Genomic DNA, 65,793 nt, shown 5'->3' with positions numbered 1-65,793 from the left:
CTATGCATAAAATAAACTAATTTAAATATATGAATATGAATCAAGATAGAGAATATCTTGGGAGAGATGAATCTACCAAAATCATAGAATTAGTCTAATAGATCTACCTATCATGCTTAATATAAATCACCAATAGAAACTCATCATATCTACAAACCTTATGCTCATAACCATGATGATAATATGTGGCTTTCAACGTGCTTTCTATCTTTCCATCAAATACTTCTTCAATCTCCAATGATATCTTCTATCTAACCAAATTGTGCTTTAAGTGGCATTCAATATACAACTTTAGGTGCCATGAAAAATCCACATGTGGCATTAACCATACAACTAATTGAGGTGCCATAAAGAATCCAATCATCACACAAAAACACTAAAAACTAGAAGAAAAGAATCTAGGGTTTGTGGTATTTGGCTCTACACAATCATGAATTACCCTAAGATCTCCTAACCTCCACAGGAACATTAGATCAATGGATGAATAAGAAGAAACTCAATGAGGAATTTAAACTAAAACATGATAGAAGAAGAACTAAACTAAAACATAAGAAAAAGACTTCATCTCCCCTCCCAAGAGAAGGGAGATTAGCTCCTCATACTATGTTATGAACACAATATGAAAATGAATAATCTTTATAGCTATTAATGGTGAAAATGTCTGAACTTTCTTCTCTCTTAATTCTAGATCTAAGATGCAAACACTAAATTTTCTAGATGATGTAAACTGAGGTTTTTGTGCCTTATATATTGGCTTACATGCTCGTCTAGATAGAGATCCTAATCCTATATTTATTTGGTGTCAAACTCTCTGTAATCGTTCTAGAAGCAATCATGGAAAAGTTAAATTCAATTGGACCAACTTTGGACGTGGCCCACTTTTCCCTACAGGCTATTTCCCAAGCTGCAGCTTCTGACAGCTTTCAGTTTCCTAATTCTTGTGAAACTCTGACTTCTTTTCCATGTTGATCTCATTTTCCTATGAAGTCGAAATTAAGGCTTTGAGATCAAATTGAAGACTCTTCTAACTCAATTATTATCCTCTTTCAGAGTCTCATTAGGCTTGGCACTTATGGAGACAAATATAACATTTTTGCCCTTGAACTTTAGCTGTAATTCCCAATGACTCCTTTTTGACTTGTTTGACTTCTTTTCCCTCCATATTTCACATTTAGGTTCTTTGACCTACAAAAACTCAAATTGCATCATATTAGAATATTTAAATATAAAATGGAGACTAACATACACATAATTAGGGTTATAAATCATTACTTTTGAGCACTTATCAATTTGCGCCTCTCATCCGCGAAAGGCTCATCCCACTCCGCGGGCTCTACGACCTCATTTAGTTCCGTGGGGCCACTCATCTTGACCCAGGCTCCTCTCTAGCCCTATATCAGCGAAGGGCTCATCCCCTCCGCTGTCTCTCTCCACACTTGGACTCTATACCCCATGTGTAATCTTGACCCAGGCTCCTCTCTAGCCTTGTATTAGCGAAGGGCTCACCCCCTCCGCCGTCGTTCTCCCCATTTGGACTCTATGCCCCATGTGTAATTTGTGTCTCTAATTTGCATCGAAGTTAGTAGGGCAACTCGTCTTGCCCCAGGTCTAATTCCGACCTTGTGTCAGCGAAGGGCTCATCCCCTCCACAGTCTCGTTGGTATTCCATGTCCCATGTTTATTTTGGATTCCTGCTCTTACAAATGACAATCTCTTCTCAAAAGTGTTGTCATATTATATATTTACATACAGCCACAGACTTCTGCCTTAGATTTTCCTTACATTCAAGTGTGATTTTTTTTTTAACATTCTCACGTTCCCGGCTTCTCTATCAACTTGCCTTCTTGCGTCCGCAACTTGTACGTGCCAGCCCCTCCGATATTCACCACAGTATATGGTCCCTCCCAGTTCGGACCCAGTTTTCCATCTTTCTCTTTCCTAGTACTAGGTGTCACTCGGCGGAGTACCAGGTCACCTATTTGGAATTGTCTCAGCTTGACCCTTCGATTGTACTGTCTTTGTAGTCTCCGGTGGTACTCTTCCAGCATTATACAGGCATGTCTCTTCTCTCTTCTGCCAAATTCAGATCAGTTGCTAAAATTCTCTAGTTTGAGCCCTCCTCCACGGCCTTTGCTCGCGTGGTAGCTGCCACCATCTCAGAAGGGATCACGGCCTGAACCCCGTAAGCCAATGAGAACGGGGTCTCTTGGGTGGACGACCGAGGGGTGGTCCGGTAGGCCCATAGTACCTGATTCAGCTCGTAGGCCCACGCCCCCTTCTTATCCTCCAATTTCCTCTTGAGGTTGTTCATGATGGTCTTGTTGGACGACTCCGCCTGTCCGTTGCCCTCGAGATTGTAAGGGGCCAAGAACCGCTGTTTTACTTTATAGGCTTGTAAGAACCTGGCCACCTTTGATCCCGTAAACTGAGTCCCATTGTCTGCTATGATGGCATACGGCAACCCAAACCTACAGATAATATTCTCCCATAAAAACTTGATGATTTGCGTCTCCTTCACCTGCTGTAGGGGTACAGCTTTAATCCATTTTGTGAAATAATCCGTGACCGTGAGCATAAACCTCCGTCTGCCACTAGCCATGGGCAGCGGTCCCACTATATCTATTGCCCACATAGCAAGAGGCCACGGGCTTGAGACATTATGAAGGGGTTCAGCGGGGGCGAAAATCAGTTGGGCAAATCTCTGACATTTTTCACATCTCTTAGCAAATTCCACGGCAACCCTTTTCATATGGGGTCAGAAATACCCCTATGTCAGTAGTCGATGTACCGTAGTTCTCCCTGCTGAATGGCTCCCGCAATCTCCCTCATACAACTCTGCCAACACCTCACGCGATAGTCGCGGATCCAAACATTTCAACAGTGGTCCATTAAAGTTTTTCTGGTATAACTCTCCTTCTAGCAGCACGTATCTCCGAGAAGTTTGCTCCCATTTCCTCATTTCTATCTTGTCCGTCACTTCCTTTCCTGCCAAAAAGCCCTTAATTGGTTCCATCCAGCCCTCCGTTTCTTTCGCGACCTGACAAATATCCATTGCGTCCTCGGTGCTCAGTTTCTCTAACCTTCCCACTCGTATCATTCTTTCTTCCGACCCGGGAATTGCGGCTGGTACATATGCCAGGGCATCGGCGTGTCTGTTCTCTCTACAACCCAAATGAAGGAATCGGAGTTTTGTGAATTTTGCAGATTGTTTACGCAACACCTCCAAATATCTTGCCATCCTAGGACATCGGACGGCGAACCCACCGTTCGCTTGACACACTACTAAATTTGAATCGGAATACACTGTCAGTTCCTTCACCCCCAAATCTTCTGCCATTCTCAATCCCGCTATCACCACTTTGTATTCTGCTTCATTACTGGATGTCGTGAACCCTAGTTTCATGGTTTGCACTATTCTGCCATTATTAGGAGTAACCAACACGACTCCTATGCCGCTGCATGAATCGGTAGCCGACCCATCCGTGAATACCCTCCATCCATTCCTCTTATCCCACGTTTCTAGGAGGTCTGGTTCACCCTCCCTTTCTGGCTCCATGACCATTTCCTCTCCCAACGTGGGATCCTCTGCGGGGAACTCTGCTAGAAACTCAGCCACTGCCTGCGCCTTTTCTGCGGTTCTTATCTGATATTGTATCTTATAGGAACTCAGCATCACTGCCCACTTCAACATTCTACCAGATTTTTCTTTCTTCAATGCTTACCTCAGAGGCAAATTCGCTACCACCACCACCACATGTGCTTCAAAGTAGGGTTTTAGCTTCAAGGTTGAGAAGACTAATGCCAAGGCATACCTCTTGATTCTACTGTATCGCGTTTCTGCATCTAGCAAAGTCTTGCTCTGAAAATATACTGGCTTCTCTACCTTGTTTATCACTCGAACTAGAACTGAACTAATTACATACTCCGTGGCACCCAAGTACAGATACAACTTCTCCCCAGTCTCGGCCCGTGACAACAACGGCGCTTTACCCAAATATTTTTTCAATTCCTGGAATGCCTCCTCACACTCCGCGGTCCACACGAAATTCGGTGTGCTCCTTAACAATTGATACAGCGGTCTGCATTTATCGGATGACTTAGAGATGAATCTATTCAAGGCCGCGACCCTTCCTACTAACCGCTGTACTTCCTTCACATTCTGCGGAGATGGCATCTCTACCAGGGACCTTATTTCCTCGGGGTTAGCCTCGATCCCCCTATGAGTAACGATATAACCCAAAAACTTTCCCGTAGTCACCCAGAACGTACAATTCTCAGGGTTCAGCTTCAAGTTGTACTTCCGCAGTATCCCGAAGGTCTCTCTCAAACCCTCTATCTGTTCCTCTTTTGACATACTTTTCTCCACCATGTCGTCTATATAAATCTCAATTCCCTTCCGAATCTTGCTTCCAAACATTTTCTCCCCCAACCGCTGAAATGTTGCCCCTGCATTCTTCAATCCAAACGGCATCCTCATATAGCAGTATGTGCCGCCTTCCACCACAAACGCTGTCTTTTCCTGACCTAGCCCATACATTGCGACCTGATTATACCCCATCGACGAAGAAAAATATCTTGAACCCTGCCGTCCTATCCCCTAACTCATCTACTCGCGGCATAGGATAACTGTCCTTCGGACACTAGAGATTTACGTCAGTAAAATCCACGCACATACGCACCTTTCCATTCTTTTTTGGTACCGCGACTATATTAGACAACCAGTCTATGAACTCAACCTCTCAGATTATTCCTGCCCCTTTCAATCTAGCGACCTCCTCCCTGATTCCCTCGACGTATTTCGGCCTAATACTGCGCATCTTCCGTCTCACGGGTTTGGTGTCTTCTCTCATATGTAAGTGGTGACATGCGAACCCTGGGTCCAACCCAGTAACATCCTCTATTGTCCAAGCGAAGACCTCTCTATTTTCTGACAAGAACTGTAACAACTTACCCCTCTATTCCTCTGGCAAACTGGATCCTATCGACGTGAACTTCTCCTCTTCCCTTATCCCTATATTCACCACCTCAATCTCATCGAGCGTCTTCAGATCCGCCGATGTCTCATCCTTCCGCTCCACCGAGGTGCACTGTAATTGCTATGACATCCTCTTCCTAGGAGTGGAAGTCTCCCCCTCTAATCCGCTGATCAACCACTTCACGGTTTCCCGATGACTGTTCTTGGCAGTTACCTGATCACCGTAAACCTCGTACATGCCGGTAGGTGTGGGGAAGCGTATTACCTAATAATACGTTGAAGGTATCGCCTTCATCTCATGAATCTACCGCCTTCCCAAGATTGCATTATATTGCGAAGCAGAATCTACCACCATGAATCGAGCAAAGGCTGTCACTGGCCCTATTATCACCGGCAATAAGAGTTCCCCCATGGGCTCTGTCATACTCCCGTTAAATCCATACAAATTAGTCTGCGAAGGTCGCAGCTGCTTTGGATCGACTCCCATTTCCTCCAAAGCACCTCTGAATAACAGATCCACTGCACTTCCACAATCAATCAACACCCTTTTCACCATGTAGTTTCCCATCGCTACCGTAATGACCAGCACATCTTCATGTGGTGAGTCCACTGCCCGTAGGTCCGCGCTACTAAACACAATTCTATCTTTTTCTACTGCCGCCACTTCTCTCTGCCGTGGCCTATCCATTCTCTTATTAACCTGCTGGATACTCACGGTCAATCGTATCTTGTCCCTGTGGGCGTTATGGCTCAGAACTTCCCCGCTGTAAATCACATTGATGGTTTCCAGTATTCTCCCCTGCGGCGGCATGCGCTCCTCATTCTAGGCATCTCTCACAAATTCTCCCATCCTCCCTTTCTCCACCATTCTCTGAACCAACCATTTTAGAGCGTAATAGTCATTCGTCTCATGATTCCTTATCTGATGATATGTGTAAAAGTGCTTCTCAGGTATCTCTATTGGCATGCTTCGCGGTCCTTCATACCCCGGCAGATTCTTTATTAAGGGCAAGATCTCACTGAGTGGCTTGTTCAACGGAGTCTGTTCCACCTCGCGGTATGGCTTCCTTTCCCTGTACTCCTTTTGGATGTCTTCCTAGCTTCCTTCTGCTCGCGCTCTGTATCCGCGGTATCTCCCACTTTCTTTTTCCGATATCTCTGCTTTCCGGTGTCCCCGTTCCTTCTCCAAAGATAATACAGCCTTCCATGACCTCTTGGAATCCTTCTGCATATAATCCTCATATCTTATATACTTTTCCACTCACGGATACAGCTCGTGTAGTGTCGCGATCTCGTTCTTGGCTACGGATTGGTGCACTCCTGTCCCCGGACGCAAGCCTTTCTCAAAGGCTATCACCACTGTCCTCTCATCTAGATTTTCAACTTCAGTGTCTCTGCCTTGAACCGACACAGGAATTCCCTAACTGATTCCGAACGTTGAACATAGCCGTGATGTCTACCACCCGCTTTTTCTAATGTATGAAGTGATCTATGAATGCTTGCTCCAATTCCTGGAAATTTTTTATGCTCCCCGCCGGCAATCTGTAGTACCAATCTGACGCCCCTCCTTTAAGGCTAGCCGGGAACATCATACACCTCAGACCGTCATACCGAGACTCCTGCCAGAGTGGCATCTGCTACCGAAAATGATGGATGTGGTCCGTTGGATCTCCTTTGCCGTCGTACCTCTCGAACCTCGGCTAGGCAAACCGCTTTGGAACCTTTAAAGCCCATATGTCGTTTGCTAAAGGGTTGCGATTCAACCCAGCCACCACCTGACTGGCCGCTGGCCGCTCCTCCGAGCTCCTTCGCCTGCCGCTGGTTTGCCTCCCTATCATTGTCTATCATTTCTTGGACTTGCTCCATTGTCAAGCCTGCTACTGGGTTTTCCACTAGATTCAGTCCGGGCTCCTCCTCGTCTTCAGATCCCTCATTTTTGGACCCCTCACTTAGCTCTTCCCTGGCCTCTTCCTCCGCCTTCTCTCTCTCTTTTTCTCAGCTCATCGTTCTCTTCTCTCAGCCTCTCGATCTCCTCTCGCATCAAGCGTGTTTCTTCCACTGCTCGCTCTTTTCCTCGTTCTTCCCCTCCTCAATCGCCGCTTCCGGTGTTGTTTCCTGAACCCTCACCTTCTTTGGCTTACCCGCTGCTCTCTTTGGTGCCATTTCTAAGTTGCTTTTCTCTCGTTCGCCACAGACGGCGTCAAATGTATAAACCTAAAATATCTCACTACTAAGTCTCTCTCTTCTCTCTCTTTTTCACTATTCCTCCCCTTTTTTCTCTCTCCAGCGGCCTCTTCTTTTCTCCCCTTCCTCTTCTTTTTATATCCCCTTCCTTCTATCTGGACCGCCCATCTGTCTTGTTATCCCATGGCTCTCCTTTCGACCTTACGCCTGCCACGTCCGCGGTCTAGGGTTCCGTGGTCTTGATTCGCTGCTCCTCCGCATCCTTCCTTATGTTGCCTCTTATCCCCTGCACCGCGGACTCAGTCCAATCTTCCCACATTGTGCCACTAAATATTCAATATTCAAAACTAAAAACTAAAAAATAAAACCCAATCAGTAAATAGAATCCAATCAAGAGCAAAATGAGTAATAAAAGTCAATCAAAACCTTTTGGAAACAAATATTTAACGTGCCTGTTACATTTCTACAATACTAAGACTGACTGAATCTACAACTCTCAACGGTATCAAACACCAAGCTAGTTCCATGCCAAACTTGAGAATTATTGGTTTTTCAAAATCATCAAATACCTGATAAAAATAGAAATACTAATCATCGAACAAAAAAAACACATTTGTCCATTAACACAAATACCATAAATAGTTATTAATTGACTCAAATCTTGCTAGTTTGAAATTCCTATGCAATATCATTTGAATCTTGTTTCAAACTACTTAGTATTGTACCACTACTCATTTACTCTCATTAGTCATTACATGCAAAACATAACAGAATCAAAGGACGCTAAATCAGAAGTTGAAGCTCCCCAAAACTCCAAATCAAGACATATACAATACCATTTCAACGAAACAAAATAGAGCAACACTGAAAATCTATAAATTTTGAACAGAGACAGAAATCAAGTTATTGAACTGACCTCAAACAGAGATCTTAAGTTGCTATAATTCTAATCGACAGAATCCCTCCAAGAAAATTTATAATGAGAAAAAGAAATAAATGAAGAGAAAATTTTACCGTTGTTGAGGAAGGAGCGAGAATAGAGGAAATGAAAGCAAGAAATAAAAATGGGAAATTGGAGGGGTTCAGAAGTTCTCCAATTGTTCTATTTTCAATTCCAATACAAACACCCTCATTATAACAAAATTAAAAACGAAAATCAAAATCCCACCAACAAATCCAACAACTTCCTATGCAAAATTACCCAAATAAACATTGCTTGCCTTCATAATATACCAAAAATTTAATCCCCATCGCAATTATGGATTAAAGTATACATATGTCAGATGGACTAGATTTAAGGAAATTGAAAATTAATGATTTAGGATTTGGGTTTTGGGAAGAGGTTTTAGAAAGATGATGGGTTTTCGGATGATGGGTTTCCAAAACCCCGAGTAGCAGATCTAGATTATTTGCATATATGTATATATATATTTTGAGTGTGAATGTGATTGTTCTGACAGTGAGTGCTAAAACTATTGTTTGATTGGATGAAAGTAGAAGAAGATATACACACCACAAATGGGAAAGAGTCCCAAGGTGATTCCAAGAGCAGCAGAAAATGCCAGCTGCTTGGGTTCAGCCCCTCTGCACACCCCAATAATAATGATAATATTAAACACAAAGATATTCGATTTAATTTGAAATTTGTATCAATTCGTCCACATAAATAAAAAGATATGGTCGGTGGTTTACTTCCAGAGAATTAGAATAAGAGGATCGACAACCTTCTTGCTGAGCCACGACATCAATTGGATCCTCCATATCGCCATTTCCCTCCTCTTTTGGTTGGTAAACCATAAACCTTTTTTGCTGTGTGGCAAAGGGCTTGGATGTTTAATGGGATAAATCAACATTATCACATTGTTATCTACACATTAATGGGTCAAAACTGAAATATGGCTTTAGATATAGCAGTCAAATCACTCATCACAATTCCTCAACCATTCCCTATTAGAATAAATCCTAATGGTAAAAGCTTAATCAACCCAGTAGACAGTTATTTAATTGAAATCACAATCATGGATGGTCAAACTCACACTCCAACACATGTGCTATATTAGTGCCAGGAAGGTAAAACCTAAAAGAAAAGGGGGTTGAATGCATTCAAAATAATGAACATACAATACCTGAGTAAGTTGTCGGCTTTCATGATTGCCACGCAAAAGAGTTATATTTGCAGGATATCTGTTAACAGTTAAAACACTGTGGATCAACATTAAGATTAAGTATATTTTCAACATGCTACAACACGTACCACCACATTTTACTTCAGGGCTCAATAACAAACAGAGGCTGCAAAGAAAAGAAAAAGAGAACTTCCGAGTTAAGGCAATGGGTGAAGCAAAATGAGCATAAAACTATTTGTACACCGAAATTGTTCAGTGACCAATTTAAATTCAAACAATATTGTAATGGTTGTTTAACTCCACACACACACGTGCGCGAGAGAGAGAGAGAGAGAGAGAGAGAGAGTATTGTGTCAACGCTGACTGGCTTTCCATCCTCCAGGAGTAACTCAACTACGGTTCCTCGACCGATCGCTGAAGTAAAAAAAAAAACAAAAGGTAGAGTTACACAACAAAGCCTGTGCATGACATGATTTACAAATTTTCGGCAGAACCACCACTTGTTAAGCAGGAATTTGTTTGTTTTTCTGCAAACTTTAATAAAAATCGACCTTGAAGAATCTTAATTAAAATGTATGACACAAATACTTTAACTGATCAGCAGAAGAAAGAAAAAAAAGAAGAGGATTACTGTAAATACTTTGCTTTCCAAGTACGTACCGCTGATCAAACAAACACTACGAATTGTAAGTCGAAATTAATTTCGTTTCATTTTACTTAAGCGAGAGTGATGCTATTTTACGAAAAAGTAACATTTAAATATAGTTGCTCTTTTCAGTACCTCGGTGACACCATAATAATTGCTTTAATCTTTTCTTTTTTTCAAACATTTTTGCTTTTCCCTTTTAATAAACATGTACAAAATAGAAGCTGTTGGAAGTATCAACGAAGCCATTTTTTTTTGGGTTGGGGCAAAAATCAGAGCTTCTGTTTTGTTGTTGAGAGAGGCAAGAGAATGAATTGAGAAAGGAAGAGAGAAGTTGGGAGGGCGAACAACAATTTTTCTTTTTGACTTTTTGCTTTTAGGTTTATTTTTCCTTTGTAGAGATGTACGAACAAATGAAAAGGGCGTGGATTTGTTTTTTTTTTTTTTTTTTTTTTTTTTTTTTTTTTTTTTTGCCCAAGCTAACGTGTCTATCTCAGAGAAAAAAGAAGGCTGACGTGTTTCACAGGGAGCATTCTCAACTACTCAGTATTCAGGTCTTTGATAGAGAGAGAGGTGATATATAGATTGGACCTTAAACATGTGGCCACTTAATAAATGGGCAGTCCAAGCCCAATACTTAAAAGACCAAAAGAGTCGTCTATATAAACAAACTCACAACTAGGTTTTACAGCCGCCTCATTTCACAAAAGCCCCATCTCTCATTTTACATATCTTCAAATTTTTTTTTTTTTTTGGTTCTATCGTTTCTTTTAGGTAATGGCACCTCCGCAGCCCAAATCTGTGTAAAACAAATTTCTTAGATTGGTATTTAAATGCCTTGGAAGGGCGCAGGTCGCGCTCAGCCAAAAGGTGGAGTTCCAGGCGCTTGGGCGCAGGTCGCGCTCCAAGTTGGCTTGCCCAGGGCATGGGTCGTGCTCCAAGTAATTTTTTGAGGAAAATTTTAGTGCTGAAACAGACAACCACAGTGAGAATCAAACAAGGGTGGGTGGGTTATGGGACTTTGAAAAAACTATCAATTCTAAAGAAAACAATACTAAATAGTACTAAGATAGCAGCGGCACCATTTGATAACCGTAAAAATTATAGTTTTCCTACGGAATGAACGATGAAACTCAAAATGCAAGAAAAACTAAACTTAATTACGCGTTGCTATCAAAGATTTCTATACTCTCAATTCTATCGAAATAGAGTGGAGTAAAAAGTTCGTTCCACTCCTAGTTCTTTAGCATTCAAGTTTTCTACAATTGACTAGTCTATCCAAAGTCTAATGAGAGCAATGGTGGAAATTATACTACGATGTGAATTCAAATAACAAGATACAAATAACGGAATGATAGAATGCTAAAAGTTTAATCTAGATAAAGAGTTAGGGGAATTTGATTCAACCTTGAATCCAACTTAATAAACTAGCATAGATTTGTTGTAAACCAATTCTTACGTTCTTACGGTAAGAATTGGTCGTTCTAATCCCTAATTATACATGGCATTTCTATCAATTCATAACTAGCATGTGAGGTTGTCCACCCATTCTCATGGCGAATCAACGACCTTCTAGAGTGGAATAGATTCTTACAACGATTCTATACTACACAATCAAGTTTTCATCAAGGCTTCATCAAACCCCTCTAATGGAGGTTTAGCCTTGATTCATCAAACTATCATTTCCAATTGAATTAAAACTAGACATAATATAAAGATTTGAACTTTACTAATTTAACTACTCAAGAATTCAATTCGAAATTAAGCAACTAAGGAATGAATAACAAACAAAAATTGAAATTAGATCTAACCAATTCTAATTGACAAAATCGAAATTAACAAGAACTACTATTTTATTTATCTAATGAATGAAGAACAATGATTCAAATAATTAATCTAAAACAATGAATGAAACTAATTAATTAACTAATTGAAATTCAAAAACTAGATCTACAAGCTATTCTAATGGCTATTTTCTATTCTAAACTATCTAACTATCTCTTTTTTAAGAGCTAAGTCTTGTTTTATGCAAAGGAGGAGACCAGATCCACAATTTCGTGCATGGGCTGAGGAGCCATGTTTTGGGCCAGAAAATCGAGCCCAAAGCCCAATTTCTTTAGTCCACAGAGCCTATTTCAGCTAGCTTTGACTTTAGCAGACTTTTCGTCCACTTTTGCTCCTCTGATTGGGTCAAGCCTTGGACCATTGGAAAGCGCTTTCTTAGCTGGTCGTTTTGACGTAAGGTAGGCCCAAATCCAAGGCCTAAGTTCAAATATATGGTCTTCGAAAGTTCTGTTGACTTGTGTATTGTTTCTGCTCGTGTTGACTTTTCAGCTTTTGACCGGGCTTTACAAAGGCTTTGTCTCCTTGAATCTTGGCCTTTATCACAGAACTTCTTAGCAACCAACCCTTGCTCCTTTATCTCGCCAAAGTGGCACATTTCTGCACATAATTGACTTTACTGCCTGGAATACATAAAAACACGTAATCAGCATTAACTCTTATTTATTACTCGCATAATTGGTCTAAAAGTATGATTATTAAGGGGTTAAAACTATAGTTTTGGGCTCTTATCAACTACTTTTACCCATGTATCGAACGAATTGGGCTTCTGTAATAGAAGCCATGCGTGGCTCTTGCCAGCTAGAGTGAAGGGAAACACTCTCAGTTTAACCTGAACATCAAAAACGCTCAGATGATTGAATGTACTGTAGACCTCATGTATTCGGCGTAGGTGTTATGGTAATTCGTGTTCGAGACCGTGAAAGACGGGTAAGAGATTGAACACATTCGATGGAATGCGGAAATCGCTATTGAGCTGTGTAAGTCGTATACAAGATGGAGGCCCATCTTGTAACGGTGTGTAGAAACTAGAGAGAGGCTCTTTAGCTTGAACTACTTCATCCGCCATCATAGTAGTTGGGGGATGAAAAATAGGAGAAAGTTGAGATCAATGTGCTCTCCTACGTGGGTAAGTTTTAAATAGACTAAGCTTTGTATAGCCTGAGCTTAGTCTCAATGCATGATTGCGAGACTATTTTAGAATCTACTTACATGCGCACACAAAAATATTGGATGCTCAAACAGCAAAATTCGTTTGTAGCTTTGAAGTTTTTGAAAAGTTTGCATGCAATGTCTATATATTAGATACTATGCCCTGTTTGAATTTAACAGTGGGCGCGGAACGGGATTTTGGGAACTGCACGTGTCGATGTGGAAGACCACTACTTCACCAGATGGTGTGCCACCAACAATCTTACCCACGATATTTCTGAGGGAGAGGAGTGGGGAAGGTGGTTGGTCCACTGGAATCTAATAGTTTACTACTCTCTTTGTTCATGTTAGATGTTTGTCCTGATGGACGTGACTGAATTCGCTATGCTTGATTGATTTTATCTTTTTAATTTGGTCTATGTAACAAACATTTCACGCAATGTCTGTTCTAAAGTGGGGATTAATCCCATTTTTTGTTCTTTTAGGGCTCAGATTATACCTTAGCATTAAATGTAAAGACGAGACTGAAATATAAATCACACAATCATCTAAGCATGCTTAGTAACACACAAGTATCCTCTTACCCTTTGTAGCGAGGAAGGTTAGAAATTACCGCCCAAGGTGTGCGTACACAACCCTTGGGGTGAAGGCGGCGTGCTGAGGTTGGCGAAGTGTTTGGTGTCTTGCGTGTCAACCCACCATTCGAGCTTTTCCTTACGATTACAAATTTAATCTAACTAAGACCCACAAGTCAGGTCAAAATGTTAGCAAAGCCAATAAGTTACAATTGGTTGCCTTCGTGGGCTTAAAACTACGAAAGTGGTAAATACGAAAATTAACTACGTTTAACTAAATTAACTATTCACTTAATTAAACAAAATACGTAAAAATTTGGAAAGTGTTCGCCAAAGATTAGAACTTCAACCCCCAAGTTGGGTTGTGATGTGTGCACGTGGTACTACTCTTTCGTGCCTCGCACATCCAACCGGTCCAAGTTGGTCGAATTACCAACTCTTGGTAAGTAAACTTAAACCAAAAGACTAAACTTCCAAAGCTTAAACTATTTTGTATTTATCCTAATTAATTTTTTTGTGTTTTGACTTAACTATATGATATTATCTTAATTTAATCATGAATAAACAACAATTAATGAAAACTAAAACTTAAACATACTACTAAACTAATTTTTAATGTTTAACCTTGCTAATGTATTACTAATTCATTTTAATTAATAAAAACTTTTAATTTTTTAATTAATTTTTTTGATTTTTTTGAAAACTCAAAACTTTGCAAATCTATCTACTTTTTATCTACTAACAGTTAAATTAAAAAGACCTGGGGGAATTAAAGTGGACTTACACACGAAGATTTCGAGCCAACAAAATCTTCGTTGGAGAAAAAGGAGGCGCAGCGCGAGTGAACAGTTCGCGGGTGTGTGTCGTACACGGACTTGTGTCTGACATATGCGGGTGTGTTTCGTGCGTGGGCACACGTGTGACAGGCACGACACGGGTTCTTTTGCTCCGTTTGCGCTCTATTTTCTACAGCAAGTTCCGGTGATTCGTCTCGTGCTATTCCTGGGCTTCGTTTGCGCAGAAATGTACTGGAAACATACAAAAATTAAACATCAGTAATGAAATTAAGAAAAAAACTAAAAAAAATTGAAATGAAGATTGAGAAGATCAAAAGGTTCAATGAGTGTTGTTTTTCTCCATCTTCCTCTTCCCATTTGAATCCATGACGGCGGCGCCATTTGTTTGTATGAGAATAGTGGTGTTGAGGGTTGTCATGTTCATCTTGAATTCTTTGTTTAGAGGATGGGTTTGATGGATGGAAACTACTTTCTCTACTATTTTCTAATCTTTCTTATGGTTCTTAAGTTATAATGGTGGAAACACTAGTTATTATCTTAACTTGTTGAAATCTTAAACACATTCAATAGAGAAATATGGAATGAACTTAGTTTTGATGATTATCTTACTCACAAAGTTATACTCATTTGAACTTGTCAAATGAGTATGACTTGTGTTTGTGGTTGAATCAATATGAGATAAGTAGATAAAACTTGTATATAAGAGAGGATGAAAACTTGTATTAAAAAAACTAAAAACTTGTATTGAAAGATTAAAAACTTGTACTGAAAACACTAAAGCTTGAAGAACATAAAAATGGAAAACAAGTAAATAACAATTTAAATTAAAACATTTAATCTTCTCCTAATGACCAAAGATTAGCTCTAAGGTAATGTTCTTTCTCTACAAATTTGGTTTATATAGGACACCGTTTACAATTTTGCCCTTCCTTCTAGAAACAACCTTATGGGCTTTTGACCTAAGCCCATACAATAGAAGTCTTGATTTTGGCTTTAGGTCCCTTAGTCCGTAGCTTTCAGCCTTGAGTCCTTGAGTCTTTGACTTTGACAGTTGACTTGACTTTTGACTTTGAGTTTCTGGCACTTTTGCTCCTAAGCTGGAATCTTCCCAAGCAATGTAAATAGCCATCATTTTTGTGTAAAAATGCATGTATTAGGAATATGCATCCTAAATGGCCTGTATCCTGCAAACGGTAGCAAAAGCTATAAGTTGTCTGTTCATTAAGCATAAGAAGGACATATTTGAAGCATTGTAAAGGTAATAAACCACACATTTGGGGACTGATCAGCATACTCGCGTAAAGTTGAGTCTTTGTCTACTCTTAGTTGCTACATCCTAGCTCAAAGGTACCCAATTTTGCTCGCAATCAAACTGATTCCTTTACGTGTCCGCAGCTACTTAGGGACTGCAGAGAATTTAACCCATATAGGGATAGAATTAATGAGGCTTCTTTGATATTCAAATTCTTCAAACCATCCTTGAGCAATATATTTATATCACCTTGTTCTTAAAAAAAAAGATGAGACAAGTTAAAATGTTAGGAAAATATTAGATGAGAAATAAATGAGACAATATATGCGATCGCACATGGGCAAAATAAAAATGTACGTGAAGTATGACAAACCTTTCTTGTTTCTCTTTATCTTTTTTGAAGGCATGGTGTTATGGTCGATTGATTCTTTTTCTTTTTAAGTTCCAGTACGCCTTTCGGTCGGGTCCCATTCGTTAGTCTCCCTTCTTTCAAATCCAGATGCAACAGCCAATACTTCCTCATCATTTTCTTCAACATCTATGGCAACACCAGATCTTTTGGACTTCAAACATTGTCTTGGATATATTTCTTTCGTTGGTACAACTTGCTCAACTTCTTCCAGCCCCTTTTGGAGTGCATCTTTAGGTTTTAGATATCCATTTTCATTTACTGCGCCCTTTGTCACAAGCTTCATTGCCAAATGACATAGCTCATTATACCACAAAGATTGAACTGCATTGCAATTTGACAAATTTGGTTTGCTACCATTGTCTTTTACGACTCCGAGTTTCACTGCTTTAGTCCACCTCTGTAGTATATATTGATCAGGAATCGTATGTATATTATTAGGGTTTTTTAGATATTAGTCCTACTATTACTATGGTAACTAGACTTCGGTACATAAATGTTGAAATATTAGCTTTTGGTCCTACTTCTGCTACTTGACCGTCAGTCAACTCAGTTGACTGTGGTCATGCTGCTTGCTCTTTTGAAATGGCCAGAATGTTCTTGAGCATGCATCACACGTGTTTACAAGTAGGACTAAACTCTAATATCTAACTTACAGTAAGGTCCATATCCTAAATGATGATATTATTACTTGGGTCAAATACTAACCTATCTTTAAGAGTGAGAGAGGACGATGGTTTAAACAATGTGTATCTTTCATTACTAACTAGTGTACGGGAACCGATTTACGGGCAACGAACCGGTGGAATACACTGGAATGGAGAATATATGAAAGCTTAATTTAAGTAGTAATACAATGTTTGTTTTGATACCAGAGCTTATTGGTGAGTTTCAGAATCTTCGGTTACTTGATTTGTCGAGAAATGAGTTTTATGAAAGTATATACCTGTTGCATTATTCAAGAATTGTTTTATGACTAGGTTCATTTCTCTTGCATATAACAATTTATCTTGTTTGATTCCATTATCTACTGGAAATTGTTTGAATTTAATGGGGTTTGATTGTTCTTTTAATAATCTTATTAGTGGTAGTTTTCCTTCACAGATTTGTGGTATACCAAGTATGGCATTTGTTTCATTGAGAAGTAATTCTTTGGTTGGAGATGTTAGGGAACAAGTTTTAGTGTGTCAGTTCAAAGTTTGGAAGTTTTGGATCTTGGTAATAATTTCTTTACTGGGTTGGCTTCTTTTGATGTGATTGGACTTACTAATATAAGTTACTTCAATGTGTCGTTTAACCGGTTTCAAGGTGGAATACATGAGATTAGAAGTTGTAGTGATCGAATGTAAACTTTTGATGTTTTCAACATGACAAAAAATGACATATCTAAATATACTCGACCTACACCGAAACTGCCTCAGTGGAAACATCCCAACTAGTCTTGGGGAACTATCTCGAATTTAATTTCTTGATTTGTCAGAAAATGAGCTCTCGGGAATTATCCCTTCCTCTCTTGGAAACTTGAGCCGATTAGCTCATTTTAACCTTTCCTCCAATAACCTCATTAATGGTGCGATTCCTCTCATCCCTACGATCCAGAACTTTGGCTCTACTACTTTTTCAAACAATCCTGAGCTTTGTGGATCACCTCTTGGGGGTGTCCTACTCTGCCAATGGCAGTGGTAGTTCAGCATCTAGGAGAACCAGGAAGTTGAGTACATGTTTCTGCAATAATTGCCATTGTAGTTGCTTCACTTATCCTTATTGGAGTCTGCATCATATGTTTCATGAACGTAAGAGCGCGAAGACATAGGGACGATTTGACATTGGTTGCAAAAAGTATTCCATCGGTACATTGCTCGTAAATCAGTTCCCATACACTAGTTTGTCCTTCACTCTCTCACTCTTAAAACTAAGTTAGAATTTGACCCGGGTAATAATCTCATCGTTTAGGATATGGTCCTTACTCTAAGTTAGATATTAGCGTTTAATCCTACTTGTAAACACGTGTGATGCACGCTTAGGGGCATTCTGGCCATTTCAAAAGAGCAACCAGCATGACCATAGTCAACTGAGTTGACTAACGGTGAAGTAGTAGAAGTATGACCAAAAACTAATATTTCAACATTTCTGGACCAAAGTCTAATTAGCATAGTTATAGTAGGACCAATGTTTAAAAAACCCATATTATTATGATAAAATACCTTTAATATGTGACGACAAATAAGGCTAAGGGACTCAAACTTTTTGTAGCTACACTCAGTCTAAAAGTTAGACATATCAATTGCGACTTTTCTAACAGACCCTTCTCTAGTAACTTCATATGTGTATGTAGGGGTGTGCATAAAACCGACAAAACCGACCGAACCGAATCGACCCGATCCGTTTTGGGTCGATTATGTTTATTATTCAATTCGGTTCGGGTTAGTATATATGAAAACTGATAGGGTCCGTTCGGTCGTCGGTTTAGTCCCAAATCCGACTCGAACCGACCCGCCATATATAATATATACTAAAATATACATATTTAATTGATTTAATTTAAAATATATGAAAATCGATCGGTTCGGGTCAGTTAATATCGGTTAAACCGTAACCTAGTCAGTTCGTTTCGGATATCGGTTCAGTTGAAATTTATTTTGGTTCGGTTCGGTTCAGTTAGTATATCCCAACTGGCTCGGTTCGGTTCTAGAAAAACATAAAACGACAGAGTCAGTTTGGTTGTCGGTTTTGTCCCGAACCCGACCCGAACCGACCCGTGCACAACCCTATGTGTATGTTGTATCATCAACACTGCATTTCTTTTTTTTTTTTTTTTTGATTGGTAAGCCTGTTTTAAATGAGATCAGTAACTCTTTGATGCTGGCAGGATTCGAACCCCAGACCTCTGCATTCCTTGATGTTATACATAAGATGTTACTTATACTCAACTTTAAATATTTCAAAAACAGCATGTGTGTACATATCAGATGCTTGCTTTAGCATGGGTGTAGACACAAATAACCTTTGGGACATCTGAGATGAATTAAAATCAGCTTCGATCAATTTCTGTCTATCATCGAGACTGAAGTAGACACTCAAAACAATGAACGAACTTAGTCAAACTGTACTTTCTCTTCACATAATTTTTCAAGAGACTAGTGGTATTTTCCTCACGTTGAGTAGTGGTCATGTCTGCACAAAATATGTCACGCGCCCCCATACACTAATGCCCATTTCTTCTTTATTTTGATCAATTCAACCAACCACTTATTTCCCAAAAGATCATAATCACGCAACATCTTGTCCCATCTTGATAAAAAAAAAATATCATCTGTCTCACAATTGTATACACACTTAGAAACCCAGGAACTTTGTATACATGCTGGAGGTGCTTTCCGACATTTAGATATATATTCCACAAACAAAGACGATGCCTTGTTTTGGGAAAAACAGTTAGGATAGCATTCGCCATTGCTGGACACTAGTTGGTAAGAATAGTCTTTGGTGGTTTTTCTGACATTGGTTTTAAAAATGTTTTAAACAACCATTTAAAAGACTCGACACTTTCATCTATCAAAAGCACACCCCAAAATATAATAGACTGCATATGATGATTGACACCAACAAATAGCGCAAATGATCGTCCGTACTTCTTTGTTCTATAAGTCATATAAAAAACAACATCTCCAAAGTAATTATAATCCATCACTAATGTTGCATTTGCCCAGAACATATTTGATAGCTGATTTTCATCTTCACGCAACTCATCGTAAAAGAAAGATGGATTCTCGGCTTTCTTCCTTTTAAAATATTCTATAATTACATTCCCATCTCCATGCTTACCAAGTTCTTGCTCACGCTTCTTACGGAGATAATTTTTATAATCGATGTATGTAAAACCAACATTTTCTAGTCCTCCAGCTTGATGTGTCATATATTTATAACCATCAATAGGCACAATTCATGCAGCATCTAAACTACTAATTTCCGTTCTTTGTGGCTCTTTAACATGCCTCTGAGACCTCAATAGATACGCCTTGGATGGGGTTGCCAACTCATAGTTATGTTCATGTTCAACCTCAGTAACAACCCATTTGTTTTTCACATTCGAAACACTCATGTGAGCTTTGCAACCAATTCTTGTTTCGTTACGATCAATTTTCACATTTCCATTCCGCTTATCCTTTTTACGCACACCTTCTTTGAAACATATGAAGAACCGCCTCCTCACTGTTCTATCTGCTCTAAAATATATTTTGTCATTCCTAATACTAAATCCCAATTTACGAGCGTAGGAACTATAACTTGCATATGTCTATTCTTCAGATTGAAAAACCAATCCCTCATATAACAAATCTTCCATTGTTAGTTAAAGAGTTTTTTTTTTTTTCCCCTTTAGAGTATGAATAAAATCTTTTTTTTTTTTTTTTTTTCTGATAGAGTTATAGAAGAGGGTGAGATGGTAGAGATTCCCTCCCCCCCCCCCCCCCACCCATTTTCGACGCACAGAATCTTTTCTCACACACATAATCTTTCCTTATTCTTTCTAATTTGTAGCGATTTTGTTTTGATTTTTTTTGTATCTTCTATCTAACACCGTTAGTATCCTTCGCTTTTGGGTGTGAAATAAATGGACAGGTGTTAATATAATTTTATAAGGTGTAAAATGCTCTCTTTTCCACCCGGGCGGAGAAGATCTAGCCTCTAAAGATGATACATAGAAAAACAACATGCGTAAAAGTGGGGGTAGTACCATTTCTTTTCTAGTCGTTTTTAAATTTGATTACTTTCTTTTTATATACCATTTTGTCTAATGATAGCGATACTGCGATAGTTATGTCATTTTACCAAGTTTAATTTTCTCATAATTTGATGGAAACGACCAATGAGTGTTGTGCAATGATTAATGGTGTTGGTGTAATGATTAGAGATAAAAATAATACTCTTACAATAGGATAATTTTTACACGTTCTTAATATATTTGCCCCACCACAGTGACTAGTGAGTGCTGGAAATTAAAATGAGACTACGTATTATGGTATTACATTACGGCACCACAACATCTTAAAAAATTTCAGATATTTTGTTTTTATAAATTATAAGTTTGTATTTAAAATTGATAACAAAGATAAAATTGTCCAAATGATTTGTATTCAGCATTCAGAACCACGTCATTTTGACAAAAAACAAACATGTAATTTTTCAGATTTCAGCCCAATTAGCATTCAAACATTCAGACGGTGGCCGGGGTAGGCCATTAAGTTCAGCATCCAGAGGCTAAAAAAACAAACAACCCCATAGTCTTTTCATTAGTAAATGCCTTAAGCAGTTCAGCAGCAATAGAAAAATAGGACAAGTACGCTTCGGCAACTTCGCTGTTGGTCTATATATAATCTTGGTCTATAAATAATGGACCTTAAATATGTGGGCTAAACCCTCTTAATAAATGGGCAGTCCAAGCCCAATACTTAAAAGACCAAAAGAGTCGTCTGTATAAACAAACTCACAAACTTTAGGTTTTACAGCCGCCTCATTTCACAAAACCCCCATCTCTCATTTTCCATATCTTCATTTTTTATTTATTTTTGGTTCTATCATTTCTTTTAGGTAATGGCACCTCCGCAGCCCAAATCTGTGTAAAACAAATTTCTTAGATTGGTATTTAAAAAATTGATGAGCAGTGATTAGTCTAGTTTTGTATGAAAATTTGTTGTTTGGTGACCTGACATTGGTGAAATTAACAATAGATAAGGCCATGTTCTTAGGATTTAAATGGTGGATAAAAATGAGAAATTTAAACCAAGTTTTGTTCTTGGAAGCTTATAATCAGTTGATTTTTCAAGGATTCCTGAAGAGTATATCTAGGTAGTAAAGCTGGTTATAGTTGACCTGCTTAGCAGTGAAACGTGAATGTTATAGGGTACACTCCGTGTTTTCCCAGATTCTGACAAAATTGTTGGCATATGTGGTTGAATATAGCTAAAGAGAATCTAGTTTCATGAGTTGTGATATATTGTTGTAGAAGCAGATTTAGGAATATGTGCATCTAAAATGTTGTGTAAGAAAACTAGAAAAGTATTGGATTGAAAATTATTAGTCAAGATTATGATTGCATGTATATTTGTTCCTTATACCATCTTTTTTATTGCTGCATAAGGGTCAAGGAACGATGGTGAGAGGCAGTGTTATCAATGATGCTCTCAAGAGCATGTATAATGCTGAGAAGCGTGGGAAGCGACAGGTCATGATCAGACCTTCATCAAAAGTGATAATCAAGTTTCTCTTGGTTATGCAGAAGCATGGTATGCATTTTTTTTTTCATCTTTAGTTGCATTTACGTCTCTTGTCTCGACTATAAATTTTTCGTTTATAGGTTACATTGGGGAGTTTGAGTATGTTGATGATCATAGATCAGGCAAAATTGTTGTTGAACTGAATGGTAGACTTAACAAGTGTGGAGTTATCAGCCCTCGTTTTGATGTTGGAGTCAAAGATATTGAGCCCTGGACTGCAAGGTTGCTTCCATCAAGACAGGTTTGTTTCGACCAATAGTATTTTGCTATTGCTTTCCGTAACTGTAGTTTAACTTCAATGAAATGTATTGTGGAAGGCATGTTCTGAAGAAGTGGCCAAGCTGTCAATAATATCTGTCAATAATATATAGCATACATATTTACACCAAGATGGTCTAGGTATAATCTGAAGTGCATCTCAGGTGACACGGTATCTAACAAATGTTGATGGGTGTATTTTGCAGTTTGGATATATTGTGCTGACAACATCTGCTGGGATCATGGATCACGAGGAAGCCAGGAGGAAGAATGTTGGTGGTAAAGTGCTTGGTTTCTTTTATTAGCTGCAGTTTTCTGAAGCCCGTTCATTTTGGGTGTTTAGATGTTAAAGATAAAGGACTCTGACTTACATTTGCTCTAGAGAAGTAGGATTTTCATTTGAGTTTAGTATGGTATGGTGCCGTGTTTTTATGATAGTTGAACATTGTTGATTCCCGTTTTCAACGAAATGTACTCGTATTTCATTCGAGTGCTTATTTTATGTTATTTTATTAAGATTTCCCTTTCCCTTCACTTTGTATGTGCAAGTATTATTTCACTTTGCTTGGGGTTTAGAGATTCATTCTCTGACTGCAAACTGTGTGTTATGCCGATCTACATTTTTTAGACTGGGATGATACTGAGCCTACTGACCATAGCGTATTTCAGTATTTGCATGACAGATGATATTAAAAAGCCCGTGTTTTATTTTTGTTATTGAAGTATTGTACTATGTCTTGTTAAACAAGCTACCGCTAGCTATATCAATATCAAACATTAATATTGAACTAGCTTTTCTGTTTTAATTTTTCTGATACCAATTGTACAACGATAACGCACATTGTTGCTGGTAATATTCATGTGAATTCACGTTTTGTAATAGGAAACACTGTTACCCCAAGTAGATGGTGCTATTAGAAATCGAAACTACCCTGATTTTTTTTTTCTTTTAATCGAATGCCTTGTGCTAAAACTCACTGATTTGCTATTCGTCTTTGCGTCAGCCACAGCTCCATACTTTGTCACGTCTTGTGAACAACTACCTATGGGAGGTTGGAGTTGTTGGGGAATCAGCTTCTAAGGGTGGAGATGTGGTTGGTGAATGAGTCCGGTTTTGCTGTCCCAAAGGATGCCATCCTAGCTGTCCAACCAATAGGAATTAAGCATTTTAGGTCTTAGGCTCTTAGCAAACGAAATATCTACTAGTTTTCTTATATTTGGCAAAAGCCCCTCCCCATTATCCCAAATCTTGCGAGATTTTCCCTTGCTGAGTTGGTGGTTACCAAAAACAAAGGACACTCAACTCAGAAACAACTCATCGTGAAGAGTGTTATAAACTTATCTACCACATCTTTATTACAATTTTTTTATTGTTGTTAAATCACCATTCCTTATCATAGTTTTACCACAAACTAAACTCAAGTTACTCTGCCATAGATGAGGATCTGATGATTAAGTTTTGGTGCAATATGTTGTAGGATTCAAAGAATAATGAACTACAAGAAGGCTTGAAGGAAGTTTCCTCCAAGAAAAAGAGCATGAATAATCATTTTCAAACTTACCACTAAAGCATTAGATGAATATGTGGACGTTCATCCTCAACTATAAATTCCCTAATATCCTCTCAATTCTTTGCAAGTTTGCAACCAAAACAAAGTTGAAGTGAGCAAAAGAAGCCATGAAGAAACTCTCGACGCTATCAATTCCCATAATCAGTGTTATCAGACCCAGGACGGCCTGGAGGTTTGACCTTGTAAACTGCTGACCCAGTCACGAAACCGGGTTGGGTCACTTAGTAGATCGGTTAAGCAGTGGTCCCAGGTTGGAGCCAGTTGACTCGGATTTTTTTAGCAAACCTCTTCAACCCGGGCAGTTTACTCCGAACTGCCAGGTCATAATTAAAGTTAGGAATAATAAAATTTTAATTTGTCTCGCCAAGACACGAACTTGAGCGCCCAGTAAAATAAATAGAAGCTCTCTCCCACCACGCCACAATAGCTTGTCTTGATAGTTTGTAATAACCTAGAAATTGTCCGTGATTTCGTCCCGATATTTAATTTGGTAATTTAATTTAGCATAATTTGATGTACAAATCGAATGATTGTGTACGAAACAGTGTGGTATACTTGCTTTAATTTGGAAATATGATGTATAGTTTGGAGTCCAATTTGGATGTATAGATATTTAATTTGATAATCTAATTTGGAAACTATTAAGGAAAAATTATATAGTTTCTGTCCCATGGTTATGGTTGAGCTTAATTATTTCCTAAACGAAATCTATTTAATTACTGTCATGTAAAGGAAAGGATTCTGTAAGTCTTAAATTATGGATTTATTTCCTTAATAGTTGGAACTTAGCACAATTAGAGGGTCATTAATTATGAATGTGTTTCCTATTTAAACTCGGATTGCTTTAAACTCCCATGATTTATTAGATTTTGGAGTCCTACCGTATCAATACATATCTTGAGGCAATATATTAGATATAAGCCATAAATTAATTTTAGGAGTTTCAATTTGGACCTCTACTTAGCTCTCAAATTCCTCGAGATCAGTCTTCTCTATTATGTTAGATTGATATTACAAATATAAACATGATATAATAGTAAAATACCATTTTAATTTGTAAAAACACAAATGAATGAATGGAGTCAAACCTTGGTCTATTGGGAAATGAACAGCCTCTAAGAGACTAAGACCACCTGAATACTAATGCACTTGTGATATTTTTGTACAAATTAGGTATTGCCCATGTCGTACGACACAGAATGTCCTTGAAAAATCTTGATTTAAAGAAAAGTAGAAAAACACTGCATTCGTTAGGATCAAACAATTGTTTGCAGAACAAAATTTTCATCTGCTGCAAGTCGTTCATGCTTGTCTACTTTGTCTTCATCATTAGTTGCTAAACAATTAACAGATACAAACAATTTATACTTGACAACTTTTGTCCCCACCTTTTTTAGATTTTAAAGTTAATAACTGATGATAAATATTGGCTGGCCACCACACACAACTGCATTTACTACATAACCATTTGTTCTTGCAAACTTTATTTGACCATTATTTCAAATATGAATGTGCTTACAAACTGAATGAAAGCACTTGGAACGTTACACCAAATCACATGTATAGCCAAAATGTTAGATTAAATCAAAATGACACAACAAATATGCAATTAGACAAAAATAAGGTAAAGAGCATCTTGGTTCAGATGATATAAATAGGAAGTGTCATATATCAACTCAACTAATATGGTGGCTTGACACTTTCTTTTGCTATTGATATATGGTACTAATTGTTTTTAGTCTAAGCAAGGAGCAACAACAGAATAGGGCAAATGAGTACGTAACTCAATTGAGGGGAATTTTGTATAGGCAGGAAAATTACTTAAAAAAAGGAAAATTACTCCATAACAATAATAGTTGAAAATGAAAAGAATGAACACCTATGACAGTATGCTAAAGAAATACATTGAACTATTGAAACAAACATTAAAAACAATGAATTCACTAATGTACGTTAATAATATCCACGATACTTAAACCACTTTTTCATTCAAATTACATGCAGAGAGAATAAAGATACAATGACTATACAATGATGACCTTGTACTAAACACGTAACAAAATATACATTACGATATTTTCATAAATATTTGGAACCCTGAGAAAGTTTGAGTATAACATTTTTCATCTTTTTCCTTTAAAAGAACAGACACCATTGAGAATACTGTAATAAGGAAAATGAAACATTGGGAATAGCAATATAATGGCAATAACAGTTTGAAGCAAGCTAAAAAAGACAATGGTAATTATTTGTAGCATGTAGATATAACTACCTCAAACAGGTCCAATTCCAAGATGAACTTTCATATGTTATTCCTTTTGTGCAAATAAGATATAAATAACTGAAAATATAAAATGAATTTATAGTAGAAAAAACAACATCGATGCTCTAAAAACACCAAGCTTATTATTAGATAGCATTAAGATAGTTATCTAATGATATAAAAACCCTAATATAGTAAGCAATAAGATAGTTACTAAGGCAGAGACTTAAACTATCATTCTGAGAAAGGGCAACTTCTTGAAAAACCCTTGAGAAGGCGGGGCTTACTACAAATGAGTTATGATTGACTCCAAGTTTCAGAGGACAACTTTTGGATTGTACATAGGTTCTAAATATAGTTAACTCTCAAGTCTCAAGTACTATTAGTCCATAGTTGAGCTTAGCCCCTGCTCACATCCTAGGGAATTAATGCATATGCTCGTATAGAAACAGAATCCAACACTACTTAATCTATCAAACAATAAAATTATGCCAAACCACTCGTGTCTATATTGTTGTCACTAAATGCCACTAAAACATTGGTTTGCAGTAAACCAGCTTTCAATTTACTAACCAATCTTTACAAACCGGCAGACTTTGAGCTACAAAATCTTGGCAGAGTAGCAAGCTGAAGCACATCAACAATTAAGGTGCAAGAGATGAACTGCCAAATCCAACGCATATGTAACTCTTATATATGGGTCCTTACTCGAACTGAACTAATAGAAACACAATATCGCTACTCTATCAACCACTCTAATTTGCATGTTTCATAAATTAGGTCTACTCCCTGAAAGGGATCAAACTAAAGCTCTACCTGTTAGCCGCTAGTTCACAACATAGTCAATAACCAATAAAAAAACTAAATTGGATGACTGAAATGACATTGAGCAACTATTAATATTGGATACATAGAATAGATGTAGATGCTCATAATGTCCTTTAGTATTCATTGAAATGACATTGAGTCGCTGTCTCTATCAACCACTCTAAACTGCATGTTTCTTAAATTAGGTCTATTCCCCAAAAGGGATCAAACTAAAGATCGACCTATTAGCCGCTAGTTCACAACATAGTAAATAACCAATTAAAAAATAAATTGAACGACTGAAATGATATTGAGCAACTATTTATATTGAATTCATAGCATAAATATGGATGCAGATGCTTATAATGTGCTTTAGTATTCATTGAAATGACATTGAGCATAATTCCAATACATCCTTGGTTTTCATCAGCCTAAGACAGTACTATACTTTAGACCTAGGCGCTCTATAAAATTCAAACACCACTCCCTATTATTATTATTATTATTATTATTATTATTATTATTATTAATGATAACAAATTACTTACAGACTGCATGCATGCATACTCGCCTATATCACAACTACAACTCATTAACCTAGTTCATTATCAATAAATTCTTATTTCACAAATGTAGATATGGACAAATCTCCTTCATAATTCATTGTATTGACAATGAGCAGAATATCAGTACATCCACAATTTCCATAGCCTACACCCATGTATACTATAACTATGTATGCTAACACAAAAAAAAAAAAGTTTTGACACCAATATCTGATTCACATTTAATAGATTAAAAAAAAAAATACAATTTCATAACATCAGACAATGTAAAAGCATACAAATACTTATTCATTACTGTGTTACAGTATAAAATTTTGAGTACATGCAAGTCTTCGACCTTGTTGTCCAGCCTAGCAACTTCTTCTAATTTTGCTTGAGCCTTTTTTATTTAGTGTAGTTACTTGTTGCATCTACTCTACAAATGCCCATTCCAAAGTAGCAAGTGAAGTTGAAGTCCTGTTGAAAAAAAGATTGTTTGGCAATAGCATTATGAAAAACCCATGCAGTTTGGCAGGGCCAGCTCTGAGATTGAGGGGGCCCTAGGCGAGCTTTTAAAATCAGGCCTTTGTAAAACCCAAAAAATCTGGTAAAAAATCATATGCGTATTGTTTATAGAGTAATACCAATTTAACCCTTTTAATATCAAAATGTGAGTGGTCTAGTGGTGATAGCCTTAAACTTTCTTAATTCTAGGTTTCCATCCGAAGTTCGACTCTATGTCGAGGCATTTTTAACAAATTGAACACAAAACTTGGTCTAGTGTAGTATTGGTCGCCTTTTTAGTGGGCTATTTCGTGGGGGCCCTAGGTAGGCTGCCTACAACCTACCCCTCAGAGCCGGCCCTGCAGTTTTGTCAACTATAAATTCAGTCAAGTTGACTCAACTTAGAGAAGAATCTATTGAATTCGAAATCACAACCTAAAAAACTCATCTTAAAAGCACCAAAAGTTTATCTATGTCATCTGCAATTCAAATGACCCAACGAAACTATTACTGAAGCTAGATATTCTTTGTTGTTTTTTTCCCACACAAAACCTAGATATCAAGCAATAGAAATACTCATATATTAGAAAGTTAAATCTGATGGAAATACATATTGATGTAACGGTAGCCTAAACACAAATCAATTTGATATTTATCTTGACTCAACAATGTCCAAAAAAACCATGCATAACTTATATAAAGTATACAAAATATCAAAGAAATAGCTCAGCAAAAGAACCTAAGTGATGATCCAAACCAATAATTCTTCACTCTATTTTAAACACCCATATATTGATTCTTTCTCTCAATAAATGGTACTGCTTAAATTAAGCTATTCATATTTCATTAGCAAGAAGAATAAAAGAGAGAGGGGAGGGAGGTGTACATTGAGTTGTCAATCCTGCTAGACATATCATTGAGTTAAACCATCATGATTTCCCGTATACAGAGCCAATTAGAAAAATAAAGACAAATTGCTACATACCTAAAAATGAATGAAAATGACAATTCGGCTGCTATGCTACTAAACATGGAAATATGGATTCAAATGCGACAGAATTGATGTATTTCTAAAATAGAGATACCTAGTGTGTGGAGAGCCCTTGATTGGCTTCTGACCGTACTTCCCCATGGATACTCATTAGGTGGTATATCAGCAACCTTGTTACTTATAGTTGGCACCTTAATTGATCTCTTCACTCTTAGTTTCCTACATAAAACACAATAGCAGTTAGCAACTAAGCATAGGTAAGCGTAGTAAACTGACATTATGATTGATATGAAATTAAACTTTTCTCTTTGAGCAATGTCATTTACCACTGCTTCCACATTTGACACTTCCATCTACTCCCCTAACAGAACACCTCTTTTATTTTTTTTTGTGTTTGACGTGTTTCTAAAATAGATATCCTAATTAGCGACAACATACTACTTATGCAACAACCATTTTATATATTTGATACCCATTTCTGCCGAAAGCAATACACTACTCTTCTAAACTTGGTCAATTGACATTTTGAAATTAACCAATCAGATTAAGCAATTTCTGCGAAAGCACCAATCATAATTAAGGTTTTTGTTAGATCGCAGGGAATTACGTAGAGCTTGCAAGTGAAGCGGAATACTAAGTGAAGAGGGCAACGTCTATGTATTGTAAATATCCAAAACCCTTAACAATTATCATAAGCATTGCAGAATTGTTGAACTTTGGTATTCCTCGAGGGTTACACTAAAAATATGTGATTACGTACAGAGGTATTCCCAACTGGTTTTGATCGCTTGATAAAAAGAGCTTTCACCCTTTACATGCGAGGAACCCAACATTGATTAAATGGTTTATGAACTTGCAATCTAACAAAAAAAAAATGAAATAACAAAAATCAAAGCAGTAAGGAATTAGGTAGAACAATAAACATTCATGAGATAACCTACTATACATGAGATTCATGTTGGTGCGATGGTGCACATGCTAGAAAGGATGAAAAAGAGAGAAGGCGCAAGAGAAACCCCTTTCCAGAAAGTAATTGGCTGGGGACAAATGGACGATTGGAAGTTAAAGAGTTTCAGTTTCTATGCCTTGTTTAGAAAGATTTAACTACAATTTGCTAATTATGGGAAAGTTTTTATTACCGTTTCTAACATTGCGTTCAAAAACAACATATAAAGAGTATTGCCAAACCTTAAAATCAACGGAACATACCATTTCCTACCCAAAATGGGGTTAGGAGACTGCTCACATCTGAACAACGATTCTCGCAAACCTAAAACAAAAACGGGGCAAAAACATACATTCAACACAAATTGATTAAGTAAAGTCACATGAGAAGCAGTACATGGTAAATAACTCAATTAGCAAATAGAAGATACGTAGATTGTCTAGCAGGAATATTAATTAAACCTGTCATATGAAACCTGCTCATGTTGTCTCCTTGAGATATCCAATTGACTTTTCTAAGAAAGAAGAACTTGTTACAAAAAAATGGGAAAATATATTAACGTTGGGAATGGAATTAATGGAAAAATGGGAAATATTGAAGTAGGGAATGAGATATTAACGTTGATTGAAAGAGAAATAATTGAGAATAAAAGAGGAACTCACCTGATCTTGAGAGAACCCAAATAAAAAACGATGCATTCAAAGTTGATCCTTTGTAACAGAACAAAATTTCAACCATAAACAATCAACACTGAAAATGAGTCTGTCTAATTCATAGAAAAATGAAGAGAGTCAACATTTCTTTTTCTAATTGGCTTCCATTATTTCATTTTCTTTGTCTTTAATTGTGTGGTTATTCTTCAATTGAGTTGGTCAATGAGAGAGATGGAGATAAAATTCTACCTTGGCTTGGGGAAGACGATTAGGAGGGGGAATGGAATTAATGGAGGAGTAATTGAGAAATTAAACTATGGAGCTAAAAGAGGAGATGAGAATAATAATGGGAAACTGATGCGAGTCTTGGGGAGTGGGAAGTGGCGAGGTGAGGTTTTCTAGTGGTACAATTAAGAGGCGCAGATTGAAGAAACTCCATGAGTTGGCGTTTAAGGCGTTTTAATTGGTGTTGAAAGTTCGTGAGTCTATTGGGGTGTTCAGGTTTTTTTTTTCAATAAAACTTGCACGTGGAGCCGTTTTTAGTTTGGAAATTAAATAGGATAAGATGAACGAACATGAATTTTCTTGCCAAGTTGCTATTTTTAGTCATTTAGAAGCCCAACCCCACATTTATGGCCCTTAATAGTTCGCTTAAGTCATTTACAACATTTAATTCATCAAGTAAACCTTTTTAAATGCCATTGAGAATTAGCCTCAAAGTGGTTTCAAAATGATCTAAGTCATACACGTGTCTCTCTTCAACACAGATCCCTATGAAATCTCCACCACTCTTTGTCTTGCCATTTTGTTATGTTATAACAAACTAGTTAATGCCCATGCCTTCGGCACGGATTTCATAAAGTTATTGTGTATTTTTATTGTAATTTCCATTAACACCTGCAAAATAGTTGTTGTAACTTTGGCATGGAGAGCTCTTATCAAATGTCTTCCTCTAACGGAAAAAGTTTGTTGTGTAGATAAGCTATTATCAAATGTTTATTACCGGAAAAAAAAAAAAAAAACAAACAAACAATATGCTCCAGTTCCCCACAATTTCTCATACTAGAGTTTTTGAAGGGAACGGGCCGGATAAGATGGGACTTGTATTCAAATTTCTATGTTCATGTTTGTTTAGGCCATTATCAAGCCCCATACGACGTTGTTTAATCTTAATCTACTATCACATCTCTCTATATTAAAGAAGAGTTGATAAGCACATAAATGCTATCAATTTTATGCCCACATTTATATTGAGTTGTCCAGTTAATTGAATATATTTTCCTTTAATATGCTTGTTTCATTGGTTTTAGAGAAATCAACATGAATGCAACAAAAAGGCGAAACGAGATGAGACACGAGTCACACGATGGGGATTGCAAAATGATCATGCTTGGTTACAGATAGGATACTCAATACAAACTTGAAAATAGCATATAGAGGACATTCTAAGATAGTTGTGAAAGTTTGGAATGGTCCGGTCAAAGTGTAAGGACGCACACCCATAATTATACCTAGGGCGCCCGCCGGCCCGCCTTTAACTTCCTCATGAACAGAACCCATAAACTTCCAGTCTTTCTGGCAATCTAATTGAACACCAAAGCCTATACCACAATAACCCACCATCCATCCCATACTCCCACAACCACCTAATCACCCACTCAAATTCTCACAAACATAAATCCAAATAGAGAAGGAAACCGACAATTCCAATTGGATCGAATCCTAATTCTCTCGCAGCTTGGAACTTTAGTTAGAAAATTCCAATTCTATTCAACTACCGAATGCAACCTTCCTAAGTCAATTCCAACACTTGTTGCCCTAATATGAAAACCAAACCATATAAAAACGAAAGGAAGACAAAAACTTGGGCCGAGACTTTTAGAGCAGGAAGATCTTTTGGAGGCCAAGAGCAAGAGCAGAAGACGAACTAGAGAAGTCAGACAAATTACAACAAAATATTGGTTTTGTTAATGGAATATTCTTCTTGTAGTTTCAATGCTTCATGCACCATGAGTAACTAAATACTAAGCTAGGTGTAAGATGAAGTTTTAGCCTTACCGTATATACTTTGATATTGGGTTTCGATGTTTATAGGTATATATTAACAGATTAAATCTTCTTCTGATATATTTGCGATTAATAGTAATTAATTTATTTCACTTTGTATGCCATGCATCCTTAGTAGTTTGAATATATTGTTATTAATCATAGCTAGATATCAATTGTTACATATATTAGATTGAGAGATTATTGTGTCGTTAAAAGACAAATAATGCTTTTGATTTAATCTTTAGTGCTGAATTTCAGGATCGAGATGCTATTATGTAATTGTTTTGTCACAATAATATCTTTGAAGAAACACTGAATTCTCATTCGGGTGTTTCTCGTATTAAACGAAAACATTGAAACTTAATACTGAAATATTTACTACAGGTGCAGGGTAGATTTTAATGCCTTAGTGATTTCTCTATTGATAGATTAAATACAAATTTTATTGCTTTCATAGAATAGTTTAATTAAATTGCTTTAGTTAATATTAATTCAAAATTCCATAAACAAATTCTCATTCGAATTAGGTTAAGTAATATTATAACACTCAATTGTCCCCAACACGCATTCAATTCTCTGTGGGATCGACCTCGTATTTGCATGCCTACTACAATAAACCTTGTGTGCTTGCGAGTATTACAATAGAGTTAAATTAGCCTGTTAATTTAGGCTAGTTAAATTCTTATCAAGTTTTTGGCTCCACTGCTGGAGAATTGCAGTGGTACAATTGAGTCTTAGGGCATTACTTTTCGTAATTCGTGATTCTTAGTAAGTTTAGTCGTAATTGAGTCGTGTCTACTTTAAATTTTCTGAATACGACCCCATAAACAATTTTTTTGCTAGGTAAGTTGAAATATATTAAAAAAAGAAAAAAAATTACAAAGAATGGTTTGAGTTTGGGCAACTCAAAACACAGTTTCTAACCAAAGTGCTAAGTGAACACCAACAAGCTGGGTACACTTCATAAAACTAGCTTAATCTTACAAACTTGATATAAGGATTTTCCCATCTGATACGCCATGAAGGCTTTCCTTCAGTGATGATCGAATCATTCCCTTACAAGCTTGCTCTTGTTTTTGACAAAAATATCCGCTGAGATGTTGGCCTCTCGCCAAGTGTGAGTTATTGAGAGGGAATGAAGCTTTAGCAGACATATTTTCCATCTTGCTTGTAGCTTCCAAATGATATCTCCGCCATTGAAAGATTCTACTGCTGTAGAAGAATCAAACTCCACCCAAATCTTTAGCCAACCTCTAAACAAGTTCCTAACGTCTGTGGGAACCTATATGGAAAATTTGAAGTTAAACAGTGGCAAATTAAGGGCACACGCCCTCTTTTATTAGTTGGCGCTGCTAGTACACTATTGTCGTTGCTATTGCCCTTTTTAAAACTAAATTAATTGTAAAATTATTTGCAATGCATAGTGTTGCAAAAGAGATCGAGCTTGTAACGACAACAATGGTTTCGCAAAAAGTGATACTTTTAGCTACACAGCCGGCATTGTAAAAGACAAACCTTTTGCTGGACATTAGGCGCGACAAAAAGTGTCCATACACTTAGCCACACATCAAGCATGGCAAAAGGTATCCATACACTTAGCCACACGTCAAACGTTGCAAAAGGTGTATCTACAGCTTAATATTACGGCTACATTTCAATTTATATAATCATATGCCCAATACAATTTATGTAGAAAACAATAACTTTGTATCCAATTCACCACAAATCATAACAAAATGTATTTCATTAACTAAAAAGCATTCCTTACAAAGATCTTAAATATTCCACACAATTATTTTTTGTGAAAACACCATTTCACATAGTCTTAACGGCGATCAACTAATTTTACACAAAGTAAGAGTCCACAAATGTCTATAGTATGCCGATTTGCGTAGTGTACGCACAAAAATGTGTACCTAGGTCTAAGCTATTGATTTTAGAGTCGCCACTAACTTTATTAAGGAAAAATTCAGTAAAACAAATGTGAAGGACTAGCCCTCAAACAAGATGATTATTGGGTTCGGGAGTCAAGGTACGATGTAGGAAGGTGCTAGGCACTCCACAACACTCGCCTAGTGAAAACCAACCTTACTTCTATTGAGGTGTAAAGTTTTGAGATAGGCGAATGTAGAAAGCTTAAAAATTAACTACCAAGTTGGATGATCTTCGCTAAATTATTTAAAAGCTAATAACTATATGCTATGATAAACTAAAAAATAATCCTAATATGCAATGCTAAATGAAGAGAAAAGAAAGATGTCACCTTGTTTGGAATGTTGCCTCATACTTGATTGTTGATTGATGATTGATTGATGATCTTGATTGATTGTTGATGATGAACTTGATTTTGAATTGACAACCTTGAATTTTGGATTGAAACAGGTGATTTGGGAGAAGAAACAACTTTTGGCGAAATGGAGCTTCTACTTAGGATTGAACTAGGAGAAAAAATTACTAAAATGAAGAACTAGAAAGAAAGATTGAAGAACACTCAAGAAAAGACTACTAGGCTATTAGCTCTGAATAACTAGCTGAAGATGTCTTTTGTAGGTGAATGAGACCTCTATTTCTAGTGTTTAGACATGGATTTGAATATGGTAATGAGTTTGATCTAATGGTTGAGTATTAATTAAGAAAAATCCAATGGCTTGATATCTTTTTGGATGCACCTCCTAAAATAAAGCAAATCTGGCCCTTGATTCAAGAGGTGGGATAAGGGGTGCGATCTTGACCGTTGATTTTTAGGTTTTGGTAGATGGATTAGGTAAAAAAAAAATCCTAGATGTCCTTAATATGCCCACAATCTAGGGTTTTCAAATATGGCTAAAAAATGGTATATTCTCTAGAATATTATTGATTTTAAGGATCAAATCAAATCAAACAATTAAGGAAGGTTCTCTAGGGTTTTAGAAGTTTGAAAATGGGACAAAAAACCTAGTGAAAAGTTCCAACATGAGCTGGATCCATAGCCCACGAGCGTCTAAAATCCACAAAAAGTCCCATTTTAACCATTTTCTTAACACTACAAACTCCCTTTGACTGGGTCAAAATTAGGCAAACTCTTCTTCATAAAAGTTGTTCATTAATCCATTAGGAAGGCCCATGAACTCTAAAAAAATACCCTTGGGTCGAAATCTTACTCCAAAAAATACATTGGACTGAACAACGCGCACAACGGGCTGAAACGGGATAGGGTAAGATTAGGGCTTTTGAAATCCAAATGGAACCTAGGCAAGTTTGTACTCATTTCGAAGGATTTTTCGAGGGGAATTAAAATATGAAATAATATCATCCAAATAAATAGTGGAAAATTCGAAATTTGGGCTCCAAAGGGTTACAGGGGGCATTTTGGTCACTTTCAGCTTGAAATTCAGAAAGCAACGAAACTTCAGCCATAGCTAGAACTTGATGAGGAGAGTATAAAGACGCTAATAGAAGTCGAAAAGAAAGAATTTTGATTTAGAAATAAAGACTCTAGAATGCAAATCACCTTATATGATCAAATTTAATTCAATGCAAAATAGTGAATGAATTATGCCTGGGGTGCAAAAATGGAGTGTCTACAAGTTGCATCCACACAAAGTTTCTTCATCAATCTATCTTGCAAGCCTATTCCACTATTTCATAATAGTGTATTTAAGACAGGCTGATATCTGTCGTGATTGCCCAATATCGACGGCTACTAACTGTCTCATAGGTTGTTGTAAAAAATGGCGTCGATTTTGTTCTCGACGGTTAGTGGTTGTCTAATATTTAAATTAAATGGACAGCTATAAGCCACCGATAAATGTGTTTTGTGGACGGTTAATGACTGTCGTCTAGTGATTAAAATAATAGCTCAAAGCTGTCTAGTGCTGTGTCCAGGTCCATCAAAAGTGTTTCGATCGATTTCTCATTACAGACGGTTCATGCTACTAGAAAATAGATGCACCTGCAGCTTCAATTTGATTGGGTACCAAAATAATTTAAATTCAAATTGTTCTGAAAGCATAAGAAATACTGAAGTACAAAACATCTTTATATCATTCCAAAATGTATACATTGAAGTATACCATATACAATAACCCTTAGATCAAGTATGACACAGTACCAAAATATTTGAACTTTTGTTACAAAACAAGCATTCAACAACTAAGTAAACACTATCCAAAGACCAAAATAATACACCATGTACTTGGATTTACAAGATTAAAAGGCATGCCAAAGGAAGATGCATTCTTGTCGATTCATATCATATCTATCTCCATCAATGGAAAATCCACGTAATTCTTTAGCCAAGCAATGATGTCACCAAGCACGATATCTCCAAGTCTTCCATCTCCTTCATATAATGGTGCAAAATTATCGAATATCTCATCGATTCGTACATTATACGAACTTGGAGGTGTCAGTAAATAGGTGCAAACTTCTCCAAGTGCAACCACAGTTTTTGTTATGTAACTCTTCAAATGACAAGTTGCAGATTGAGGTCGGATATTGTGTGAGTTGGCACGAATTGGTGATTGCTGTATTTCCTAAAGAAATAAGAAAAAAACAATAAGTTCAGCTAACAATGGCAAAAGTTATGCACTTCCAATGTTTATTTTATGGAAAGTTTTTAGGGTGTTTTTATGTGTTTCTACTAGTAAAAATAGTTTCAATGTTCTGCACTTTCAATATGGGCCAATGTAAGAAAAGTTTGAACAGATCAAACAAATAAATTAAATACCATAAAAGAAAAGAAAAAACAGATAAAGAAGCTCTTTATCAATCAACCCTATTTAAAAGAGTGAAAACTAAAATGCAATTATCAAAATTGTGGTGGTCTTAATCCTTTAAATTGTGCAAAACATCATATACCAGCTGACCAAAAGCAGTCTGGATATGGTGGAAAAACCAAACCAGTTTCCACAAGAAGGCCAAAACCACCGAAAAAAACGTGTTAAGGCTTCAATGCCAGAGTTGCAAACATGTCTCCCATCATGCAATTCAAACACCAATATTTGAGAAGCTAAAGGGTTGGTTTATCAAGAAAAGAGAAGCGCTACAGATCATTTATCTAAAGTGAATGTGATGCAACAAAAGAACTATGGATTTGGCTCTCCGACGTTTTCATGTTTAAGTTGTTACCAGTGCACATCATAAGCTACTTTGTTCCCCACATCCTATTTTATGCTCCATTTATATGTGGAAATGTGAATATGTGTTTCCTATTTTGTCACCCACGAAATTTTCTACACTTCACGTTTGAAGGGTAAATTAGTCATTACGTATTACCCAGAAAAAAAATTAAAAACTACTCGGTAGCAGACGACACCGTTTCGCTACAATTTTACATCAATAAATGAAATCCCACGTACTCTTCTTCTCTCCCTCCAAAACTATTAAATCTATTTTGTTTTTCTAATTTGTAGGAAACCACACTAAAATCTATGCAAAGGCAAATTGATTTTCTTCGTCTTCGGATTCAGGTTCGCTCCATGTACTCTTCTTCTCTCCCTCCAAAACTATTAAATCTATTTTGTTTTTCTAATTTGTAGGAAACCACACTAAAATCTATGCAAAGGCAAATTGATTTTCTTCGTCTTCAGATTCAGGTTCGCTCCATCAGGTCTCAATTTTTTTTCTCCCTTTTAATTATTCTTATGTTCTTCCCATTTTATTATTGCAATTGTATACTATCTGTAACAGTTAATGTATTTACTCGAAGGTATGCTCTCATCCTGATATTGTTTTCTTGCATTGCCATTTCCAATGTTTATTTTTGTTTTTGTTTTTTCTTTTTACAATTTACATTGTTCTAACATTCATTTGGGATTGTGAATTTCCAACCAGTTTACAGTGTTTATTTATTCTATTGCTTGCCTGCTTCAATCAAGGCTTCGACCAACCGACAGTTTCCTCTCAAAGTTTATTGTCCCTTATACTATCCCAAAATGATGGAAAAGAGATTGGAACACAAGGAATATTTCAGTGGAAGTCTCATTGATGCAAAGACAAAAATGAGAAGGCTTTACGGATCTCAAACGCTCTTCTTTGATCAATGTTGACAGGTAGTTAACACTTCAAAATTATAGATAATTCTTACTAATCCACAATGTTAGAAAGTACATCTCGATTTAATACTTTGCACTTTGCACTTTCATCTACTCCATGAAAGTTGTGTTTTCACTTATTTCACTCCTTAACTTTGTCTGAATGTTAGTTAATATTCACATTCCTTTTCTCTATCTTATGATAGGCTGTTCGTATCTACTAGAAATGCTCAATACTTTTGTGCTTAGGCTATATCACTTCCTATTATGAATTTCTAACAAGTTGGAAAATAATTTTGATTTAGGACATGTAAACCATAAGATTAAGTTAGGAATGTTCTAAGTGTATCCCTCGGTCATTCGAGGCTTTGTTGTGTAAACACCCCAAAACTTAATCAATGAATTGAATTCCCTCTTTCAGAGAGGCCGATAAATTCTTATGTGTTCAACTTTTACATTACTGGTTTATATTACTGATTTACCTTCCATGTTGCTAATTTCACTAATCTTCAATTTTTTAACATTAATTTATATGCCAAAAAGGGTAGAAAGTGCACTAATGTTTGCCATTAGTTTTTGTTACTTTTCTCTATCTAGATAGGAATGACCATGTTATATTTGTAATAGACTAAATCTGGAAAAACGGTTGCTATATTCGACAAGGCCATCAAATTAACTAGGAAGGAAGGTAGTACATTTGAAGACTACACATGTCGCCACCAAACATCCACTTATCCAACGCAAATGGATAGCTTACTTGAACTTATCATCCTAGAAATAGCTTGCAGTACCTGGTTTTCGCTGCACAGAGTAACAATTTTGAGTTTGTTTGTTGGGTCTTTTATGCGTGATTCTATGTCGTTATGGCAATTTTCAGCTTCAGAAAGACAGTGGAGTATATATATGATGTTGTATAAAAAAAAATAAGATGAAACTCTTAATTACCAACAATGTTGTCTGACGAAGTTAAATCTGCAACAAGTAATTCAGAAACCTTTTGTGTTTTAGAGCTAGGGAGTTACTGACGAGATTGCCATATGGGTTGTGTTGGATATTTATTGTGATGCACTCATATGGTGGCAACGGCCATTGTTTTAATCTTTACGTATTTTTTTTTTAGAAATAAGCTAGGTTTAGGCAGACCCCCACCTGTATTAATCAAGAAAAACGAGCGTACATAGTTCCCTTAACATCCTCTTCTACTAACATACATAGTTCCCTATCTATAGGAGGCCCAACAAAAGATAAAAGCTCTACAGGGCCTAATACCAAACTTCCTAAATTACTATTTTGGTTGTACACTTGGCATTCTTAAGGTTATTACAATTTTTATATGGTTATTATTTTGTCTTATATTTTGGTTATTTTCGATCTTATAAATCGTGTATACATATTGTTACTTTGTGAACTTCTAAGATTGAACACTTTTCAAACAGGTGCCTTTATTTTTATTTTCATTATATTTATTTTTTGGTGGGTGTAGACATTTGATTGGGTTGCAGGGAGAACAGACATGTATTGTATAGAATGGTGGCCTGGAATTTGCAAATTGCTTCCAAGACATGTCATTCCCAAAACTCCAAGGTATCTTTTTCCACTATTTTTGAATTTTCGTCGCATTTATGTGGATACGATGCATCATTTTTTCCTATAAAGTTTAGTTTGGTATATTACATGCAAAGTTCAGTTGTCTTCTTTGTGGGCATTTGTTTAATACTGGATTTTGGTCATTCATTGGGTTTCATTGGTGTTTTTTCTCTTGACTGCAATTCACTTGGTAGTTGCTGTTTTTTTTTTCACTGAGAAGGTACAATGTGAGGGTGTGATTCTCTAAGTATAGTGCAAAGCACCATTCTAGGTAATGGAAACAAATGTTGCTGAAGTCTACTTATTCATCGAGCATAGTTCGTATATTCTTCATTAACGTTGTGTTAAGGTCAAGAGGATATTAACCTATCTAGAGTCTAGAGTATCTATTAGTTTGGAAGAAAAACAAATAGCTTCTTTCTAAGTTCTTATTTTCCTTTAAGGAGGTTAGAGACGGATCGAAGGTCTCTTAGTGTTTTAGGTTTGTTGTGTAATGCAACAGTTTGTATTCCCCCCTCTACAAACTCTCCAGCCACTTCGTTCAGTTACTGAATTTTGTTATTTTGCATTTACTAAACAATGGATCATCTTCTAGCCATTTTTTTCAGTTAACCAGCAATCTCTCTCTCCAATCGTGAGTTCCTCAATAAGTTCCACACCCATCTCCTTTTGTTTTACGATTTTTCGAAGGTTATTAAGTGTTGAACTTTGCTAAGGTTATGGCCTAAAATGTTTAAGGAAACCATTGCTCAAGGTACGATACAGTTTGATACTTATTCAGTAGAGAAATGTTTCACGGATAATACATTTGTTGCTGTTTCATTCTTTGTCATTAAATATTATCTTATTACAAGTACTTACTTTTAATATACACAAAGCACGCTACTGTTAGAATTGACTTTGTCACACTGGGATGGAACAGTTGGAGTGTGCAACAAGAATGGTTTTACATCCAAAAACACTGTCCTACCTGCAAATTCATCCAAACGCCAATCACCCAATATTGAATAACGCTTGAATTGAGAATAGAATGATCATCTTATATGTGCAAGAGTCTAAATCTAGGAGAAGTGCTCCTACATTGACAAAGCCAACAATTACCTAGGAGGGAAGGTGCTAGATCCGAAGAATGCACATGTCAAGAAATACCCAGTTGTCCAATGCACATGAACATCATATGAGAACATTTCATGCTCAAAATAGATTCCATATTATTTTGTGGCGACTGATGACTGATGATTTTCTTTTTTATGCATTATATATGTTTAAGAACTTGTTTTCAGGAGATGATACTGTATTTTAACTTTCCTTCCATATGGTATTCTTCCATATGCGGATTCAAAGTTGTGTTGGCAGTGAAAATACATTTTTTTGCTACTTGACATATCAAACGTGTCAAGTAATTTAATGGGTTCCCAAGGGAACTACATCCCTGATTTTTAATTGCAAAACTTTATCTTACAAATATTATTTACCCTTTCTAAAAGTGAAAACCAACAACCAACCATCTTTCATAACTTTTGCAAGCGCAACGCGCGTGCCTATTTACTAGTTATAATGTAATGCCGATTTATCAACTCTCTCTCTCTCTCCCCCCCTTTTGCAAATTAGAGGTTACAATTAGAGATTAAATAGAGAAAAATATCATATGCATATCCATAATTCAGGGTGCACAATACTAGGACTGGAGTTATTTCAGGGAAATTATGACTTGCAAAGAATACAGTTACTGGTAGAGGGTTGAGGTTAACAACTTGAATTTTAGATCAACATATATGGAAGTCATAAGAGACGTCTGTGTGATTGTGTGATATACTTTTCGCTATTTCGGTATCAAACAACTGATAATAATTGTAATTGTGGTACAATCACCGTGTTTTGAAATGTTCGGACCATAGCGGTTTAATAGATAAAGCAACGTACAGCTGCGTGTGAGGTGAAGAACGTTGAGTGCACTCTTCTGAAGGGGAATGACAACATCTTTAGGTTAATAGTTACTGGGTTCATGTATAACTCAGCAGATGATTTAGATATACTTCATTCACATGGGATTCGAGGTAAACTAACCAAAGCCAGCAGGTTGTATAATGGAAGTCAGATGGCGTCCTCCTGATATTGGGTTTTTTAAAGCCAAAATAGATAAAGTGCCTAAGTAAAAATATCATGGTTCTTGGCATCCAATAAACTTGGCACTGACACCAGGCACAATCCTGTTCTCTGCCTTCCATCTAACATAATCAGTGTGAGAGAACTTGGTGAAACCCCATCCACTTCCTCCTAACTTAATCAGGGTTTGGGCCGACAAGACATGACAATCTCCGAATATTGTGCTTGGAAACATTAGACTTCCAATAAATTCTTTCTACGGCCCTACACTTATGTCCAAGTCTTATGTTATTGCAGCACAACCCAAGGCTCCTAAATTTTGTTCATATTGCAAGGGTATTAGGCACTATGTTTCGGAGCGTAAGCACCTAAAAATCGCACTAGACAAGGAGAAAACCAAGAATTCTACAACACTAGTTCAGGTGCAGAAGGTAAACCGGTTAAGGATGCAACGTCTCGGGATGAGACCACTGAATTCACCTAGCATCTTGATCAAACCTTAAATATGTGTTTTTATCCCCTTATAATATGCTTCAATTTAGTCTAATTATATGTTCAATAATGTATAAAACTCATGTTCTTATTTTTTTTTAGGATTCAAGACTATTCTGGATTAATTATCTCAAACGACGAATTCTATAGCCAAAAGGAGCCAAAAATGGACCTCTTGTGAAAAATAAATATTATTGGAAAAAAGTCAACCGTCAAAGTCAACTCAAGGACTCAAAGACTCAAGGGCTTAAACAACACTCAAAAACCCAAAGGCCAAAGGCTCAACCTATTCTAAGACATGGGCTCAACACTTAAAGCTTCGAAGACCAAAGGCTCAACCTTTCAAAGACGTGGGCTTAGGCCCAAAGGCTTAGTCTTATCCACTCAACTCTTGAAGACAAAAGAAGAGTAGAGAATGTTCTAGAATAGGTCACTTGAATGAGAATAAATAGGAGGGGTAAACTTATACATCTTTACACAACTATATAAGCGTAGAGATTACCCACCAAAAAGGAGAGCTAGCTAAGTAGTAACTAGACTCTAGTAGGAGTAGCATATATAACATTAATTAGATATAGTTTTTTAATTAGTTTTATTATTTTTTTCCATTTTCCATTGTTTTCAAGCTCAAGCTTTTATGAATCAAACTTATTTTCTACCATTGAAACTTATTTAAATCTTGTTTTCCGTCAACTAGCTAGTTCTTTTAACATCTTGCTATTCATTTCATTTCAACCCAAAAGCTTGTTATACTCATTTGAATCAATCAGATGAGTATGACTTGCTAACCAAGTTACATCAATCCATCATTTACTTTCATGTTTTGAACCAAACCAATTAAGCATTCATGTTTCAATCATCAACTCCTAATAACTAGTGTTTCCACCATCTTTTAAACATTAAAAACTACAAATAGGAAATGAGCGTTTAGAGAAAGGTTTAATTTTTATTCATCCATCCATTCTCCCCAACATAAGATTTAAGATGAACAATGACAACCCAATACTCACCCACAATCCAATAGTAACAAATAGCGCCGCCTTCATGGATACAAACACAACTATCTAAACTCTTCTTTTTATTGTTTTTTTTTTCATAATTTTTTTAAAGTTTTTATTTTCATATCATTTACTAATTGATATTTTCATGTGTTTGAATACAGATTTAATTTACTGAAATGGAGTCCACCATCAGAAAGAGGAGTTCCTGAATTATCCATCCAAAAACTGTAGCAAACGGAGCAAATCGAGGAGCGACCGCGTGACTGAGTTCCACGCCCGTGCCATTTCAACCCCGCGACCGCGCGACTGAGTTCCACGCCCGTGCCACTTCAACCCCGCGACCGCGCCTCATTTTTTCAGAACAAGATTCTGTTAGTACAAAATCTTTGTAGTTCAGTATAGATTAGTTCTATGGTATCAGTTTGATTCAACTGTTAGTAGTTTGAAACTAGTTAGAGTTGCAAGTTTTCAGTTTTTTAATATATATAACTTAAAATAATTAGTTAATTAACAATATTAGATAAACACTAGTTTTGGATTAATATCATGTTTTGAAGTTATTTTCATTATTTTTTGTTAAATACATGTTAGATTAGGATAATATCAACATTAGTTAAAGTTTTAATACAAAGTTTAGGATAATATCAACTTAGGTTTAAAATAGAAAGTAATTGTCTTTTGGTTAAAGTTTCACAAAATTACCAAGTGTCGAAGATTTGATCACCTTGAGCCATTTAGATGCGCGAGGCGAGTCGTGTAACAAAATGCTCGTGCATTGCAAATCAACTTGGGGATTAAAGATTCAATCTTTGACAATTCTTTTTATCTTTTCATAATCACATAGTTAATAGTTAAATAGGCATTAGTTAAATAGTTTAGTTTAGTTAGTATTTGCTTTACTTTCATGTTAGTTAAGCCCAAGAAGGCAAAGTTATAAACTTATTGGCTTTGCCACCATTCAAACCCAACATGTAGGTTTAGTTTAAAAAAATTTGTAACCAAAAACGTAATGCATGAACGGTAGGGTTTGAAAAAACAAGACACTCCATACTTAGCTTGGTCAAACCCCACCATTGCCAACTCCATCCCCAAGGACGTGTACGTACACTTGGGAGGTAAGAATTTCATCCTCCTCGACATACTGTAAGAGGATACTTGGTTATTTATAAGCATGACTACGTGATTCCGTGTTTTAACTTTTCGTATTGTCTTTACTTTACGCGCTTAAGGCTAAATGTTGATGTAGAAAGTGGTAAGTGTGAGGTTCACCATGGAATGTTGAAGAAGAATGAATTGGAGTTTGATGAAGGGGGAAAGGTAGTTTCAATGGATTGATCATTTACAGTTCCTACTTTGATTGGTTTTGCAAAAAGAAGATGACTTATATTAAAATGAAGACTTGGATGAAAGCAATGAAATGAAACTTGAGTTGAATAACTTGATAAACAACTTGGATTGAAAAAAAAATGATAAATAACAAAAAGGAAATAAAGCAAATAAAAGACTTAGAAAAATAAAGGACTTGAATTGAAAATCTACACTACTCCTACATGACCATAGATTAATTCTAGGTTCAAAAGCATTGAACTGTATGAAAGAGTACCTGGGGAAGACATTGAAAATAGTAACAGATGATGTGGCTGTGAGAACTATTCTGATGAAGCTGGGAATCGGGGCCACTTTTAAACAGAAGGAGGAGAAATAAGTTAAATGGGAGAGGACTGAATTGGACATGCCAATGCTGAATACAGATGGATCAGTCGAACATGGGAGAGCAAGGTATGGAGGAGCTCTGAGAGATCGGAATGGAGCTGTTCAAATGGGTTTTAGTGGGAGCTCAAAAAAGCTTTCAGTCATACACCAAGAGCTGCTAGGAGTTTTAAAAGGCATCCAAGGTGTAGCTAAGATGAATATATTGGAAGTGGGAGTCCAAGTAGACTCTCTCAGAGTAGCACAAATTCTGAACAAAAAAGTGGATCCACCATGGTACTGTAGGAACTTGGTAGCACATATAGACTTGATGAGGCTCAAGTTTGCAAAGCTCAATGTTAGACATGTGTTCAGGGAAGGAAACCAACTGGCTGACTACTTGTCTAAAGTTAGCACCACTAGTTGTAATCTTAGTGATGAATGTTGCAACAAAACTATGTATTTTATCCCCCTCCATGGATCATAAACTGCCAGAATTGATCAAAGGGGATAATGAAGGAAGGATGTACTTGAGATTTTGCAATAAATAAAGGTTGACAATTCTAGGTGCTCTCTCTCCTCTCACATTTTAGTTTATATACTACACCTTTTACAAGTTATAGATTTGCCCTTCTACCTTGGATTTAAGCCACCTCATGAGTTTACTTTATGTTTTTTTCTTAGATGCAAGACACCTCATGAGTTTGCTTTTTCCTTTATACTTTATGCTTTTTGATTTTGCTTTTGGTTTCTTCTTGAGCAAGTTTTAAGCAAGGCTACTTTTGAGATAAGGCCATAAGCTTCAGTCTTTTGGGTTTGGGTACTTGACCGTTGATCGTTGACTTTTCCTCACTTCCTTATATAAGCTCGAGTCTTCCATAGCTACGTTACTAGAGCTTCTTTTGGCGCTAAAGTTCATCTTTTACGATAAGTAGTATGAAAAGGCATGTAACCTGCAAATGATAGCAAAAGCTATGAGTTGTCTGTTTATTAAGCATAAGAAGGACATATTTGAAGCATTGTAAAGGTAATAAAACGCACATTTGAGGTCTAATTACTAAACCCAAGCCATAACAAACAACAAGTGGGAATAAGCCCTACTTTAGTTAAACGGACGTTGCGTGATCATTATGCTACATAGCCTAAACAAAAAATTAAAATCAACCAAGCAGAGCCAAACTAGTCACATCCACAGGACAAAACACTTAGCACGAAGATTGAGAGTGAAAAAACTACCAGATTCCGATGGACCAACTACCTTCCTCACTCCCCTCCTTCGTATCATTTGTGATTGAGATTCTTGGTAGCACACCACTTGGTGAAGTGGTGATTCTCTCTTTTGAGGTGTGTAGATCCCAAAATCTAGTTCTGTACCCAACTATCCATTTCAAACAGGGCATAATATATAATTTACAGGCCAACAAACTTTTTAAAATTCCAAAGTGCACAAACGTATTTCGATTGATTTGTGCATCATCCTTGTTTGAGCATTCATGGCTTATCAATATGCATCACAACCGTCATGGAATTACAATGCAAACCCAGAATATTATTTTTGTTGTTGTAGTACTTATCATTGGGCTTCTCATTGGCCATCATATACCAAGTTCGAGCCTACAATGGGAAATTCTTACAATTACGAACCTCAATTTTCAATCTTCTCTAGTTCAAGAGTTTTCTAATCATGCAAACAATTCATGAAGTTCCACCACAAATAGTCAAGCACCATTCATGTATCCACTTGGTCAGTCAGAGTGCGGTTTCACCCTAAGTCCATTACCATTCTTATCACTATCCATGTCTAATTTATATCCCACTCCACCATCTATCACAGACCAACTTTACCAGGTAATGGCCGATCAGCCAAAAATAATTCAGCAAATGGCAAAGACCTTATGTTCTCTCTAATCCATTTCAATCAATACCACATTTGAGACTAATATTTTTCCCACCAGTCCAGAACCCAACCAACAAGTGAAACAAGGTGTTACTATAATAAAGCCAATTGCTAAAGCCCTTCCTGATATTTATGACCAATTAAAACCCCATTACCATCCACCTCACTATCGTGTGAATTCCATATCTTATGATGATGATTACATGTCTGAAGTTATAGATTCTCTCACTTGTCCTAGAACACCATCACCTACGCATGAGAAAACTCCGACAGAAGAAACTCTAAAACACGCGTTGGAAAATAACTCCACACACTTGGACAATGACAAGGATGAATTTTTTGAAGTAAAATCTATTGTGGAAATTGGATCTCAATTTAGTTGGGCTGTTAAAGACTTATCGATGGAACAAATTTGTGACATCCTTAATATTGCCGACAATAACCACAATTTTGTGGATACACCAAAGCTAGATGAAGAGTTCTTTGAGTCCTCGAGATCATGTGAAGAACCACCACCCGACCATCATTCTCCCAATTTAACACCTCTTAAAAGCCAACCTCCATGCATCACAAATCCACCAATTTCCATGCATCACAAACTAAACCATTTCAAAGAAACCTCCAATTCACACTTGAGCCAATTGCCTCAGAGGTCCTTCATAATTTTCTCAACCTTCCCAGTAAAGAGACTTTTCCTAACATACAAACTCAAGAGTCTCTCTTTCCAGTAGTGGAGAACCCTAGTATGTCATATTTTGCATCATTTGAGCTTCATAAAGGATAACTACTACCACAATCACACTCTCTTGGACAATTTAAGCATGACAGATTATTGCATAAGTTCCATGATGGATTACATAAGCTTTCTCTTATCATTCTACATCTTACACTCCAAATGCATTATTTCATTCTGTTTGGCGGTAAATGCCTTGTCATGTTTTTATGGATTGACCCCCAACTGTTTAGACTATTAGTTTATAGCTAACAACATATCATCCATCTTATGCATATTCTTGGGGAATCTGACTTAAAATGACCCCACTTATAGTCTTGACTATAAAAGATTCATTTTATTTTCTTGGTGCATTCCTTTTCATTCTTATATCATGGGAGTGCACTTTAAGGTAACTGGGCCTTCCTCTTGGAGTGTGTGGTTGTAAGTGTCGGAGCCTTAGTCCACATATATCTCATGCATTCTTGCATATCTAGCACTTTTTACTCGTAGTTTGAGTAGTGTTACTCTATGAAGCGAGTATACTATTTTTAATTTCTTTTTTTTACACTTATTTTTCAAAAATGATTGTTTTTCCCCGTTCTCATAATAGATGACTATTGATATAATAATAGTTATATGATTTTCTAAAACACGAGAATGGATTCCAACCAGACCAACCCTTAGAAGTATACAATCTCCATACTTCTAAGGGCGGTTTGAGGATCAGTTAAGTGTTACTAAGGGCCGCTCATATCATTGTGCTATTCATACAAGACATATTACGACTTGCGCAGTAAATCCCCCAACACACATAACTGAAGCCATAGTCTGATTGGATTGTGTTCGATAAAGAGCAAACACGAAAGTTGCCTAAGATTAATTGTTCTGGTTAGTTTTCAAAGTTAGTATTAGAAATCACAGCTTTTGTATGAGTTATCTTTATAACATCCCTAAATAGTTTTTCAAAAACTTGAGGATATAAAAATAAAAATCTTACATCCCACAATAACCAAAATGATACTAGATAAATGTATGATTTTATCTTATTTTAGAAACCCTTTATATGGTTAGAGATACATTTAGATTGAGAAAAACAATTACTCTAAAACACACACACACACACACACACATTTCATATTTGTCCGTTTAGATAGTTGTTTACGTACTTTACATTTCCCACTTTTTATTTCTTAACCTGTTAATATAATAATAGTCATGTATGCATGTTTAGATTTTCTTATACGGAATTTGGTATATGAGTAGAAGGTAATACAAGTATATCATGCCAAAATTTTGAATTTTCTACATTGTACATGATTTCAAAAATAAATACAAAATTAAAACCCAAAAACTTCACAGTAGAATAATTACGTAACTTAATATTTAGATAAACCATGTATTTCTTGTTCTACATCCAGCAACCCATGCTTCAAACTTTTTTGGGGGTTGTATATTTTCAACACAAAGAATAGAGTACAGGTGTACTGCCGTATTTGCTCATGTTCATATGGTAATCTCATTCTTTATCTCTTCATACTTTGAGGACAAAACATATTTCTGTTTGGGGGTGGTATAGTAACATTATTTAGAAACTAGACACTTCTTATATTAGATATATTAGTATATTTATTTCTTTCTTAAAACATTTTCGAAAAGACCAAAAAATAGTTTTTGTTTAGTACTAAAAGTATTGTTTTTTTTTTTTTTGTGATGAATACATTGTCTAGAAGTCTCAATATAGCAATAGAGTAAGGATTCATTTTTCGAACTTAGACTAATATACGTACAATAGTTTATGCATATTTTCATAAATGACATACACAAGCATCATTTTTTTTTGGATTGGTAAGCCTGTTTTAAATGAGGTCAGTAACTCTTTGATGCTTGCGGGGTTCGAGCCCCAGACCTCTAGTATCAACACCCAAAGGTTTTACTGACTTTGCTAGTCGGCACCTGTATGCATAAGCATCATTGATTGTATATAGCAGTAAGTTTCTGAGACCAAAGTTAGAACAGTTAAGTTCCATTATATCCTATAAGAATCTAGCCAAAAGCCTTATCTGAATGATTATTGAGTGATGACACAAAGGATGTTCGGATAGAAAGACCACATATCCACTTGCTTGATCACCACGCCATATCTTAGGAGAGAATTTAGGCCCTTTTTGGATTGATATAGCCAACTAAACGTTAAAAACCCTAAAAAAATAATTTTTCCTATAGCTTTCCCTTTTTGAGCATTCAAAAATTCAATAAACCTTTTTATTCTTTGCCATCAAATCCTTCACTGGTTGTTACACATAATAAAAAGCTTACCCATCTAACGAGTTGAGAAATGGATGAGCAGTAAAAATAGAAGAGAATACTTTGTACAAAAATAGAACAATTAGTTGCTTCAAAAAGAAAAGAAAAGAAAGATTCATATCAAAAATCAAAACTCCCCAAAGTTCAAAATCAAAGTCGATTTCAAAGGAAACAAAAGCAAAGTTAGAACTCCCAAAAATCAACATAAGATGGAGTCACAAAACCAAAGGGCTAAAGCAAGAATCACAAATCGGGAGAAAAGAACAAAATGAGGTTCTTCTCTTACAAGTATCTTGAAGACCCAATTTCTCAACTTATCAGATTTTGTTTTTCCGTTCCATTTTTCTTTCTAAACCACCACCTCAGCTCCATAACCCCTAATAAAAGACTTCTACCTTCTCTGGAAAACTCTCACAAGGCTTAAGCTCGTCTGCTAGGGAATTCCTAATGGTTTAAGGCCTTGTTGCATACAGTAAATGCAGTCATACTCTGTGAAATGAGATTAGTATAATAAACACACATTTGACTTCTTCTATTCTTATCTCCCATCTTTGCTTAGGGACAAACAAAATGTTGTTTGAAGGTAGTTGATCAGACCTCAAATATGCGTTTATATCCCCTTATATTGCTTTAATTTAGTTTAATTATATGATCAATAATGTAGAAAACTCATGTTCTGATTGTTTTATCAGGATACAAGTCTATTCTGGATGAATTATCTCAAATGACGAAATCTAGAGCCAAAAGGAGACAAAAATGGACCTCTTGTGAAAAATAAAAATTATGGGAAAAAAGTCAACAGTCAAAGTCAACTCAAAGACTCAAGGGCATAAACAACACTCAAAGACCCAAATGCCAAAGGCTCAACCTATTCCAAGACTTGGGCTCAACACTTAAAGCTTCAAAGACCAAAGGCTCAACCTTTCAAAGATATGGGCTTAGACCCAAAGGCTTGGTCTTATCCACTCTACTGTAGAAGACAAAAGAAGAGTAGAGAATGTTCTTGAATAGGTAACTTAAATGAGAATAAATAGGAGGGGTAAACTTGTACAACTCTACACAACTATATAAGTGTAGAGATTACCCACAAAAAAGGAGAGCTAGCTAAGTAGTAACTATACTCTAGTAGGAGTAGAATATATAACATTAATTAGATATAGTTTTTAATTAGTTTTATTATTGTTTTCCATTTTCCATTGTTTTCAAGCTCAAGCTTTTATGAATCAAATTTATTTTCTACCATTGAAAATTGTTTAAATTTTATTTTTTGAGTTCTTTCAACATCTTGGTATTCATTTTATTTCAACCCAAAAGTTTGTTATACTCATTTGAATCAATCAAATGAGTATGACTTGCTAACCAAGTTACATCAATCCATCATTTACTTTCATGTTTTGAACCAATCCAATTAAGCATTCATGTTTCAATCATTAACTCCTAATAACTAGTGCTTCCACCATCTTTTAAACATCAAAAACTACAAATAGGAAATGAGTGTTTAGAGAAAGGTTTAGTTTTATCCATCCATCCATTCTCCCCAACATAAGATTTAAGATGAACAATGACAACCCAATACTTACCAACTATCCAATAGTAACACATCTCACAAAAATCAAGAGGAACCATAAGCAATACCGTTACTTGGGGGTACCGGGCTATAGAGCTAGTTTATTAAGAAAAGAGAAGTGCCACAGACCTTTTATCTAAATAGATCTCACCCTTCTAGTGAGAATAAAGGACACATATGCTCTGTTCATATTCTTAGTCTAGACATAATTAAATTAGCAAATTATTACCTAAGATGCATTTCCAAGCCTTGAAGATTGTCACTTAAGGTCTGCAACTTCATCCTTTAGTATCTTGCGAGCCTTGTTTGCTTCATCAAGTCTTGCCATGATTGCCTCATAACCTAACTCACTGCTTTCACATGCTCTATTCTCTCTTTGAGCAATCTTATAAGGAGCTGAAACATGGTAAACAGTCTTTATGACACCACCACCTAGACCGCGAACACGTCCCCTTCCATCACGACCAATAACCTATTAAGCAAACAAAAGTTTAGGTAAAACTTTGAACAAAACCCATTTAAAAAACCAAAACAAGATGAGGAGAATCATCACACCATTGCAACGGGGTCATTATCTAGATCCCTTTCCACTTTGTCAGGCTCTATGCTAACAAGTCTATTAATTTACTCCTACAAAAGAAATCAAAGTCACCATTTCTTAAGTACATAATAGTTGGTCATACAAACATAAGCAATAGCTATACAAATTTGTCTTGTTGTCTCTTACAATAGATTGCCTCGCTTCAGTGTTGATGAAACTCCCATCTGTCCTCGTATGGGTGGCCACATATCCTTGTGTCCTTGAAACCTCACCAGTAGGGCTATCCTTTTTCTGTAACATATTAAACAAATATGTAGATAAAGACTAATAGTTGAGTGCATACGATAAATTTTTAGGCACTAAATAGATGTTTACCAACTGCTCAATAACTGGAGCTGCTCGCTCCCATTCTACCAATTGTATGTGGGTTCTTCATTTTTTCCCTTGCCAATTTGCCATTGCTTCACTTGGTTTTATCCTTTTTAGTTGAGCACATGTCGACAAATGCCTCCCATTCTTCCTTTTTCACCTTTTTAGGACCATTTCTTTTTCGCTCTGCATCTGTTGAATACATGTCATAAAACCTTACGAAGTTCATACATTTTTTTGTTTCCAAGCTGTATTAAGCTTACGAAGAGTGCATTCTCTTCGGATGAGTGGAAGATCAATTTATTCCTATAAATTGGACATGTCAAAGTCATCACTAAACAAATTTGGATGCAAAACAAATTAAATTCAAATGTCTACTGAAATAAAATCAGGTGGAGTGATTTGCACTTACCAAGACATCCTTCCACAAATCATCCTTTGTTAATATTGGAACTTCTGCCCAGTCCTTGTATATAGGTGGGCAATGTGTCCTAGCCACCTTCTCGACTATTGTGGTATACTTTGCTCGATATTGTCCAGTAGCTTGTCCATCATCAGTGAACTCCACTTGGAATCTTGGACCTAAGTGAATATGTATATACATATACATATTCTCAATAACCAATTAAGTCCCAATAATCAAATCAAACTTATTAATTACTTTACCTTTTGGTTGTGTCCTCATCTCACTTGCTTCATAGCCACTTGCTTCAGATGCTTCTGACATGACTTGTTTCTACCTAAATATAGAGTTCAACAAAATGGTTAAAATCTAAGGTGACATAATTAAACATCTGCATCATACATTTAAGGTGACGGAATTAAACTAATCGTACTCACTACATGAATGTAATATAAAGCATGTAATAGATGTAGCAATTATAATATATTGCACCACTCAAAGAAAAAATAAATAAATAAAAAAACACTATGTAACTCACCTGTACCATGTTGAGAATTTGTAAAGATGAAGAGAAACAAAAGATACCTGATTCAAAAAAGAGATTATTCCTTGATCCCAAACATACCCATTGTCTAGCAATATTTAAAGAAGAAGATAAAAAAAAAATTGAAAAATGACCAAGTCAATAATACATTGATAAGTTTCCTAACACAGAGGATTACACTTTTAACTTGATGTTTTAAGATTAAAATTAGTCTTCGGCAACTTCTAGAACGCTATCAAGTAAAGTTGTTGACAAAGAATCATTAGCTCTTGTTATGGCCTCAAAGACCAGTGGGTCTTCGTAAGCATCTATCTCTTGACTTAACCTCTTTGGAGCATCCAAGATGCAACATGCCAATTATCTCTACTCAAATCCCTACAGTAAAAAGACTTGTTTAGCTTCAGAAGCGAGAATAAAGGGCTCGTTAACTTCACTTGTATTCCTCATGAACCTCCCAAGATTTACCAAGAATTACAAATACCAAGTTTGTATCCGGATAAACTATGCAACCATTTGTTTTATCCTCAATGCACACCCAATCATAGTAGAACACAGTTTGTTTGAATTCTACATAATCAAGTTCAAGAATTCTTTTGACAACTCCATAGTAAGTGACTTCGTCATCAACAAGATTCCTATCCTTAGCACTTGCCCTAAAACTAGTCACAACCCTCATTGAGACCCCACTATTATGTGTTGTTGTCTTTGATTCAGAATCTGATGTATAAAAAACATACCCATTCGTTATGTATCTGTTATATGACATCGCTGTAAAAAATGGACCATCAACAATCCTCTTGAAAACAGATACTTCTTCATTTTGTATGTAGTTATAGTCTTAACCAAGGAATGTAATCCAACTCTTTTGCTTGACTGCCCCTACGATTTTTACCCCTTGATTTATGACTTTGGAGGTATACTTGGTACTTCCTGTGAAAATAATAAAAATTCAGGACAATTGACATGTAGAATTCAAGTATTGACTACTAAAATAGTGGTAAATGCATGAATTACTATTCCCATTTAACATTTTTTGGAGAATGCGTCAAAACCCACTTGTGAACTTGTTGATACTCTACATTTGGAAGAACGTATTGCGCGCTTTCCCTTTTTATCCATAGGGTGTGCACTTTTGACGATATCCTCATTCATGATCACCCTTCTCCCATTCTTATGGCTTCCCAAGTTGCCATCATGAATGTACTCCATGTAGTACATTGATCATCGCCTCTTCCACGAGGTATTGCTCTTGAATGAAACCCTCTACAAAAGTCTGATTGGTCACACACCTTTTATAAGTCTTCATCATCCTGTGCATGTGCCATTAATTAAAACAAAATGACATCACAAGAATAGAATATATATATATTCTTTTCTTGTGATGTCATCTATATATATATATATATATATATATATATATATATATATATATATATATATATATATAGAGAGAGAGAGAGAGAGAGAGAGAGAGAGAGAGAGAGAGAGAGAGAGAGAGAGAGAGAGAGAGAGAGAGAGAGAGAGAGAGAGAGAGACTGTAGCCACATTCTAGCCACATTGTAAACGAATCCAAACAAATCATAGACTTAAAAGTTGAATTAAAGGCTGGATTTTCGTAGATATGATCTCCCCACCATAGAAAACATGCTCACAAAAATTCAGCTCATTCAAAGAAGTTTAACCTTAGAACATGCTCACAAAACTCTTGGACCTTAGATGAAAAGTTCAAAAATGAACACTAATTTTTATATAGTTAGACATATCCAAATATTATAATTTTTTATGAGAATAATCTTCATGGTGGAGAGATCATCTCCACAAAAAACCAAGCCCTAATTCTTTTGTATGTTGATAATGTGGCTATAATGTGTGCATAAGAATGTGGTTTTATATATATATAAGGGACTTTACTAACCTCTCAAACGGATACATCCACCTATATCTAACAGGTCCACAAATTTGTGCCTCCTCCACTAAGTGCATGATCAGTCCCCAAATGTGCGTTTAACTATCTTTACAATGCTTCAAATATGCCTTTCTTATGCTTAATGAACAGACAACTCATAGCTTTTGCTACCTTTTGTAGGATACATGCTATTTAGGATTTATACTCCTAATTCATTCATTTTAGCGCAAAAAGGAGTGCTATCGACCCTGCTTGGGAAGATTCCAGCTTAAGAGAAAAAGTGCCAAAAAGTCAAGGTCAATATCAACAATCAACAATTAGGGACTCAAAACCAAAAGACGGAAGATCATGTCCTTAACCTAAAGGACCAAAGATTATGTCCTCAACTTAAAAGTGGGCATCCTTAGCAAGCTTGTTCAAGATGATACCTAAAGCATAAAGCAACCCTAATGAGGTGTCTTATTTCTAAAGGATGAGGGCAAAGTTGTAAAATATAAAAGGTGTAGTATATAAGCCAAAGTGAGATGAGAGAGAACTTACCCTAGAATTAATCTTTGGTCATTAGGAGTAGTTTAATATGGTTTAATTAATAGTTTAATTGTTATTTACCTTGTTTTCCATTTTCATGTTCTTCAAGCTTTAGTTAATGAATCAAGTTTTTATTTGTCTTCAATACAAAGTTTTCAATATTGTTTCCACTACTCTTATCTCATTACATCTTTCTAATCTTGCATTCACAAGCCCAAACACAAGTTCACTCATTTGACAAGTTCAAATGAGTGTTACTTTATGACTAAGCAATACAAACTTATTTCCATACTTGTTTCCATATTAACAATCTAGTCTAGTTTTCAAGTTTCCCATTAACAACTAAGTTTTTACTTTGATAACACCAAAAGCAACCCATAGTTTGATTAGAAAAGCTTAGAGAGTGAGAGTTTCTATCATCAAAACCATCCTTCTTTGCATATATTTAAGATGAGCAACAAAACCCAAACCACTACTATCTACAAAACTTCAAATGGCGCTGCCATCATGGATCTAGAACAAAGAGGAAGATGAAGCAAACCAACAGTCTAAAACTTTTCTTCTCAATCTAAATTCAATTGTTTTTAAGTTTCTTTTATTTTTTGTAACTGATGTTTCTTTTTCTTATACTTCCAGTAAACTTCTGAGCAAACGGAGTCCGAGAATAACACGAGACGGTTCATCGGAGACTGCTGGAGAAAAACGAGCCAAAACGGTGGTAACTTTAAAAGACTTTGTTTTAGAAGTGAGGTTCATTCTAAATTGTTTAGAGTTTGAGTGTGGGAGTTGTGAAGAAGAAAGGTAAACTCTTGTATGGATTAGATTGGTTCTAAGCTAATTAAAATATTGAAAGCTTTAGTTGTTGGTATTGAAATGACTTGAAAACATTGAAAGAAAGATTGATGAAGATTGAAATAAGAACAAGTAAATAAGATTGAAGATTGAAACAAGAATAGGTAAATAAGATTGAAGATTGAAACAAGAACAAGTAAATAACAATTTATGATTGAAAGGAAATAAAACAAACAATAAAGTAAAAACATGAATTGAAAAACTAGACAAGAAATTAAACAAACCAAATGGTTTGGATCCTAAGACAATGAATGACTTCTCTCTCCCCTAATTTTAGGTTATATACCCATACTTTTGCCTTTTATAGATTTGCCCTTCTCTATTACAAATTAGACACCTCACACTTTACTTTTGCTTTTGCTTTTGCTTTTGTTTTTTGATGTCTTCTTGACCAAGGTAGGTTTTGGGAGAATGTCATATTTTGAGATAAGAGCCTCCATATCTGGTCTTCTAATTTGAGGGATTTGACTTTTGACCTTAACCTTTGACTTTGACCATTGACCTTGACTTTTTCAGCACTTTTCCATAGCAGCTTCTGATCTTCATAATAAGCATGATTAAGGCTCCTTTTGGTGCTAAGATGTAACATTTATGATAAGTGGTCTAATACTCCCTAACCTGAAAAAGGTAATAAAAGTTATGAGTTGTCTTTTCATTAAGCGTAAGAAAGACTGTAATGTAGCAATATACGGGTAATAAAATGCGCATTTGGGAGCTGATCACTTGTCCTCAAGCAAGGATGAGAGCAAAAACTAAGATCACAAATGAGTGATTTATTATAAGTTATATTAATCTCGTTTAGCAGAGTGCGATTGCATTGACCATATACAACAAGGCCTTAAACCACTAGAAATTCCCTAGTGGACGAGCCTTAAGCCTCGTGAGAGTTTTCCAGTGAAGGTACTCACAAACTTATTCTATTTAGTACAAATGGTATTGTTTCCTTATTTATTCTCAGAAGTTCATACATCTCATTAGTAGTGAATAAGGACAAACTCCTTTGAACTTAGAATAGCATATATATAGTAATTTAATCATATAAAGATAAATACTTAAAACATGAGCAATGAAATGCAAAAGCAGAGTCGTTTTCGAGGCTTTTGGAGAGCTTCCTTAAGGTGGGTTCTCACAGGGGTGTGTTGCAATCACAACTCTCTGATAGATTCACTCAAGGTTTGTTCTCTCAAGTGCAAGGATCACTTATATTCCTCGCATACTCAAATGATGTCCAAAGAAACAAGGGTCGATTGATCACGTTTACCACTTATTATCACACCATCATATTCCTAATCGAACTAGAGGTCTTTTATTAGGAGTTATGGGGCTAGGGTGATAGTTTAGAAAGAAAAAGAAAGGGAAAAACAAAATATGATAAGTGAAAAGAGCCCAAAACTATAGTTTTAACCCCTTAACAATAATACTTTTAGACCAATTATGCGAGTAATAAATAAGAGTTAATGCTGATTACGTGCTTTTATGTATTTCAGGCTTTGGAGTCAATTATGTACAGAAATGTGTCACTTTGGCGAGATAAAGGAGCAATGGTTGGTTGCTAAGAAGTTCTGTGATTAAAGGCCAGAGAAAAAGCCTTTGTAAAGCCCGGTCAAAGTCAAAGTCAACGCGGGCAGAAACAGCACAGAAAAGTCAGCAGAACTTTCGAAGACCATATCTTTGGACTCAGGCCTCGGAATTAGGTCTACCTTATGTCAAAATGACCGACTCAGAAAGAGCTTTCCAATAGTCCAAACCTTGACCCAATCAGAGGAGTAGAAGTAGACGAAAAGTCTGTTGAAGTCAAATCCAGTTGAAAAGGACTCTGTGGACTGGAGAAATTGGGCTTTGCGCTTAATTTTTTGGCCCAAAACATGGCTCCTCAGCCCATGCACGAAAATGTGGATCTGGTCTCCTCCATTTCAACACACAAGACTTAACTCTTAAGCAATCTTTAGTTTTAGGTAAAAAGTAGCCATTAGAGAATAGTTTAGATCTAGTTTTGAGAATCCATTAATTACTTTATTTATTAGTTTTCATTTTACCTTGTTTTAATTTAGTTATTGAATTATTGTTATTGTTATTCATTAGATCAATAAAGTTAATTAGTTCTTCATAATCTAGTTTCATTTTCATTAATTATTTAGTTTCAATTCATAGATTTAGTTATTTGTCTTTACTAGTTTCAATTAATTCCTGCATGATTAGATTTCCATTTGAATTAAAATAGGCAAAGTTAGATTCTTTATACCATGTCTTGTTTAAATTCATTGAGAAATGATAGTATAATGATTCTAGGCTAAACCTCCATTAGAGGGGGTTGAAGAAACCTTGATGAAAACTTGATTTTTGTTAGCTTAGAAATAGTCGTGATAATCTATTCAATTCTAGAAAGTAATTAGTTCACTATGAGAATGGGTTTGATTGTTTCACATGCTAGATGTTAGTTGGTAGAGATTACCATGAACAACTAGGGATTAGAATTACCAAATTGTTATGCGAAAGCATTTCGATTTGGATCACAATATTTCTTTGTTAGTTGATTGAGTTGAGTTAAGGTGGAATCAATCCCCCCTAATTCCTTATCATAGTTTCAATCTAGTATTCTGTAGTCGTATAAAATCATATCTTGTTAGTTAAATTTCCATCATAGTATAAGTTCGTAAAACTCTCATTAACTTTGGATAAATTGATAATCTTAGGAAACACAAATTCTAAAGAACTAGGAGTGGAATGAATTCTCTACTCCACTTAGTGCAATAACATCGAGAGTAGAAAACTTTGATAATCCCTTCACAAGAAAATAGTTTTAGTTTTACTTATGTTTGAGTTTCATCACTTATTCGTAGGTAAAACTATCATTTTACCTTTTATCAATAAGTCGAGACACTGGGTCTTCAAGATACTTGTAACCAGAGAAGAAGCTCGTTTTGTTCTTTTTCTTATGAATTGTGATACATTCTTTTAGCCCTTTGGCTTTGTGACTCCATATGATTTTGAATTTTGAGAGTTCTAACTTTGCTTTTGTTTCTTTTTGTTTCTTTTTGTTTCTGATATCGTCTCTTTTTATTTTGAACTTTTGGGAGATTCGATTGTTTTGTCTCCTTTGAACTTTTTGGAGTTTTGGTTTTTTATGGGTCTTTCTTTTCCTCTCTTTCTTTTTTTCTTTCTTTTTGAAGCAAATAATTGTTCTATTTTTGTACAATGTCTTCTCTTCTCTTTTTCTGATTTCCATCCAGTTCTCAACTTATCAGCTGGGTATGCTTTTTATTGTGTGTTGTAACGGGTTAGAAATTTTTAGTGAAGAATTAAAATGCTTTTAGAAAGGGTGAAGGCTCAAGAGGGGTAACTAGAGGAAAATATCTTTTTTGGTTTTTAACATTTATTTGGTTATATCGATCCAAAAAGGGCCTAAATTATGTCTTAGGATATGGCGTGGTGATCAAGCAAGTGGACGTGTGGTCTTTCTATCCGGACCTCCTTTGTGTCATCATTCAGATGAGGCTTTTGGCTAGATTCTCATAGTATATGGAACTTAATTGTTCTAACTTTGGCTTCGGAAACTCACTGCTATATACAAACAAATGTTGATGCATGTCATTCATGAAAAAATGTGAAAACTGTTCTACGTATATTAGTCTAAGTACGAAGAACTAGTCCTTACTCTGTTGCTATAATGAGACTTCTAAACTTTTTATTCATCATAGAAAAAGGAAAATGACTTTTTAATACTAAACGGAAAAATATTTTTGGTCTTTTTCGAAAAAAAAATTTTAGAAAGGAAGAAATATACTATTACATCTACTATATAGAAAATGCATAGTTTTTGCAAAATGTTACTGTACCACCCCCAAATAGAACTATGTTTTGTCCTCAAAGTATGAAGAGATAAGGAAAGAGATTACCATATAAATATGAGCAAAAACGGTGATACACCTGTATTCTGTTCTTCATGATGAAAATACGCCATCACTACAAGAAAAAAGGCTTTATATCACTGTTAAAAACAGTGACAAAAAGTCTTTTGTCACTGGTTTTTTTTTTTCCAAAATCGTGATGGAGTGAGACTCATTTATTTTTTTCCCAAAACCGTCACAAATATTTGTTCCAGACTAGCCTCTCTACCATAAAAAATCATAACAACTGCTCAAAAACCGTCACAACAAATAGCCTCTCTACCATAAAAAATCATAACAACTGCTCAAAAACCGTCACAACAAATCATATAATTTGTGACGGTTTTAAATAAACGGTTATGCATTCATTCTTTTTACCGGTCATAAAACCATAAAAAAACGGTAATAACTGCTCAAAAACCGTCACAACAAATCATATAATTTGTGACGGTTTTAAATAAAATGTTATGTATTCATCCTTTTTAACGGTCATAAAAAGTACCATTAGTCATGACGGTTTGGGTAAAACAGTGATAATATATATATATATTGTTTTTTTATTAAAAAAAAACATGAATATATATAAAAACTGCCAAAATTAGGGACCTGCAATAAACTACACACCTGAATAAACTACATATATGAATATGATCCATTAAATTTCAAATAACAATTATATATTGCTAATTTCATTGAAACATTCCACTCACATTGGATAACCAATATATATTTGTACTTAATCGTAAAACATGCATAATGAAATAAATAACACATTTTCAATCTATTTCATATAAATATAATCAGCCTAATCCAAATCCAAATGAAAAAATAACCTAATCTCGTCAAATTCGATCACCCACATATATGTCTTCAGCCTTATGGTTCATCTTCATCTTGAAGATAGTTCATAATACATTCTTGGATGAACATAACAAAATCCATTCGAACTTCATTTATCTCATTGTCGGTGAAGGCCTTTTTATGGCTAAGATTTTTTAGTTGGAATATAAGAAACAACAAGTTTAATACTTTGCAAAATAGAGAAAAAAAAAGTTAAAAACATAGCTGCTAAAAATATCAAGCATAAATTAAGTTAAAATGTGAGAGGTATTTTATTTACTTTCAATGGGAAAAGAGAAAAATCGCTCATTATGTCTCACATAAAGCGCATTGCATGAATACCACATTATTTACCATCTGGTTGCCTAGGGCGCTGCAAAAATTTGAAATTGAATTAGGAATGTTATACATCAAGTACATAGATAAATAGTAACTGTAATCGTTTACCTTGATATGGTGCCAACATGGTGTTTGAGAACTTCTATTCATTTGGATCCCTCTTAAAGCTATCAACGCACTTCAAGTTAAAAATTTAAACAATTAATGTCAATAAAAGAAATAAAAAAGTCTACATATATAAAAAAAAAAAAAAATATCAATAAAGGCGCATGAAAATATATAGTTACGTGCGTGTTGATAATGATTTCTATGTCACCGGTGCATTTACCATGTAACGAATCCAACCAATCAACATTCATACTAGACAAGTCGATGACAATCACAATCCAATGGAACCTAAAACCGAACGAAGTTAACTAGCATTTAAAATGTACTTATAACCAAACGTGAGTTCAACAAAACCAATATAATATATGTCCATACCATGGGTTGTAAGGAATGAAAACAATTTCATTCATGTTTGTTTCCCTCAATCTATCAAGAACAAGTTTAGTTTTTGCTTTGGAATCCGCAGTACTAAAAATAGCTGGGTTGACAAATATATATCCATCTCTAGAACTTACAAATTTCTCATACAAGCATTTGAAATGTGAAGACAACAACTCTATCATTTTATAAGCGCATTAAACATTCGATAAAATAGTTAGTAACAACGTAAGTTTTATCACCTCATATATGCAACCATACAAGGAGACTCGACAGATTCAAGATTACAAACATTTTTCACGTCATTTGTCTCTATGTATGAAAACTCCATGTTGGTTCCGAATAATTATGGTCCATATGGAAACTTAAGTCGACCATTTTGAATAATTGTACCAATCATTGCACCAAAGGAAGTGCATAGATCGCTTCCTTTGTTGTGGCTAGGCGACTTAGTTTTTTTGCCTTTACTTTTATTCGGTTGCCCTATTTGTTCCTAATTCAGAAATCGAATAAAAGATAAGCATAAAAAATTATGATGTCATGTGCAGCAAGGGTGGCCGCAACATGGCCTATGTGTACGTGGACTAGAAGTAGTCTGTAGGTGGCCTACATTGGCTTGAAGTGTCCTACAGTGGACTGTGTTATGGCCTGCAGTGGACTGTGTTATGGCCTATGTGTATGTGGACTGGAAGTGGTCTGTAGGTGGCCTGTAGTGGGCTGTGTTATGGCCTACAGTGGCATTGAGAACTAATGAAGGGCAAGTCTTGGCAGCAGCAAAAGGCATATCTCAGTTTAATTTACTTGTTCTTTTTTATTGACTTTAATTACAAGTTTCTTAGTCAGGGTCAAAAGCACTAAGTTTGTATCACTTAAATTTGAATTCAATACTTAGGGGGTCCTCCACTTCAGTAAGTAGGAAACACAAAGAAAACAAAAATGTATTGCATAATTAGTGTGACATCTACATGTATTTAAGCAAAAAGATGTGGAGTCCAAAATTCAATTTAAACAACCCACTTTCTGTAGAGCATAACTCTTGACTCCGATATCCAAATGCAACAAAACAAGATTCATTAGAAAATAGACACAGAGAACTAACTATTCTGTAGAGGTCATTGAAACTAAATGTGACTCTAACCTTGTCAAAACACAGATGGAAAGCAGTCCAGTGCTGCAGCCATGGCCAGGCTGCACCGCTACAGCACAATATTCTCAAATTCTGACTAATAGACAATGGCTATGAATAAATATGGTTGCTACTTACTTTCCCCTTGCACATCCACTATACAGGGCAGCCAAAAATGTATTCAGCCAAGCTTTTATCCCTTGCAGCCAAATTGCATGAGTGATAGGTCTTACGTGTAAAGGGTCCTGTACCCATGACTCAAAATTTCCTTGCCAAGCTACATGAAACAGATTTCCGAAAGTCCACAAAAATATATTATGGAAACAAGTGGTAGGAGATTTAAGAATAAGGTTTAACCTGCAACTTATATGTTGTCCAATTGGAAGTCCCAATACTGAAGAACTCGTAGGAAGAGCAAACTTAAACTTAGTGACATTGTGGCTGAGCTAAATGCATTCAACAAGTTTGAACTACTTGAACTTTTCAGGATCTAAGCAACCTGAAAACACCAATCACCACTGAATGCACCTTCGTTCTTAGGAACTGTATAATCTAACGTAAGGAACATGTTGAGACATTCTAAAGTATTTTGCGTATATATGAATTGTTCTTATCCAGGAGAAAAGAAGTATGCACCGTGCTACAAGTTGGGTCATCAAAATACAGTATGAGTGTATGATTGCAGCAATGTAATAAAGAGAAAATAGATATTTTTATCAATCACATCGATGCAAACCTTGCTTCCTAAAATCAATAGTTCATTTAAAACAAGTCTCTTCAACAGTGCTCCATAGGCATAATAGCAATACATGGTTTCATGGGAAAGTGAGTGCAACATCATGACAACTTCTAGAGTTCAAAAGATATGGGAGCAGCAAACAACAGAAACATCCAAGGGCATACTGAGTGGAAAAGAAACAATTATAATTAATTAAAAAGTGGAAGCAACGAGCATTACAAAAAGAGAAATGGATGTCCTACCATAGAAGCAGTCATCCCAACTACAAAAAGCTTGGCACCATTTCGCTGCAGAATGAATTCAACCACAATAAGATCAAATGAAACAATATCTCATTTACTACATACAGTATATACGAGGATCAGTGCGATTAATGTTCACTTACAGCTATTGCACCTATTCTCTGTAATAGTGAGTAAGAAGCTCCACCCAAAGCAACCTGCAAACACGCACAAAGAAGAAATAATTGTAAGTAATTCATATATCTATATATAGTAAGTAAAACGTTTTGGAGAAATATACATTCTTCTGTTTAGTTGATAGGTTCAAATAGTAAACACTAACCTGAAAAGCATTATCCGGACAACTGAAGAAGAACTTCGCAATGGGTCCAGCACTACTGGCAAGTGATGGTCGAAGAGAAACAGTTGGAGCAGGAAGCCAAACAAGCATAAAATCAGCAACTATGGCCATTACCTAGAAAAAAATGGCTATAAATGTTAATGTTCTAAATAACTGAATAAATTCCTAATGAATAAACAAATGAACAACATTGACAATATATAGGGAAAAACCATGCATCTTATATCATCTTTCCCATTATTTGGGGAATGGTCAATGAAGATAGATTTTATAAGCTTTTAGTAACAATGTCTATACTGACCTCCAAACTGATGTGGTAATAACTGGTTAAGGAATGGTCCTCAAGAATGCTATATCATTCATACAAGATTGACCAACACAAACATGAACAAAAACATTTTCATAAACAAAACTACACAAGAACCACATGATTCAAAAGTGTGCCATGTTTAGTGTGAA

General features: G+C 35.9%; 5 protein-coding genes and 1 pseudogene across 17 annotated transcripts in view; 3 read left to right on the top strand and 3 right to left on the bottom strand.

Moving 5' to 3' along the window:
* The window catches only part of LOC147523150 (uncharacterized), a 4,683-nt gene extending 992 nt beyond the window's left edge, over nucleotides 1–3,691 (bottom strand). Inside the window, exons 1-3 of the mRNA XM_086569673.1 lie at nucleotides 2,789–3,691; nucleotides 2,249–2,701; nucleotides 1,976–2,073 (exon numbers count right to left, since the gene is read on the bottom strand). Coding sequence (XP_086425799.1) covers nucleotides 1,976–2,073; nucleotides 2,249–2,701; nucleotides 2,789–3,691 — 1,454 coding nt within the window. The remainder of the gene's footprint in view (nucleotides 1–1,975; nucleotides 2,074–2,248; nucleotides 2,702–2,788) is intronic.
* Nucleotides 3,692–10,592: 6,901 nt separating this feature from the next.
* LOC147523148 (small ribosomal subunit protein uS8-like) lies at nucleotides 10,593–23,025 on the top strand. Of its 2 annotated transcripts, none has more exons than XM_086597548.1 (4): nucleotides 10,593–10,705; nucleotides 22,098–22,242; nucleotides 22,314–22,474; nucleotides 22,698–23,025. In XM_086597548.1, exons 2-4 carry the CDS (start codon nucleotides 22,110–22,112, stop codon nucleotides 22,794–22,796), a joined length of 393 nt encoding a protein of 130 aa, XP_086453674.1. In that variant the 5' UTR covers nucleotides 10,593–10,705; nucleotides 22,098–22,109; the 3' UTR covers nucleotides 22,797–23,025. The 2 variants fall into 2 exon arrangements, with proteins under 2 accessions (XP_086453674.1, XP_086453669.1); XM_086597543.1 differs by lacking the exon at nucleotides 10,593–10,705 and adding an exon at nucleotides 21,377–21,547.
* LOC147523149 (protein FAR1-RELATED SEQUENCE 5 pseudogene) lies at nucleotides 19,422–19,874 on the bottom strand (annotated as a pseudogene).
* A 4,868-nt stretch (nucleotides 23,026–27,893) lies between the features above and the next one.
* LOC147523147 (putative WRKY transcription factor 39) lies at nucleotides 27,894–31,315 on the bottom strand. 6 transcript variants are annotated; one of them, XM_086597529.1, is made up of 5 exons: nucleotides 30,781–31,315; nucleotides 30,580–30,632; nucleotides 30,361–30,442; nucleotides 29,267–29,391; nucleotides 27,894–28,154 (listed from the first exon to the last, which is right to left on the bottom strand). In XM_086597529.1, the coding sequence occupies exons 2-5, from the start codon at nucleotides 30,599–30,601 to the stop codon at nucleotides 28,114–28,116; spliced, it is 270 nt and encodes an 89-aa protein (XP_086453655.1). In that variant the 5' UTR covers nucleotides 30,602–30,632; nucleotides 30,781–31,315; the 3' UTR covers nucleotides 27,894–28,113. The 6 variants fall into 6 exon arrangements, with proteins under 6 accessions (XP_086453655.1, XP_086453635.1, XP_086453640.1 ...); XM_086597509.1 differs by having other exon boundaries at nucleotides 30,580–30,627; XM_086597514.1 differs by having other exon boundaries at nucleotides 30,580–30,646; nucleotides 30,781–31,312.
* A 6,803-nt stretch (nucleotides 31,316–38,118) lies between these two features.
* Nucleotides 38,119–44,504, top strand: LOC147523146 (uncharacterized). Of its 7 annotated transcripts, none has more exons than XM_086597479.1 (6): nucleotides 38,120–38,270; nucleotides 38,340–38,396; nucleotides 38,491–38,509; nucleotides 38,635–38,852; nucleotides 40,318–40,418; nucleotides 44,182–44,504. In XM_086597479.1, exons 1-4 carry the CDS (start codon nucleotides 38,232–38,234, stop codon nucleotides 38,847–38,849), a joined length of 330 nt encoding a protein of 109 aa, XP_086453605.1. In that variant the 5' UTR covers nucleotides 38,120–38,231; the 3' UTR covers nucleotides 38,850–38,852; nucleotides 40,318–40,418; nucleotides 44,182–44,504. The 7 variants fall into 7 exon arrangements, 3 of the variants coding, with proteins under 3 accessions (XP_086453605.1, XP_086453611.1, XP_086453601.1); XM_086597485.1 differs by lacking the exon at nucleotides 44,182–44,504 and adding an exon at nucleotides 43,122–43,686; XM_086597475.1 differs by lacking the exon at nucleotides 44,182–44,504 and adding an exon at nucleotides 41,344–41,764.
* Nucleotides 44,505–45,752: 1,248 nt separating this feature from the next.
* LOC147523145 (uncharacterized) lies at nucleotides 45,753–46,196 on the top strand. The gene has a single exon (XM_086569672.1). The coding sequence runs from the start codon at nucleotides 45,753–45,755 to the stop codon at nucleotides 46,194–46,196; it is 444 nt and encodes a 147-aa protein (XP_086425798.1).
* Nucleotides 46,197–65,793: the final 19,597 nt, after the last annotated feature.

Source organism: Coptis chinensis, chromosome 1 (assembly GCF_015680905.1).
Source record: "Coptis chinensis isolate HL-2020 chromosome 1, ASM1568090v1, whole genome shotgun sequence".
Taxonomy (NCBI): domain Eukaryota; kingdom Viridiplantae; phylum Streptophyta; class Magnoliopsida; order Ranunculales; family Ranunculaceae; genus Coptis; species Coptis chinensis.
The sequence above is the reverse complement of the archived record's forward strand: the minus strand, read 5'-3'. Positions and strand labels throughout refer to the sequence as shown.

Coding starts and splice junctions, on each gene's coding strand:
- LOC147523148 (XM_086597548.1), top strand. CDS start 22,110: ATGGTGAGAGGCAGTGTTATCAATGATGCTCTCAAGAGCATGTATAAT. Junction 22,243..22,313: donor CTTGGTTATGCAGAAGCATG/GTATGCATTTTT, acceptor TTTCGTTTATAG/GTTACATTGGGGAGTTTGAG. Junction 22,475..22,697: donor GGTTGCTTCCATCAAGACAG/GTTTGTTTCGAC, acceptor TGTATTTTGCAG/TTTGGATATATTGTGCTGAC.
- LOC147523147 (XM_086597509.1), bottom strand. CDS start 30,856: ATGGTTGAAATTTTGTTCTGTTACAAAGGATCAACTTTGAATGCATCG. Junction 30,443..30,579: donor GAGCAGGTTTCATATGACAG/GTTTAATTAATA, acceptor TTTTTGTTTTAG/GTTTGCGAGAATCGTTGTTC. Junction 29,392..30,360: donor TATGTTCCGTTGATTTTAAG/GTTTGGCAATAC, acceptor TGTTTTATGTAG/GAAACTAAGAGTGAAGAGAT.
- LOC147523146 (XM_086597479.1), top strand. CDS start 38,232: ATGCAAAGGCAAATTGATTTTCTTCGTCTTCGGATTCAG. Junction 38,271..38,339: donor TTCTTCGTCTTCGGATTCAG/GTTCGCTCCATG, acceptor TCTAATTTGTAG/GAAACCACACTAAAATCTAT.
- LOC147523145 (XM_086569672.1), top strand. CDS start 45,753: ATGCCAATGCTGAATACAGATGGATCAGTCGAACATGGGAGAGCAAGG.